At 47.0% G+C, this 72,089-nt stretch overlaps 1 protein-coding gene and 1 pseudogene across 1 annotated transcript; both read left to right on the top strand.

Moving 5' to 3' along the window:
* The first annotated feature begins 15,689 nt into the window (after window positions 1–15,689).
* Window positions 15,690–16,808, top strand: LOC125518623 (annotated as a pseudogene).
* A 27,414-nt stretch (window positions 16,809–44,222) lies between these two features.
* LOC125523808 lies at window positions 44,223–45,634 on the top strand. Its single transcript, XM_048688879.1, has one exon. It carries the CDS (start codon window positions 44,368–44,370, stop codon window positions 45,484–45,486), a length of 1,119 nt encoding a protein of 372 aa, XP_048544836.1. The 5' UTR covers window positions 44,223–44,367; the 3' UTR covers window positions 45,487–45,634.
* The last annotated feature ends 26,455 nt before the right edge of the window (window positions 45,635–72,089 follow it).

The following is a 72,089-nucleotide window of genomic DNA, read 5'->3' as shown; positions in this document are numbered from 1 at the left end:
GCTCCGCCCCTGGCACCCGCTCCATCCACTCAGCGCAACACTACATGTATGGAGCCTATTAGCGAGGAGGAAGTCGAGTCTCCAGCCTCGCTACGCCTCACCCTCGGCAGGGCAAAGGAGGTCGTCAACATCTCCGCCTGAGTACGCTTAGCCGCCATGCATGTACTGCTTTGTATGATATGCTTATATGTACATAGGTTGTGAGAAGTAGCCTGTTTGCGCATCATGTAGGATCTGGAGAAGTGCACTAGCCTAAATAACATGTCAGGATTATGTACGCATATCCTGAGTGACGTATTGTATAATTACCGCCCGCGTGTAAGATATGTAATGAGCAGTCCTTCTCCGTGCGCAAATCGATTTGTTTTTCTTGAGTAAGCTTGGTTATTTAATTTTTATTTGCCAGCCTTATGCATTTATGAAATCGTCTTTGCAACTCTTTTCGCTTTTCTTATGGATTTTACAAAATATATCCCCAGAGTGAAAAATGTCTCGTCCTTGGACTCGCTCCATGCCAACTCCACCAGAAGAAAATTATGATACACAACCAAGCAACGAGTTCACTCAGGGACAGTCAAGCCAACAGGGCAGTGGATCGGCACTTTCACAAATGTGCCGCCTTTATGAGCAGAGTCAGCAACAACATCGGGAAATGATGAACCAAGTCATCAACATGGGAAATCACCATGGACAGTATCAGCAGCATTCCAAGTTATCTGAGGTACAGAAGACACGCCCCAAACATTTTCTCATACTGACAAACCTCTTGAGGCCGAGGATTGGCTTCGAGATATGGAGAGAAAATTGATTATTGCAAAATGTTCAGATCTTGAGAAAGTACTATATGCTCCGCACTATCTCACAGGAGCAGCTGCATCATGGTGGGAGAATTTTCTGCACATGCACCCCAACGAAAATGATATAACCTGGGATGATTTCAAGGAAGGTTTCCGCGGTGCACACATTCCCAAGAGTATTATGAAAATCAAGAAGAGAGAATTTGATGACCTCAACAAAGGAACATGACAGTGTCAGAATACAACGGTCAATTTACTCTATTGTCCCGCTACACCAATGAAGAACGTATGACTGAAAGCAAGAAGATGGAGAAATTCCTTGACGGTCTGGCACCCGCGCTTAAATGCCAACTGGTCATTCACACTTTCCCAGATTTTAAGACGCTAGTGGACAAAGCTATTACTCTGGAAAATGAGAGACGTAGCTTGGAGGATTTACGTAAGCGAAAAAGAGACCAGACTACTCTTGCACGCAACCACCGAAGCAGGACAGATTTTCAGAAAGGTGGGACACACAAACCTACGACAAACACCTCTCGCCCAATCAAGAATTTCCATGCAAGGGACAAAGAGTTCACATATCGCCCAGGCGTTACTTGCTACGCTTGTGGAGAAGAAGGGCACTACGCCAAACAGTGCCCCAAGCCAAGGAACTCGACCCCGAAGCCAAACAATGGTGGAAATAATCCAGCGCCCAAGCGCAACAATTTCAACCCCAACAACAACCACAGGAAGGGTCATCTAAACCACGTAACCAAAGAGGAAGCACAAAACGATCCGGATATCGTACTCGGTACGTTTCCTGTCAACACAATACCTGCAACGGTTTTGTTTGATTCTGGAGCTTCTCACTCATTCATTTCGAAAAGTTTTGCTTTGCAAAATAATTTTTCGATGTTTCCCTTGGAAAAATCCATGATCATCAAGTCCCCTGGGATTCAGCAAGTTACTCAGAGTTACTGTCAGAATGTGGTTATTGAGTTCGAAGGATTGAAATTTTACGCCAATCTTATTGTGTTGGAAAATAAAGGACTGGATGTCATCCTAGGGATGGACTGGTTAACCACCAACAAAGGTTTTATTGACTGTTTCAACCGGACTGTAATTCTCACGCACCACCACGGGAAGACAATAAAAGTATCAGCCAAGGAAAGAAAAATACACCGGCAGCCAAGATTGAATAAGGTGGACGTTTCTGAGTTAAGCAAGGTTCCAGTGGTATGTGAATTTCCAGATGTATTTCCCGAAGAACTACCAGGCATGCCACCGGACCGAGAAATAGAATTCAGCATTGAGCTAGCACCAGGAACCAACCCCATATACAAGAAACCATACAGAATGGCACCATCCGAATTGATTGAATTGAAGAAACAAATAAAGGAATTACTGGAGAAGGGATACATTCGAGCCAGCTCCTCACCTTGGGGATCACCAATTTTATTTGCCAAAAAGAAAGATGGAACACTGAGATTGTGCATAGACTACCGAGCACTTAACATGGTCACAATCAAGAACAAATACCCGATGCCACGAATAAATGATTTATTTGATCAGCTCGCTCAGGCCAAGGTATTCTCAAAGATTGACTTAAGGTCAAGATATCATCAATTAAAAGTACGAACAGAAGATATCCCCAAAACAGCCTTCACCTCCAGATATGGACTATATGAGTTCACAGTTATGCCTTTTGGGCTAACTAATGCCCCTGCATATTTTGTTCACCTCATGAACAAAGTATTTATGAAGTATATGGACAAGTTCGTTGTGGTATTCATCGACGATATTCTAGTATACTCCAAGACACCAGAAGAGCACGCGGAACATCTCAGGATTGTGTTAGGAGAACTCAGGAAACATCAATTGTATGCCAAGTTCAGCAAGTGCGAATTTTGGCTAAGGCAAGTAGGCTTTCTAGGCCACGTGCTGACCCAAGACGGTATTGCAGTGGACCCGGAGAAAGTCAGGGCCATACTTGACTGGAAGGCACCAGCCAGCGTAACGGACGTACGAAGTTTCTTGGGAATGGCAGGATATTACCGCAGATTTATTGAAGGATTCTCCACCCTAGCCAAGCCAATGACGCAGTTACTCAAGAAAGACAAGAAATTTGAATGGACAGAAGCCTGCGAAAAAAGTTTCCAGGAGTTAAAACGGAAATTAACTACAGCACCGGTATTAATTGTACCCGACATACACAAGAATTTTGAAGTGTATTGTGACGCGTCCAGAAAGGGTCTCGGATGCGTGTTGATGCAAGAAGGCAAGGTTGTCGCATACGCTTCACGACAACTCCGCAAGCATGAGGAAAATTATCCCACTCATGACTTAGAAATGGCAGCAGTTATTCATGCACTTAAGGAATGGAGGCATTTCTTACTTGGGAATCGATGTGAAATATACACGGACCATAAAAGTCTCAAATATATTTTCACACAGCCAGAACTAAACTTACGGCAACGACGCTGGTTGGAATTGGTAAAGGATTATGATGTTGGTATCCACTATCATCCAGGAAAAGCAAATGTAGTGGCCGATGCTCTTAGTCGGAACCCCAGCTCTGACGAAAATAGTCTGCAAAGCTTAAGGCCTGAATTCCAACAAGAATTTGCCAAACTCAACTTGTCAATGATCACGGAAGGCACCATATCAAACTTGGAAATAAAGCCCGACCTTGTGGAGAGAATTAAAGAAGCTCAGCCCAGCCACCCCGGTATTGAAGGAATTAAAAGAAAGGTGAGTATGGGCAAGGCCTCGGAGTTCATCATAGGCGATGATGGAATATTACGGTACGAAGACAGACTCTGTGTGCCAAACATAGAAGACCTCAAACAGCAAATCCTAGCTGAAGCACACACCACTCCATATTCAATCCACCCTGGAGGAACCAAAATGTATAAGGACATTCAGGAAAGATTTTGGTGGCACGGTATGAAGAGGGACATAGCCACATTCGTTGCATGTTGCGATTCTTGTCAACGCATGAAAGCTGAACATCAGAGACCAGCCGGACTACTGCAACCAAACAAAATACCTGAGTGGAAATGGGATGAAATAGGGATGGATTTTATTGTCGGACTACCTCGGTCACGACACGGGAATAATGCCATATGGGTCATCACCGATAGATTAACCAAGGTGGCACATTTTATTCTAGTGAAGGCAACCTACAACACTCAGAAGCTTGCCAGGATTTATCTCTCCCGTATAGTTTGTCTACATGGAGTCCCGAAGACTATAATATCCGACCGAGGCACTCAATTTGTCTCGAAATTCTGGGATCATTTACAACAGGCTCTAGGAACTCAATTGGCCTTCAGTACAGCCTACCATCCCCAGACTGATGGACAGACTGAATGCGTAAACCAAATTTTAGAAGACATGCTGAGAGCATGTGTCCTCACCTATGGAACCAGTTGGGAGGAAAGTCTGCCATATGCCGAGTTCGCATATAACAACAGCTACCAGGCCAGCCTGCGAATGGCACCTTTTGAAGCCCTATACGGACGGAGGTGTCGTACCCCGCTAAATTGGTCAGAGACCGGAGACAGCCGTATCTTCGGCCCAGACATGCTCAAAGAAGCCGAGGAAAAAGTCAAGCTAATTAGGGACCGACTCAAGACCGCTCAAAGCCGACAGAAGAGTTATTACGATCAGAAACATCGTGGGGTCAATTTTGAACCCGGTGAATTTGTGTACCTACGAGTATCACCTATGAGGGGACTGCAACGGTTTAAGATTAAAGGGAAGCTAGCACCAAGATTCATTGGACCATTCTGCATAGTGGCACGAAGAGGCACTGTAGCCTACCAGCTAGACTTACCCAAAGACTTGTCCGACATTCACGACGTATTCCACGTCTCTCAATTGAGGAAGTGCGTAAGCAAACCAGAGAAGCAAGTATCCCATGAGAACATTGACGTGCAACCAGACCTCACTTATCGGGAACGCCCAGTAAAAATATTAGAGGAGTCTGAAAGGAGAACCCGACAGAAGACCATCAAATTTTTCAGAGTTCAGTGGAGCAATCACACCGAAAGTGAAGCAACTTGGGAAAGGGAGGATTTTCTTCGGACAGAGCATCCACACTTATTTAAGGATCAGCTGAAATCTCGGGGACGAGATTTTTCCTAAGGGGGTAGGTGCTGTGACACTCCCAAAAATTTTAATTGGTTTTCATCAAAAACTTTGTTGAATTCTTTTTGAGGGCATTTAAAAATTTCTTTTCCAGAAATCCTTCATCTTAAAAACTTCCTTTTCTTTGGCAAGGATTTTATTTTTCTTCAAAACTATGGTGTTTGATCTTTTGAAATTTCTTCTCTGTTGGTTTCCCCTCAAATTATTTTGGGAGTTTTAATCTTTTTCTTTTAAAAAGAAACTCTATGAAAATTTGGGATTTTCATATCTTGTTAACCACCCATGACTTGGTATTTTTGCCCATGTGATAAAACCCCTCCAAAACCTCCCCTCCTCCTTGAAATCAACCTAAGATCTCTGTCCCAACTCATCCAAGCAAGTTTTGAATTTTATTCTAATTATTTTTCCCCTCAAATCATTTCTAAAAATTATTTGGAGCCTGAGTGATTTTCAAAGCAAGTACCCTATTGCATTTGAGTTTTGACCTAAAACCAACTCTCCTGGATAGTTCTTTGAACCCAGAACCATCTTGATCCACTCCTCCCCTTTTCAAAATTTTCAAAATTCAATCTCTGCAAGTTTGGACCAGATTTGCCAAATTTGGTGAAATTCATATCTACACTTCTCCAAAAATTCCACCAAAATTCAGGCAGCCTACTTCAGCAATGAGTAGCCACTCCACCAAAAATCAGCTCAAGGAAAAATCCCCAGAGGCCAAAAACATTCTGTCGAACACCTGAGCTGCACTGTTCCTTTGCAAATTCAGTAAATTCAGATTTCAGTGTTGTTTTTCGTCCGTCAGCTTCACTCACGCGTCGACAGTGCACTTGGCGCATTGCGCGCGGCCTCTTCTCCCTGGCCAGCACCCCCGCACGCGCGCTTGGCGTCTTCCCGGCGTCGGTGGCGCCCCTGGCCGCCCGCGCCGGCGTGTCTTGCGGCGGCCGAAACCCCGTTACAGCCGACAGGGGACAAGAACGGCGGCTCAACGCCGTTCCGCGCCGCCCATCGCCCCTCTGCTCTCCGCGTGGCCTCATGCGTGCCAGCGCACGCCCGTGGCACCGCCACCGTGGCCGGCAAGCACGGGACGCGCTCCCTGCCGCCGACGGGCCCACGCCGCCCCGTTCTGTCGAACTCACCCCCAAAGCACCAAACTCCAGCTCGATTAGCACCAAAACGGAACCGTGGACCTCCACGATGACGCACAACGTCCTAATTACCCCGACCAAGCCCTGCGCCGCCGTAATCGTCACCGGAGACCCCCGTTCACGGCCACCGCCTCGGACCGCCTATATAAAGGGCTCCCGAGCTCACCCTCGTGCACGCATCATCACCACACCTCACTAAGGCTCTGCCAAGCCACCCGGAGGACCTCGAGGAGGTCTCCTCCCCCAACTCCGGCCGCCCCGATCCGCCTCGGCCTCCACCACGATTCGCTCCGGTGAGGCCGTCTCCGGCGCCCTAACCCCGTCAGTTACTCCCTCTAGCTACCAGGAGCCTAACCCCCTCCTCAATTTGATCACTGCAGCTCTCTCCGACGAGCCCCTCGATCACCCGAGCCGCCGTCCGCCGGAGCAAGGCTCGCCGCCGACGCGGTACTCGCCGGCGACCACCACCACCACCAACCGACGCGGAAGGGTGCACTGAACACGGAGGTACCCTCCGATCCCCCTGCCTCACCGTGGATCGCCGCCGGCGACCACCGCGGCTCTCGGACGCCGACGAGCTTCGTCCCTCCCATTTGAAAGTTTAAACCTGACGAGTGGGACCCCACCGTCAGCCTCTCTGCCCTCTCTATTGAATCGTTTTCTGGAAGCGCCTTCGGGCAAAATGCGCTTTCCCCTCTGGGCTGGCGTATTCAATACTGGAACGTTTTCTGTTTTTATGAGCTAGCCCCTGGGAACTTTCTGTTTCATTACAGATGAGTCCCTGGACAAAAACCTTTATAACTTTTAAACAGAATAATATTTTTGATTGATTCTTTTTCTGTCCTCTTCAGATTTTTGTCTAGTTTTTTATCATATTTATTTGAAAATTTTTTGGAATACTTTCTGTGCACCTCACGGTATTCACGATAGCGCGTATATTTTCTTTATACCATAGATACCGAAGGAGGTGACGGGACCGCAAACTTCACCGAGCTAGGCTCCGACTACTCCGAACCAGGCAAGCATGTTTGAACTTTTGATATGATGAGTGTCTTGGCATGTTTTGCATTTTAGTTAGTCTCATGGCATGTTGAAGAGCATACCGATGAAGTTATTTCCATGCATTGATGAGGTAAGTGAGTTCGATGATCCATACGTGGATGGATGTGAGTATGAATGGCCATGTGTTGGCATGAGGATGGGTAAGATGGCAGTGTTGTAGCATGCCAGTCTTATGCCAGGCCATATGACTACAGTATCAAACCGTATCAGTCCGGTTCCTCCCATTTCCTTCCCTGTACTACCACATGTTTTCCGCAAGGAATATGGCTTAGTAAGTTGCAAACCGCTTTTCTGGTACACACCAAAAGGAGAGGCCGGGATGATGGTTCCATGGCCCTGGATTAAAGCCAGTCATCCGGTCAGGGGGCATGGGTGTTTCCGGTTGGGACCGAGAGGGGGGCACCCCTTAGAGCGCGCGTATATAAATTTGATCCCATGCTATTCGAGATTGTGATCTCCCCGTCTCAAAAGTTTTTCTTGGACGATGGCTAGGGTGATTCCTAGCATCGAGAGGTAGGATGGGTGTGTACTGGTTAGCTGTGTTTCTTCCGAAATACCGTAAACGGAACTAGTCCTTCGTGACTACGGAAATCCGTTGGCTGTGGGAAATTTTTGTACAAACTCTGCAGAGTCATATATTTCCTTGAATCATCTATTCTATGTCCAAGTTCAGTACCATCTTATCCTGACAAGTGCCAGTTTTGATGACAGAGACTCCGGTGAATCGTATGAGTGCTAATTCCGGTTAAAAGATATTTCCTGTGGATGGACTAACCCGTTTATTTTCATGAATTGAATGATGATTATGAGTATTATTTACTTGTGAATAAAAGCCCTTTCTGTGATGTCGCTCAGACGTCCGACTGTGGCATTTCTTTTAAAGCCCTTTCTGTGATGTCGCTCAGACGTCCGACTGTGGCATTTCTTTTAAAGCCCTTTCTGTGATGTCGCTCAGACGTCCGACTGTGGCATTTCTTTTAAAGCCCTTTCTGTGATGTCGCTCAGACGTCCGACTGTGGCATTTCTTTTAAAGCCCTTTCTGTGATGTCGCTCAGACGTCCGACTGTGGCATTTCTTTTAAAGCCCTTTCTGTGATGTCGCTCAGACGTCCGACTGTGGCATCATTTTCTTATTAAAGCCCTTTATGTGATGTCGCTCAGACGTCCGACTGTGGCATTTCTTTTAAAGCCCTTTATGTGGTGTCGCTAGACGCCCGACTGTGGCATCATTTTCTATATTTATTTGTCACCTTCTAGGCGTCGCTTCAGACACCCGATCGGTTTTTCATTTATGTTTTGTTGGGATTTCAGGCGGACTACCGCCGTTTCCCTTTTCTTACTTCGTTATGCTAATTTTTGAATGTACATTTGAATTAATCGTGACGCATTCATGCATGCATTTGTTATATCTTACGTCCGAACTGTCTTGCGAGTACTTTCAAAGTACTCACTGGCTTGTTGATTTGGCCAGATGCTGACGAAGGCGATCTCATGGATGAAGAGTTCGATAGCGAGTCCGACGCCTAGAGGAATCCCAGTCAGTCTCGTGCGACCCTGGATTTGGTCACTATATTATATCCGCTTCCGCTACCAAATAAATTCATCGAGCCTCACCTCGACGCTCGATGAGATGCCAGTTTTAGAGTCATGTATCTCACTCCCCGCTGTGTTTTTCCACCACCACCCTATCCTCGAGTCAGTAGTATGCCTCCACACCACTGTGTCATGTCCGCCATTATGTATAATTATTGGCGTGCTTGTAATAATTTGGTTGAGCTGCCGTAGCTCGACCCTGTAATATATTTTATGCTACTGGCTTATTGTATCAAGAATTTGTCTACCGGTAAGGAGAAATTTTCTCATACTGGACTCAAAAGATTGGTTTCTCAATAAAATATTTTTATTGGAAAACCGGTCGTGACACTATGGCTAATGCTTTAGCAATAAAGTAAAGTAATTACATGACGTTTATGTTGACACGCAGGTCATAAATAAATAAAGACAACTCTTATGGCTCCTGCCGGTTGTCATACTCATCGACATGCAAGTCGTGATTCCTATTACAACATGATCAATCTCATACATCACATATATCATTCATCACATCCTTTTGGCCATATCACATCACAAGGCATATGGTGCAAAAACAAGTTAGACGTCCTCTAATTGTTGTTGCAAGTTTTTACGTGGCTGCTATAGGTTTCTAGCAAGAATGTTTCTTACCTACGCGAAAACCACAACGTGATATGCCAATTTCTATTTACCCTTCATAAGGACCCTTTTCATCGAATCCGATCCGACTAAAGTGGGAGAGACAGACACCCGCTAGCCACCTTATGCAACTAGTGCATGTCAGTCAGTGGAACCAGTCTCACGTAAGAGTACGTGTAAGGTCGGTCCGGGCCGCTTCATCCCACGATGCCGCCGAATCAAGATAAGACTAGTAACGGCAAGTGAATTGAAAAAATCGACGCCCACAACAACTTGTGTTCTACTCGTGCATAGAAACTACGCATAGACCTAGCTCATGATGCCATTGTTGGGGATCGTAGCAGAAATTTAAAATTTTCTACGCATCACCAAGATCAATCTATGGAGTAATCTAGCAACTAGGGGAAGGAGAGTGCATCTACATACCCTTTTAGATCGCTAAGCGGAAGCGTTCAAGTGAACAGGGTTGATGGAGTCGTACTCGTCGTGATCCAAATCACCGATGATCCTAGTGCCGAACGGACGGCACCTCCGCGTTCAACACACGTACAGCCCGGTGACGTCTCCTATGCCTTGATCCAGCAAGGGGAGAAGGAGAGGTTGGGTAAAACTCCATCCAGCAGCAGCACGACGGCATGGTGGTGGTGGAGGAGCGCGGGACTCCAGCAGGGCTTCGCCAAGCACTACGAGAGACGAGGAGGGAGAGGGGTAGGGCTGCGCCAACAGGGGAGGAACTTCATGTGTTGGGCTGCCCCTTTGCCTCCACTATATATAGGGGGAGAGGGAGGGCTGCGCCCCCACCTAGGGTTTCCTCCCTAGTGGTGGCGGCAGCCCTAGATCCCATCTAGGGTGGCGGCCACAAGGGGGAGAGGGGGAGGCGCACCTGAGGTGGGCCTTAGGGCCCATCTGCCCTAGGGTTTGCCCCCTTCCCCTCTTGGAGGCGCCTTGGGCCTTGGTGGGAGGCGCCCCAGCCCACATAGGGGCTGGTCCCTTCCCACTATTGGCCCATGTAGGCCTCCGGGGCTGGTGGCCCCACCTGGTGGACCCCCCTTTGCCTCCACTATATATAGGGGGAGAGGGAGGGCTGCGCCCCCACCTAGGGTTTCCTCCCTAGTGGTGGCGGCAGCCCTAGATCCCATCTAGGGTGGCGGCCACAAGGGGGAGAGGGGGAGGCGCACCTGAGGTGGGCCTTAGGGCCCATCTGCCCTAGGGTTTGCCCCCTTCCCCTCTTGGAGGCGCCTTGGGCCTTGGTGGGAGGCGCCCCAGCCCACATAGGGGCTGGTCCCTTCCCACTATTGGCCCATGTAGGCCTCCGGGGCTGGTGGCCCCACCTGGTGGACCCCCGGACCCCTCCGGTGGTCCCGGTACACTACCGATGATGTCCGGAACACTTCCGGTGGCCAAAACCATACTTCCTATATATTAATCTTTACCTTCGGACCATTCCGGAACTCCTCGTGACGTCCGGGATCTCATCCGGGACTCCGAACAACATTTGGTAACCGCGTACATACTTTCCCTATAGCCCTAGCGTCATCGAACCTTAAGTGTGTAGACCCTACGGGTTCGGGAACCATGCAGACATGACCGAGACACCTCTCCGGCCAATAACCAACAGCGGGATCTGGATACCCATGTTGGCTCCCACATGTTCCACGATGATCTCATCGGATGAACCACGATGTCGAGGATTCAATCAATCCCGTATTCAATTCCCTTTGTCTAGCGGTACGATACTTGCCCGAGATTCGATCGTCGGTATCCCGATACCTTGTTCAATCTCGTTACCGGCAAGTCTCTTTACTCGTTCCGTAACACATCATCCCGTGATCAACTCCTTGATCACATTGTGCACATTTTGATGATGTCCTACCGAGTGGGCCCAGAGATACCTCTCCGTTTACATGGAGTGACAAATCCCAGTCTCGATTCGTGCCAACCCAATAGACACTTTTGGAGATACCTGTAGTGAAACTTTATAGCCACCCAGTTACGTTGTGACGTTTGGCACACCCAAAGCACTCCTACGGTATCCGGGAGTTGCACAATCTCATGGTCTAAGGAAATGATACTTGACATTAGAAAAGCTTTAGCAAACGAACTACATGATCTTGTGCTAGGCTTAGGATTGGGTCTTGTCCATCACATCATTCTCCTAATGATGTGATCCCGTTATCAACGACACCCAATGTCCATGGTCAGGAAACTGTAACCATCTATTGATCAACGAGCTAGTCAACTAGAGGCTTACTAGGGACATGGTGTTGTCTATGTATCCACACATGTATCTAAGTTTCCTATCAATACAATTCTAGCATGGATAATAAACGATTATCATGAACAATGAAATATAATAATAATAACTAATTTATTATTGCCTCTAGGGCATATTTCCAACACTTCGGTCCATGCTGCTTCAACGCAAAGAAGCGCCTCCAAAGATAAATTGAGGGCTTGACCCCCGGGTACCCCTCGCAGAGGGTAACGAAGCCGGAGAGCTGCAGAATGGCGCCCGCGCCAAGATGATGGGGCTGGAGCCCGAAGAACTCCGGGAAGTTGCGGAAGAAGCTGCTCGCGGGAAGGCCAAACCCGTGCTTGAAGTGCGGGTAGAACACCACGCGCTCCCTCCCCTCCGGTCGCGGCTCCCGCTCGCCCCTCGGCAGGCATGCTGCGATCTCTGTCTCCCCCGGCAAGCGCCTGGTGGAGCGGAGGTACGTGATGTCCTCTTCGGTGATGGCCGAGCCCATGCATGAGCCTGAAGGAAGCACCTTCCGCGCCATCGGCAAGACGAAGCAGGACAAGAGACAAGAAGAGTGGTGACGAAGCTTTGCTCGAAGCGGCGGGCATCGCAGCGCGCGGCGGCCGCAAGGAGCAGAGAGAGAATGAAGAGGCAGGGGAGCGCAAGCGAGAATGATTTTCGCCGCTCCCCTCCCCCTGATTTATAAGCCACGATTCAAAATGTGGGGAAGTGGGATTGTTTGCGCTCGCCCCTCCCACTTCCCCGCAATAAGTGCGCACGTACGCACGCAATAACTGCCTCGAGAATGGCAACCGACTTGCGGACACCACAATAAATCCACGCGCGTGGGCTGAGGGCACGCGGCGGCGGGCCCCAGCGCGTCGCTCTGTCCTGTCGCTTGTGTGGCCTGTCAGGCCCCTCCGGCTTCCAGGCGCCACGTGGCGCCCGCGTGAAGCCCAAAAGATTGCCTCAAGATTCGACGGGCTCTTCGGTTTCCCGCCCCAGCGAGGATGCCGCGATTTGGCTTCCGGAAGCCGGCACACAGTGGGTGTTGCCGGACCCGACGGTCACAAAATTCGCCTCCTCAGGGGGGGGACTGCAAAGGCCCTCCCACCCGAAGACGGCGGACCTTCACAGCTTCGGGGACTACTGTCGGGGGGATGAACCCCAGGCAGGCAACGGAACCCGGATCCTTTTCAAAACAACGGGGCCAGCAACGCCCCTCAAGCCGGCTCGCGCTTGGCCGGGTTGCTCCACCCGGCCAAGCCCCTCGACATGGCCGAACTCCTCGACCCGACCCCAACAGCTGGCACAAGACGGCCGAACCAGGCACGCCAAGACTTCTCCAACAATCCAGCTCCCCCTTTGGCGTGTTCCTCAACCCGGCCGCGGGTCAGCTCCCGTCCCATCCCGGCTGTACGATGGGACGAGTCTTCATTCAAGGATGAACAAGGCAACAGTGCCCCCCATGCCTCTAGTCAGCCGGGGCGTGTCAACAGTGCACCACCTACCCGCTGACCAGGGCTGGCGTGGCTACAGTACACCCGTCGTCACTACTGAAGTCAGCAAGCGGCGACCTGACGGAGCGCCACTGTAGCAGACTCAACCCGGCCACTCCCTGACGATCGACAAGATGGCAAACAGTGCCCCTAGGCCTGTGGGGCCCGTGCCCGGAGAACCCGGCGAGCCCTGACACCCGACAGGTCCCAGCACCGGCTTCTCGGACGATGACAACCCGGCCCCACGACCTTGTAATATTACCATTGTGCCCCTGGGGGGTTGCCCTATAAAAAACCCCTAGAGCCCGCATGCATACGGGCACGACGAGAACGAGAGCAAGCATCAGATCCACCATACTAGCCACACCTCAGGAGAGGGAACAGCCTAAGCCTTGGCTTGCCTTCCCTCTCTTCTCCCATACAGCTATAGGAGCAACTCTGTACTGTTACGTATAAAGCACACTTGGCAGGACTAGGGGTGTTATCTTTCCGGAGAGCCCTGAACCTGGGTATGTCTTGCGTCCTACGCTCGTTCATGCCGACCTCGCCTCTAGAGCCCACCAGTGCCCTCGAGCCTCCTCCTCTCTTTAGTCATCCCTTGGCATCTGACGTGCGCCCATCACGACAACCCTTGTGGTGGCCTCGAGACACTTCTCCGGTATCTTTTCATTCCAGTATTTTTTATATTTTCCAAAAATAATCTCCGTAAATTTTCAGGCCAATTGGACTCCGTTTGATATTCCTTTTCTGCGAAATTCGGAAAAAACAGAAACTGGCAGTGGGCTCTAGGTTAATAGGTTAGACCCAAAAATCATATAAAATAGCATATAAATGCATATAAAACATCCAAGATATATAATATAGTAGCATGGAACAATCAAAAATTATAAATACGTTGGAGACGTATCACCCGACGTGCATACGGCGGGTTGGGTGCACGTATTCGTACATACACGGCGGGCGTATCACCGCGGACGGACGTGCGGCGTCTTTTATAAACTAGATGATACCCAACACAGTGTTCTGGGGTATTTTGCAATATATTTCAATGTGATTCGTTGTATGAAACATAAATATTTGAAATAATATAAAAAGCTATAACTTATTATTATATTTGATCACTATATAGTTGTAATATTTTTTTATTATATTTGTATAATGAAATTAAAATTCTCATGTATGTTTGCATGCTGAGATGGCTCTTTGTTTCATGCATATCATGTTGAAGTGGCATGCTTGCATGTTGAGAGAGGTATGGTAGTGAGGGTATGCCTTTTCTCATGCATGAATGTGATGATGTGGCATGCTTGCATGTTGAGAGCAATAGTTAGTGGGGGCTAACTATTTAGATAGTTAGTGGGCCTGTGCTCAGAAGTGGATTTGCACCTGGTAAAAAGAAATCAAAACAAATACTAAAAAAATCAAGAACTTTCATTTTTATTTTGTGGTAGATAATTTGATGCATGAGGTTCGCTCTAACTTTTAGATCATTTGAACATCTGAGCAGCTCTTAGGAAAAAAAGACAAATTGGGTTAGAACACTGCATGAACAGTAAACATTTTTATAGACCCCAAATTTTTCCTTTTTGCCGAGAGCTTCTCAGATGTCCAAATGATTTGAAAATTGAAGCAAACCTCATGCATCAAATTATCTACCACACAAAAAAAATGGAATTTTTTGAATTTGTTTTGATTTTTTCGTCAGGGCGGGTGCAGCCGAGCCTGAGCTCAGAAGTGGATTACCGGTTAGGAGTGTGGCGTTTCGGTGCCCACACTCATTTGCACCCGGTCAGAAAAAAATAAAAATAAATACTAGAAATTTAAAAAAAATTCAGAAAAAATTGTGTGGTAAATAATTTGATGCGTGAGATTCGCTCTAATTTTTAGATCATTTGGACATCTGAGCGGCTCTCGGCAAAAAAAAGACAAATCAGATCAGAACAGTGTGTGAACAGTAAACATTTTTACATATCTCAAATTTGTCTTTTTGCCGAGAGTTTCTTAGATGTTCAAATGATTTGAAATTGGAGCGAACCTCATGCATCAAATTATCTACCACACACAAAAAAATGGAATTTTTGAATTTATCTATTATTTGTTTTGATTTTTTTTTCGTCAAGGAGGATGCAGCTAAGCCTGGGCTCAGAAGTGGAATAAATTAGTGGGGGCTAATTATTTAGATATAGAAGATAAGACCATCATGTCATTCTTTATGAAGGGATAAGGGATAATTTCAGCCGTTGAAGCACAAGTGTAGTAGTCTCATGTCTTACTTAGATCATGGAATGGGAAAGCTGGGGTTTTGATAGTGTACCCCGGTGAATGATTATCATAGATCGGATTGACGCAAATTTTCAGAAAATGAAAGCAAACGGGAACGCCAAGTTTCAGATAACTGCCGGGAAACTGAACTGGGAACATAGTCGGATTCAGAAAAAGGGAAATCTGACGCGTCCTCCATCGCGTAGCGCAGCGTCTTTAAATATCAGCACACAACTCCTTCGCGTCCCACAACACCTTCCGACCTCGCCCAAATCCCAGTCGCCCGCCCTTTCCTAGCCAGCGTAGAACCCTAGCAGCAGATAGGGCTGCCGCCCGCCGGGATGGAGGGGCTCGACGTCGACGACGTCTTTCACCACTACCGGCTGAGCCCCACGGAAGTGGAGGTCGTCACCTACTACCTGCCACGCCTCCTCTCCGGCGAGACGCTGCACGGCGTCGACAAGCTCATCCACCGCGTCAACATCTCCGGCTGCGAGCCCAAGGATTTGGCCGCCTGATACGCGCCCGTGCCGCAGGCCATCAGCAGCGGCGACCGGTTCTTTTTCACCACGTGCAAGAGCAAGAACGGGAGCAAGCTCCAGAGCGTGCGCGGCGCCGGCGGCGGCACATGGACCATCCAGAAGACCAAAGAGATTTGCCACGCGGGAGTCAAGGTCGGCGAGGTCAAGAACCTGTCCTTCAAGAAGAAGGGCAAGTCCACCGGCTGGGTCATGGAGGAGTACCGGTGCCTGCTGCCGGAGGCCACCGTCAGCGACGGGGTGAAGGTCTTCTGCAAGATGCACTTGGCTCAGCATGCCCCTGACGCGGCCCGACAGGAATCGGAGGCGTACAAGCTTCAACAACCGCAACCGGAGGCCGTGACCCAGAGGACGCACGCGCAGAAGAGGCCAGCGACCGCTGCCGCCGCCGAGCCTCATCCGGCGCGCCCTCACAAGAGGATGCGCGGTGCCGTCCCGGTCCCGGCACCTGCCACATCGTCGTTCACCGCTGCAGCACCGGTTTTCTTGCCGGATGAATCCGTACCTGAAGCTGACAACGACATGGCCCGGTTCTGTTGCACAATCGATGAGCTTCTCGGGTCACAAGCGGAGGAAAATCTCCCGGTCGGAGCTACTAACAGCATCGAACAGAATTTCTACTTGGAACCAGAGGGGCTTTTCGCTGATGCTGCAGAAGAAATCGTCCCGCTCGAAGCTGACAAGCTGGAGTTCCTTAGGACCTTCCTCGATGAAGAAGCAGAAGAGTCGACGAACGACAAGTCATCCATTGCCCAAGACGTGGGGACTTACAAGCCGCCGCCGCCGATCATCTTCCATGATCCATTTGAAGCAGCGTGGAAGGCCGAAGAGGCGCTGGAGAAGGAGAAGAGGTGCAATGCCGCGGCCAATCTTCACGCTGGAGGGCACAGCAACTTCTTCTCGCCTGCAAGTGTCTACTAAGTTTTTTTATTTTTTTTTAGAACGGAGATGCACGATGCGTCCGGCTTTAAATTAATAAAGCCCACCACAGGCAGCATCCAACAGGAAAAAAAAACAGAAAGTTCAACAGAAATTAAAAGGGATCGAAGCCCATAGTACGGAACATGCAACCGGCCTCAGCCTGATAGAAAAGATAGCAACTAAAGGAACGAGGTAGCCAATCCAAAAAGCGCCACGAGCGGGGATTAGTGTCGGGCTTCAATCTGAATCATGCGAATCCGCTCCATGGCCTCCATCATCCGGTCTGCATCACGCCGTTTCCCCAACGGTGTCCATGTCCGAAGAAACAAGTGGCATTTGAAAATAATATCAGCAGGGTGAGCAGGGACCTTGTATTTGATAGTCATCTTATTACGGGTGGTCCACAGTGACCAGCATAGCGCCCCTACGCATCGCCACAGCACGCGCCCGAAGCTACCTCTATGAGCGAGAAGTATCCCACGTAGGTCCGAAGCCGTTTGGGGATTCCAGTTTTGCGCAAAAGCCTCACGGACGGCACTCCAAGCAAACCGTGCTAGGTGACATTGAAAGAAGATGTGGTTCGCATCTTTGTGCGCTCCACATAGCGCACAAGACCCATCCGAAGGGCCGTGTCTAATGGCAATGTTGTTAGACGAAGGTAGGCGGTCACGGAATAATTGCCAAAGAAACACTTTGATCTTTAGAGGAATAGACGCTTTCCATAGCCCCCTAGCTATGTCAAGGGTCGGTCCCTCAGTCAGCTTGTTGTAAAGCGATTGGACCGTGAACTTGCCGGATCTTGAGAGGGACCGGGAGACCGTGTCAGCCTCAGGGCAGAGAGAGACACCCTGCAAGGCAGTTAGGAGCCCATCCCAAATTCACCGTTCATGGGCGAGGAGTGGTCTTTTGAAAGCTATGGCAGGAGGGTTAGTTCTAAGCGCGTCGGCCACCAGGATTTCAACATCCGTAGCTAGTTGGTAGATGTCAAAGTGGCTTCGCCATAAAGGTTCCGCCCCAAGCCAATGGTCGAGCCAGAATCTCGTGGAGTTCCCATTCTTAACGCAGAACTTGGCCCCAAGCGTGAAGGCCGGCTTAACCGCCCGAATCCCATTCCAGAAAGGCGATCCCTTCGCCTTGGAGATGAGAAAGTTCCCATCGGGGAAGTATTTGGCTCGAAGAATATCAGCCCAAAGCCCTTGTTCGTTCTGGGAGAGTTTCCATATCCACTTGACAAGGAGAGCTACATTCATGAGTATGGAGTTGAGGATCCCAAGGCCACCGAATTTCTTGGGGCGGCAAAGCGCCGCCCACTTGATCAGGTGGTATTTCTTTTTTGTTCCAGTCCCTTCCCAAAAGAACTTATATCTAGGGGTGTCAAGCTTGGCGTGAACTCCATCAGCCAGCAGGAACATGCCCATGGTAAACAAGGGCAGGGAGGACAGACTAGAGTTCGTCAGGATCAGCCTAGCCGCGGACGAAAGGAATCTGCCGCGCCAGGGGCTGACCCGGTTCGCCACCTTGCCGTATAGTGGTTCCCATTCGAGAGTCGAAATGTGTTTGTCCGAAATGGGAAGGCCTAGGTACTTAATTGGGAAACTCCCTAGTTTGCAGTTAAGTAGGTTAGCAATGCGGGAGGCGCTGGGATTGTCCATGCCAATGGCCATCACCTCACTCTTCAGAAAATTAATCTTCAAGTCGGAGATGATCTCGAAAGCGAGGAGGATGAGCTTAATCGAGGCTATGCTATGATCATCAGGCTCGAAGAGCAGCAGAGTGTCGTCCGCATATTGTAAGTGGGTGATCCCTCCAGGGCAAAGGTGAGGCTCCACACCTCGAATATGGCCTGCGTTCTTGGCCTTGTTCACCATGGCCGAGAGAGCATCAGCAACAAAGTTGAAAATCAATGGCGAGGAGGGATCTCCTTGTCCGAGACCTCGTTTGTTGCGGAAGAAGTTCCCCACTTCTCCGTTGATTGCAATCACAGTCTGTCCCCCCGAGACAAGTTGCATAATGCGATGAATGAAACCCGACTCAAATCCCTTCCGATTCAGCACCTCGCGAATGAACTCCCAGTTCACTCGGTCGTAGGCTTTCTCGAAATCGAGCTTGAAGAGCATGGCCGGCTGACGCGTGCGCTTAAGCTCCAGAACGATCTCTTGCAAAACTACCGGACCTTCTAGGATGTTACGGCCTTTGAGGAAACCCGACTGGCTATGGTCGATCACACGTTGTGCAACCGGGGCAAGTCTCGTAGTGTAAGCTTTGGAGCATAATTTGAAAGGCACATTAATAAGGGTGATGGGGCGGTATTGCTTGATCGAGTCCGCCCCCTTGACTTTAGGGATGAGGCTAATGACACCGAAGTTGAGGCGCGATATGTCTACTGTGCCTAGCGCAAACCCATTGATAATATCATAGAAAATGTCCTTGAGCGCCGGCCAAAACCGCCGGAAGAAAGACACCGGCCAGCCATCCGGCCCTGGCGCGGTATCGGTCTTCATCGAGCCAAGCGCCTCATCGATCTCCCCCGTGGAGAAGGATAGGGCCAGGCCATCGTTCTCGGCTTGCGACACACGAGATTCTTCCCCCCAGAAGTCTGCACGGAGACGCAGGGGCTTTTCTTCCGCTGTTCCCAACAGGTTAAGGAAGAAGTCGTAGATGTGCCGCGAGATTTCGGCTTGACTGACTAGTAGCCCCTGGTCCGATTGCAATCTCAGAATCGAACATTTCCTCTTGCGGCCGTTGGCGAAGGCATGGAAATAGCCCGTGTTAGCATCCCCCTTGGTAATCCACTTGACGCCACCCCTCCGGCGCCAATATTCCTCCTCTTCCCTGAGGATGGCAAGCACTTGGTTTTCAAGGGCGTAACGGTTAGCCCACTCTGCTTCCGAGAAGGAACGAGAGTCGGCCTGGGCGTCAAGTGCCTTGATTTCCTCGATAAGAGCTTCCCTAGCTCGTTTAGCGTCACTACCATGCTTTGCCCCCCACCCTCGGAGGAAACCACGCAGGGTCCCGGCCGCATTCACCCAAATGTCCGGGGGACCTCTGGAGCGCCCAGCCGCAGCCCTAGCTTGTTCCCAACATGCAAGGAGCATAGGAATGAACCCCTCTACCTCGAACCACCCTGTTTCGAAGTAGAAGCGTGGACTATGCTTGATCCTATCCTCCCCAGAGGCCAGGATCAATGGGACATGATCAGAACCAATGCGTGTTTCAGCAACCAGTGTGCACATGGGAAAAAGCATCTCCCAATCAGATGTAATGAAAACACGGTCCAGGACGCTCCGAACCGGGTTGAGTTGTTTGTTAGTCCACGTGTATCTAGCCCCTGTCCTAGCAATTTCCCGAAGAGCGCAAGCCGCAATGGCATTGTTAAAAAGGGAAACCCTAGGCCAGTCAATGTTGCGGTTATTTTTGTCCGCGTCCGATCGGATAAGGTTAAAATCGCCCCCAAGGACAATGGGGATGTTAGCGGCTTGCTTGGCCCCGACCAAGACTTGGATTTCACCTAGGAAATCGGCTGCGCGAGAGTGATCGGCCGGCCCGTAAACACAAACGATCGCCCAGGAAGCGAGAGAGACTCTATGTTTAATGGTGACTGAAATGAAGAACGCACCCACATCCCAGGTTACAACATCACATATGTCAGAATTACAACCCAGAAGAAGACCGCCTGAATGGCCAGCGGAAGGGACCCAGCCCCACACGAAGCGGTGGAGAGGATCATAGGCCGCAAGATCGCGATACGTAAAATCCGCTTTGATCGTTTCTTGAAGAGCCACAACGTCAATCCTCTCGCGCGCGATATACTCCCTAAGTTGCGTGCGACGACCCGAGTGCCCGCAACCTCTAATATTCCAAAAGAAGTAGCGCATCAGATGATACGGTTGCGTAGGTGTCGTGGTTTTGTCACGGCAGATGTCCTAGAGAAAGGACTTAGTCGTGGAGCCATCGTGATGGGTTAGCTTGAAGGGGTTAAAGCGGACACAAGGACACAAGAGAGTTTATACTAGTTCGGCCCCTTCGATGAAGGTAAAAGCCTACGTCTAGTTGTTATGGAATTGATGGGGTTTTCGATGACTAGGGAGCAAACAAGCTTCGCCTATGTCTCGAGTTGTTGTCTGTTGTCCTTGAACCGCCGCCGGGTCGTCCCCTTATATACACGGGTGACTCCCGTTGGCTTACGGAGTCCCAATACCGGCTCATAGATGTGTCCGGTTTGGTCTCTACTTATTCCTAACTTACAATATAGGTTAACTACTAACGCCGGTTTACGGCTACAGGCCTTGAACCGACCATGGGCCTTGAGCCCTCCTCTGTCTTCTTGGGCTTTAACATACTTAACTACTGACGAAGTTAACCCGGCCCAGATAGGCCGGTTTACGCCCAGTAGTAATATCCCCAACATTAGGCCCCAGATTGATTTGAACGGGTTCATGTCAATCCTTTAATAAAAGCTTCACCTTCAACATCTTCTTATAAATTGGTAAACCGCCATGATGTCATCTTCTCTAATTGCTGTAAGCCGGAGTGACGTCACCTGTCATAACGAAGCTATCCATTATGTTTCTTTGTTTAATAGATCGGCGGAAATCGAGGCGACAGCTCCGTTTTGTGGCCCCTTGATTGTCGCGCCTGACTCATGTTCTTTCGCCTTATAAATAGAACCGAAGGGTCATTTCTTTTCTCCTTCCGTGCCTTCTTCGTCTTCCTCGCGTCGCCAGCCTCGGAGCTCCGCCGCCGCCGTCGACCTCTGCCTCATCCTTGGCCGCTGCATCAACCTGAGCACACCAGAACACCACGGCAACCTTCCGCATCTTCCTCAGCTCCGGTAAATCTTCTATCCTTTCCCCCGCAGATCTGGCCTAGGGTTTCGTAGTTCTTTAGTGTTCATCGTCTACCTCTTGCTCATACGATAGATCTTTGGATGAATCCGCAAGTCTTTACTCTGTGCAATGATAGTTGTTTGACCTTCGCCTTCACTTATGCATCTCAAACCATAGATCTATATGAACGTTTTGCTCATTGGTTCGGTACTGCTCCTTTGAACCTCTAAGTATTTATCTTTTTTCTGAACTTGTTTCAGATCCAATGCTGTAAAGAAATCTTGTGAAACCTGTTTCTGCGTACCTGTCCATCCGCAATCTCAGCTTTTTAATGCTTAGATCAGGCGGTTTAACCTTATAGAAATTTTTCCAAACCGGTATATGCCATTAGTCCCCTTGTTGAACCGCCAAATGTTGGTTGCTTCATGAAACTCCGGTTCAGATAGTTCTGTCTCCGGTTTACCAGTGCATATACCAACGTACCTTGATCAAATGCATTTTTAAACCGGGATCTTCTACCTTGTAGATTCCATCATGGCCAAGCAAGTATATGAGTGCAATTGGGTTCCTTCTTGCGTCACAGAGGATCAACTGGACGATTTAGTCCTGATTGGCGCTTTAGGCAGCAAAGATACCATCCATTGGAGGGCTCCTGGCAAAGAATGCCCTCCCACACCTCGAGAAGGAGAGGTTGTTGTTTTCCTAGATCACTTAGCCCGGGGCTTTAAACCGCCCGGTTCTAAATTTTACCGGGATGTCTTAGCCGATTTCCAACTCCATCCGCAAGACACTGGCCCCAACTCTGTTATAAATATGTGTCACTTCCAAGTGCTCTGTGAGGTGTTCTTTCAAGAGGAGCCCACAGTGGAATTGTTCAAAGACCTTTTCCATCTAAACCGCCGTACCGAGTTTACTGATGGCTCTAATACGGAGTTGGGTGGCGTGGCGATTCAGAAAAGGAAAGAGGTCACATACCCTCACGCCAAGCTGCACAGTCACCCCAAGGAGTGGAATCAGACATGGTTCTACTGCAAAGACACCTCCCCTGCTGGTGTGAATCCCTTGCCTGGCTTTCGTCCGGAGCGGCTCAGCAATACACACCCTTTTCCTCAGAGATTGACTGCCCAGGAGAGAAGCAAATATGCTCCCCAACTGTCAAAGCTCAGAGCCTTTATGGCCAACGGTTTAACAGGGGTTGATCTCGCTCGCTGTTGGATATCATGGAGCATACTGCCCCTTAGTCGGCGCTCCGGTTTGATGTGCGAGTATACTGACAGTGTGGATGACCCACTGCAACATTCAAAAATCCAGCTCTCCGATGAAGAAATCACAGAGGCTGTGAATAAGATGCTCAATGAACCGGAACACGTCTGCGCTAGAACCGGCCTGCTTCCCTTCTGCGCCACCAACAAACCGCCAGCTGTAAGACTTTAATTTTTCTCTTTGCTGAATCTGTTATTGATATGTCTGGTCATTGTTTAATATCAGTGTATGCGTAATCAGGGCAATGATCCGTTTTGGAGCAAAAAACTGTCGCAGGAGAAACCAGAAAAAATAGACAAACCGAAAAGAGCAACTCGGCAAAAGACTAAAGCTATGAAGAAGACTGCCCACAGGAAAAGAACCACTGCATCTTCTAATCCGGCCCCTGATGATGATGTGGATAATCCGGACTTTGAGGTAGAGCTTGACTCACTTGGTTTATTTTTCATGCGTCTTATTGATGATGATATTTGTCAGGATGATGCCGAAGCCAGCCACGTGGATGTTGCAGAGGTAACTATTCTCTCTTCCGATTCAGAAACTTTGCCTTCACAAAAAATCCGCCAGGCAAACCAGAAAGTTAAATTTTCTCATCCTCTTGCTTATTTGGATCCTAAATTTCTTATGAAGACCCAACAACACGAAGCTCGTCGCACAACCCGGCACAGCGGCCAGGTAGTTACCTCCGCCGGTTTACCGAATAGTCCGGTTCGGAAACGCCATTCAGAGGTCTCTAATTTGCTTGTCAGTGCTTGTCCTAAAGCGGGCTGCTTTCGTCAACCTCTTAATCCGTCTGACTCCGATTACCAGGATACTTCCCACTCCTCTTCTGGCGAGTCATCGGCTACTCAGCTCCCACCGCTTAAAACGGTGCTTGGGTAAGCTATACTTCCTGTGATGTTTCAGTACATCGCCTTAGAACATATGTTGTATTTGATTTTATTATTCTTCTCAGGGCCAAACCTAGGCCAAGCAAGAAGGCCCGTCTGGACAAAGCGGCCGAAGAAGATGTCGTTCTTGAAGCAGGCAAGACACCCAATGTTGAAGCGGCTATTCCTGAGGATATTCCCAACGATCCACCGCGGCAGGATGATGATCCTATTGCTGAAGAGAGACCTACTGATACCTCAGGTCCTGTCAATCAGCCCACAGGTTCCATCCGGATTGAAAGCTCCACCGGTCCAGCAAAACCTACTGACAAGCCAATAGCTCCAGTGCAACCCGGCGGTACCAAGGATGATGAGGTTGTCATTACTGGCACTGGCCATACTGAGCCAAGCAATCATGTCGCTTTATCCAAACATTCTGCCAAGGAGGAAGTTGCTGCCTTTGGCAAAGGCAAGTGGAACACTGATCTGACGACTTACGCTGCTCTGAACGCCCAAGATATCCATTCCGGCTATTTGAACCGGCTGTATACCAGTCGCGACTATGAAGCCGGTCTGGTTAATATGATGAAAGATAAATATGAGGTAACTTCCATATGCTCCTTCCTACTTGTATGCTTCCATTCTTGCTGACTCTCCTAGCCCCCAAGGGCCGGTTTGCAATATTCTTTCAAACCGGGACTTTATAAATCTTGATGCTTTGAAATTCGCTGATGTAGCCCCCAAGGGCCGGTTCAACTTAGCATAGTTAAACCGGTACTTTAAGTAATTGAAACTGCCGCATCAGAATATATATGAGCAAATAGCCATTATCCCCCAAGTGCCAAGTTGAATACTTGTATTGATCTTGGGACTTTGTAAACAATTGAAAGATGAAGATCGAATATGCATTAGCCCCCAAGTGCTAAGTGCATAAATTGTTATGTGGTTGGTACTTGAATCCTTATATCGATTTGTTGAAGCATATATCTGTATGCATGCAGGCGGAGCTGAAGACGGAAAAAAACCAAGTCACCGATCTCCAAGAAAACCTGAAAACCCAACAGGCTGAAACCTCCAAAGCAAAAGAGGAATTGTCCAGCGCTTTAAGCGCCATGGAACAACTTAAGGAGAACTTCAAAAAGAAATGGGCGGATTGGGCCACTAAAAAGTCCGCTTTGATCAAACGAGCAGAGGATGCCGAGGCTGCACTAAAACCAGTGGTGGATGAACTGACCAGTATAAAGCGACACGTGCATGCCATGACCACTGCTATCTTTGGTAAGCCAGCTTGCCTTCTGAATTGGCTCTGCCTTCTTACAGAGCCGCCGGTTTATTAACCCTTTATGGTATTTCAGGGACACGCATTGGTCACTTGGGGTCAGATGTGCGGAAGAAATTGAAAGCCGCCTATACATTGGTTGAACAATTGTATACTGGTGCCCAGCGGATCATCTGTACCGCATCTCATAACAAACCGGCGCCCACTTTGATTCAAGATACGTTGATGAAACTGTCAGTGCTTCCTTCCCGGGTTGAAGAGCTGAAGAAATCTGCTACTCGAACCGGTGCAATCAATGCCTTAATCCGGGAAAAAGCCTGGGTGCCGGATTTTGATCCTATTGAGGCGGTTCAGGGCTATCCCAGCTTGAAGGAAGACGGGTCAGAATTTGGTGAAGCGGATCTGCGAGCAATAAACCGGGAGGTACGTCCGCTAGCTTGTTAGTTGGCTGAAGAAGCAGACTTGTCTCATTATCAAGCGCAATATGACAGTCAGAACAAGCGAATAGCTGCACCTATCCATGAATCAGAAAATCTGATCCCTCCAATCCGTAAGCATACTTACACTCCCGATATTGACCCATCATTGCTGATCCATGATGAAGCTGTTTTTCAAGCATTAATGGGAATCGACTGGACAACTGTGGATTTCCAGCCACTGAGTAGAGAAACGGAGCCTGAAGCGGCGCAGGATGACCCACAACCATCAGGCCAGGCTGGTGACCAAGTTTGAACCGGAAGTCGGTTTTAAAACTACCTCTCCTTTGTGAAAAACAATTATATTATTATGGGCACCATGTTGCCTTGTAATAGGCTAGCTGATACCTTTGATGTTGATATGCCTTCATGCATAATTTGTTCTTCCTGTGCTAATGAACTTTCCAAAACACCTTCTGCCATCATTGAGTGTGAAGTTGGCTTGGCCAATCTTGAAGCGGAGTTTTGCAAACCCACACTGTTGGAGGAGATAACAGCTCATGTATATATATGACGTTGGTTTACCATGTAAACCGTGCCAGGTTATAATAAACACTGTGCTACTCCATAAGAGGATGTTAACAACAAGGATCAAACCGGGCAAATTGTCTCCGGATTGACGTGAACTGTGTTCCATCAATTGATTGGTTAAAAAACTTTGTCGGTTTAAAAAACGCAATAAAAAGCAAAAAAAAACCCTTCAAAGAAAAGTGCGAAGCAAAAGCAATGACAAAACCATTTGCCAAAAAAGGTTTATTTAAGCTGATCAAATGGCGTTACCATGGCCAAACACGACCAAGCTCCCGTTAGGTGTAACTATGGTTCTAGTCAGCCAGGTCCCCAAATGAAACCGTGGCATTTATGCGGACCAAATGGCATGGTCATGGTTCGGGTTCGACCAAGCCCCCAAGTGATTCTGTGGCCTTAGGCCGATCAAGAGGCATGACTGGTTCAGACATGACCAAGTCCCCAAGTGATCTGGTGGCTCTCGCCTATCAAGAGGCATGGTATTGGTTCGGACACGACCAATCCTCCAAATGATATAATACGATGCTTTTAGCAAAGCGAACTCAAGGGGTAAACCGGAAGCCGCTTTAGAACAACTCTGTGTAACCACACATGATGCAAAAGAACAGATACCCCGCTTTAGCTGAGGTTCCGGTTTATTATAGTTAATATTTAAATCGTTGTAATATGTACATAAGTAGAACCAATGGCTCAGGTATAATAAGGCCGAAGATGAGCTATGTTCCACGGTCTGTTGGTCTCCTCCTTTGATGTACGTGAGTCCTTATGTTCTCGAATATCGATCAGATAGTATGACCCGTTGTGCAGATTCTTGCTGACCACGAAAGGCCCCTCCCAAGGTGGGGATAACTTATGCATATCAGTCTGATCTTGGATGAGCCGAAGCACCAAATCTCCCTCCTAAAAAGTTCTAGTTTTGACCTGGCGACTGTGATAACGACGAAGATCCTGCTGGTAAATCGCCGATCGGGCGGCTACGATGTCCCGCTCTTCATCCAACCGGTCCAAAGCATCTTGCCGTGCTGTCTCGTTGTCCGCTTCAACATAAGCCGCTACACGAGGTTAATCATGACGGATATCACTGGGGAGAACCGCCTCCGCTCCATAAACCATGAAGAATGGCGTGTATCCTGTTGATCTGTTGGGTGTTGTATTGATGCTCCATAACACATATGGTAATTCTTCTACCCAACAACCCGGCGTTCTCTGCAAAGCAACCATGAGCCGGGGCTTGATGCCTCTCAAGATCTCTTGATTAGCTCTTTCTGCTTGATCATTGGACTGTGGATGTGCCACTAATGAAACGTCAAGCCGGATGTGCTCCCGTTCGCAGAACTCCTTCATAGCACCTTTGGACAAATTGGTACCATTATCTGTGATAATACTGTGCGGAAAACCAAACCGGAAAATCACCTTTTTGATGAACTGAACCGCCGTGGCCGCATCACACTTGCTAACAGGTTCTGTCTCCACCCACTTTGTAAACTTATCAACCGCCACCAGGAGGTGGGTCCTCTTATCTTTGAACCTTTTGAAAGGCCCAACCATATCTAGCCCCCAAGTCGCAAACGGCCAAGTAATTGGAATCATTCTCAATTCTTGAGCCGGTACATGAGCACGTCTTGAAAACCTTTGGCAACCATCACATCATCTGACCAGATCCTCCGCATCAGCATGAGTAGTCAACCAATAGAAGCCATGGCGAAACGCTTTAGCCACCAGAGACTTTGAACCGGCGTGGTGACCACAATCTCCTTCGTGGATCTCACACAAAATTTCACGGCCTTCTTCAGGAGACACGCAGCGTTGAAAAGCTCCTAATACACTGCAATGATGCAACTCGCCGTTGATGACAGCCATGGACTTGGATCGCCGGATTATCTGTTGGGCCAGAATCTCATCCTCTGGCAACTCGCCCCGGTTCTTGTACGCCAGGTAAGGAAGCGTCCAATCCGGAATAACATGAAGAGCTGCCACCAACTGAGCCTCCGGATCAGGAATAGCCAAATCCTCTTCACCAGGGATCTTGACCGATGGGTTGTGCAGCACATCCAGAAAAACATTGGGCGGGACCGGTTTGCGCTGAGAGCCCAGCCGGCTTAAAGCGTCCGCCGCTTCATTTTTCCGCCGGTCCACGTGGTCCACCTGATAGCCTCTGAAATAACCTGCAACAATATCCACCTCACGACGATATGCTGCCATGAGTGGGTCCTTGGAGTCCCAAGTGCCAGACACCTGCTGAGCCACAAGATCTGAGTCACCGAAGCACTTAACTCGACTTAGATTCATCTCCTTAGCCATCCGGAGACCATGGAGCAAGGCTTCATACTCAGCTGCATTGTTAGTACAAGGGAACATTAAGCGGAGAACATAACAAAACTTATCACCTCATGGGGAAGTTAATACGACTCCAGCCCCCGAGCCTTCCAATTGCCTGGATCCGTCAAAATGGATGGTCCAATACGTATGATCCGGCCTTTCTTCAGGTGCTTGCATTTCTGTCCAATCATTGATGAAATCAACAAGTGCTTGAGACTTAACCGCTGTCCGAGGCACATACTTCAAACCATACGACCCCAGCTCTATGGCCCATTTTGCAATCCGGCCAGTTGCTTCCCGGTTCTGGATGATATCTCCCAAAGGAGCAGAACTGACCACTGTAATTGGATGCCCTTGGAAGTATTGTTTAAGCTTCCGACTTGCCATAAAAACTCCATACACCAGCTTCTACCAATGCGGATACCTTTGCTTGGACTCAATGAGCACCTCGCTGATATAATAGACCGGACGTTGAACTGGATGCTCCTTACCTGCCTCCTTTCGCTCTACCACAATAGCCACGCTGACCGCCCGAGCATTAGCAGCAACATATAGCAGCAACGGCTCCTTGTCAATGGGAGCGGCGAGCACAGGCGGATTGGCCAATTGTCGTTTTAAGTCCTCAAGTGCTTCATCAGCAGCAGAACTCCAGACAAACTGATCCGTCTTCTTCAACATCTGATACAAAGGGATTGCCTTCTCACCGAGGCGACTGATAAACCGGCTTAACGCAGCAATCCGGCCTGCCATGCGCTGCACATCATTGATACACTTCGGTTTAGCGAGGGAGGTGATGGCTGTGATCTTCTCTGGATTAGCCTCAGTTCCCCTATTGGACACCAAGAAGCCTAATAACTTGCCCGCCGGTACACCAAAGACACACTTGTCCGGATTAAGCATCATCTTGTATGTTCTCAGGTTATCAAAGGTTTCCTTCAAATCATCAATCAGAGTCTCATTCTCCCTGGACTTAACCACGATATCATCCACGTAAGCATGTACATTACGGCCAATCTGCTTGTGAAGACAATTTTGTACACACCGTTGGTAAGTTGCTTGAGCACTCTTGAGCCCGAAGGGCATAGACACATAGCAGAAGGCTCCAAAGGGAGTTATAAATGTCATCTTCTCCTGGTCCTTAACTGCCATTTTGATCTGATGATAGCCAGAATACGCATCCAAAAAACTTAAACGCTCACAACCCGCCATAGCATCAATAATTTGATCAATACGGGGGAGGGCAAAAGGATCTGCTGGACAAGCCTTATTAAGATTTGTGTAATCCACACACATGCGCCAGGTGCCGTTTTTTCTTGAGGACCAGCACCGGATTGGCAAGCCACTCAGGGTGAAAAACTTCAACAATAAAGCCAGCTGCTAAGAGCCTGGCTACCTCTTCTCCAATTGCCTTGCGTCTTTCTTTGTTAAACCGACGGAGGAACTGTTTCACCGGTTTATATTTAGGATCCACATTAAGTGTGTGCTCAGCGAGTTGCCTCGGTACACCTGGCATGTCAGAGGGCTTCCATGCAAAAATGTCCCGATTCTCACGGATGAACTCGATGAGCGCGCTTTCCTATTTCGGATCCAAGTTGGCACTGATGCTGAACTGCTTGGACGAATCACCAGGTACGAAGTCAACAAGCTTAGTTTCTGCTGCCGATTTGAATTTCAGGGCCGGATCATGCTCCGTAGTTGGCTTCTTCAACGGAGTCATGTCCGCCGGATCAACATTGTCTTTATAGTACTTCAACTCCTCGGTGGTACAAACCGACTCTGCATAAGCCGCATCTCCTTCCTCGCATTCCAAAGCGATTTTGCGGCTTCCGTGAACCGTTATTGTCCCCTTGTGACCCGACATCTTGAGCTGCAAATACACATAACAGGGCCGAGCCATAAACTTGGCGTAGGCCGGTCGCCCAAACAGGGCATGATATGGACTTTGGATTTTCACCACTTCAAATGTCAATGTCTCCGACCTGGAATCATGATCATCCCCAAAGTCCACTTCCAGAGCTATCTTACCAACGGGATATGCTGATCTTCCAGGCACTACACCGTGGAATACTGTATTAGATGGTTTGAGATTCTTATCTGCTAGTCCCATACGATGGAAGGTCTCATAGTACAGGATGTTAATGCTGCTCCCTCCATCCATGAGCACCTTGGTGAACTTGTAACCTCCCACCTGAGGCGCCACCACCAGAGCCAACTGACCCGGATTATCGACCTGGGGAGGGTGATCTTCTCTGCTCCATATGATTGGTTGTTCAGACCAACGTAGATAACGGGGTATGGCCGGTTCAACAGAGTTGACCGCCCGCCTCTGAACTTTCCGGTCTCGCTTGTCCAAGCTAGTGGTGAAGACATGGTACTGCCCATTACTCAACTGCTTTGGGTTGCTCTGGTAACCTGACTATTGCTGCCGTTGGTTGTAACCACCCTGGTTGTTCTGACTATTTTGACCATTATGTCTGCCCGGATTACCATTGAATCCTGAACCGGAACTTCCTCCACCGTAACCCGGCCCGGATCCCGAGCCACCGCCAGATTCGTGATCATACCGGAAATTATTAGAATTTTTGAACTCCTGCATAATAAAGCAATCTTTCCAAAGGTGGTTTACCGGCGCCTCCTTCGTCCCATGTCTTGGACAGGGCTGGCTTAGCAGGTAGTTTAGGCGGTTTGGGTTAGGGTTGGGTGCTCCATTACGATTTTTCGGCCTACCCTTGCGTCGCTGGCCATTGTCCTGTGCGTTGGTATTAGCCACAAAGTCCATGTTATCATCCGCTTTACGCTTGCCTCCTCCACCATTGCCTGCCCAGTGATGCTGCTGACCTTTGGAACTGCTGTTCTTCTTCCCTTTCCCTGTCTTGTCATCATCAGATTCGGGATCCTTGGTACTATCAGAATCAGCATATTTCACCAAAGCGGCCATGAGGGTCCCCATGTCGGTGCAATGACGCTTCATCTGTCCCAACTTCAGCTTCAGGGGTCCAAACCGGCAGTTGCCTTCTAGGGTTAACACTGCGGTGTCAACGTTGATGCGGTCTGAGGAGTGCAACACTTGTGAAATCCGGCGCACCCAATGAGTCGTTGATTCTCCTTCCTCCTGGACGCATGCAGCTAAGTCCACTATCGACATAGGCTGTTTACAGGTGTCTTTGAAATTGCTGATAAACCGGGCTCGTAATTGGGCCCATGAGCTGATAGAATTAGCCAGCGAACTTTTTAACCAAGCACGGGCCGTTCCTTCGAGCATCATGGTGAAGTATTTTGCACACGCTGCGTCATCCACATCAAGCATCTCCATGGCCATCTCATAGCACTCCACCCATGTCTCTGGAGGTTGATCCGCCGTGTAATTTGGTACCTTGCGTGGGCCTTTGAAATCCTTGGGCAAACGCACGTTGCGTAAAGCGGGGATAAGGCAAGGCACCCCCAAAGAACTAGAAGTAACACCAGGTTCAGTCAGGGTGGTTGGACGAATCGGCGTGAGCTGCCGAGCCTAATGCTGTGCGGCTAACTCGACCTCCCTGCGCGTGCGGGCCCGGTCCACCACTCCCTGAGCGTCATCAGCACCACCCGCCGGATTGTTGCCACGGGGTGCCCCACGTCGTTCATTACTCGACACTGCCGGTTCATCCATATGTCTGCTATAGCTCCGGCTTGGACGAGGGGTCGAGTGGATCCGGTTGCGGCTGTACGAGTACGCTTCCTGTTGGGCCAAAGCTGTCCTCAGAAGTTCCTTGACCCGTCGCGTCTCTATTGCCTGCGGCGAGTCACCCTCAATTGGAATGGCCTCCAGCCGTGCAGCAGAGGCAACAAGATTGTCCATTGGGTTGGAGTAGTGACCCGGGGGTGTTAAAGCAGCCTGAGGTACCATGGTGTTTTGACGAGGCGGGTCCATCTGACGAGGCTGAACCGGTGCACCAGTCCCAGGGGCGTCTGCCCGATTTCCCTCCAGCGGATTGCTGGCTCTTGGTCCTGGAGTGTTGAAAAGGTCTTTGGCCTCGAAAACCGGAGGTAAGCGGGATCGGTGCTTCCTCCTCATGACTTCATGCGACGCGCTCTAGTCCAACATAAGCTTGTAGGCATGGGCGTCTAAAGCGGCCCGCTCTGCGGCCATCCTGGTGTCCTCAGCCGCCAGAACCGCCTTGGCATGGGTGATCTGTTCCTTTACCTTTGCAATCTCCGCGTTGTGAACGTCCTAATCCGGCGGATTAACTTTCGCCATAAGCACAACCAACACATCAAATAGTTCTGATAGAATCTGAGCCGGCGGGTGCACAGGGCCTCCTGCCCCGGCAGCCATCGCCGCTACTGAACCGGAGATCGTTGCCGCAGCTGTCGAAGAATGAAGCGCTGCTTGCGTTCCGGCCATGAATATTCCAACCCGGTTGGGCAGATTAGAGGGGTCCGGAATACTATCGCCATCGGAAAAACTCCCAATACGACCATCTTGTAGCTGATAAAGAGATTCGGTTTCTCCGGTCGAAGATTCGTCACCAGAACAAACGACGGTCGTGCCGCAAAATTCCGATCCGTCCTCATAACTTCCTCCATGGATGACTCCCATGAAGGCACGCTTCATAGCCTGTTTAACCCGGGCGGATCGTGCACGCCAAGCCGTCTCGACGAGGTCGGTGCAGATGTCCGGCTCAGGGCCCGGTTCACCGATCTTGCCAATGAAAACGTGAATGCTACCAAAGGGGACCCGGTACCCGTACTCAATTGAGCCGGCCTCGGGGCCCCAGCCTGCGTCGTCGATGTAGAGCTTGCCGCGACGACTCTTAGTCATCCGGCCTATAGCGTAGCCCTCGAGTCCTTCAAAGCGGCCCTCCAAGAACTGGAAACCATCGTGCGATAGCCCCACGGTGGGCGCCAACTATCGTGGTTTTGTCATGGCAGATGTCCTAGAGAAAGGACTTAGTCGTGGAGCCATCGCGACGGGTTAGCTTGAAGGGGTTAAAGCGGACACAAGGACGCAAGAGAGTTTATACTAGTTCGGCCCCTTCGATGAAGGTAAAAGCCTACGTCTAGTTGTTATGGAATTGATGGGGTTCGATGACTAGGGAGCAAACAAGCTTCGCCTATGTCTCGAGTTGTTGTCTGTTGTCCTTGAACCACCGCCGGGTCGTCCCCTTATATACACGGGTGACTCCCGCCGGCTTACGGAGTCCCAATACCGGCTCATATAAGTGTCCGGTTTGGTCTCTACTTATTCCTAACTTACAATATAGGTTAACTACTAACGCCGGTTTACGGCTACAGGCCTTGAACCGACCATGGGCCTTGAGCCCTCCTCTGTCTTCTTGGGCTTTAACATACTTAACTACTGACGAAGTTAACCCGGCCCAGATAGGCCGGTTTACGCCCAGAATATCCCCAACAGTAGGCGAACCCCTCTGGAGGTCACCGGTTTTGCCACTCGCTTCTTAGCCTGGGCGCGGCTTGTTGTCGGCGCTGTGGCAACCTCCCTGGTTGCGGCAGCCCCCTCGGACAGGACAAGCATGGCGGGGTTACCCGAAGCCTCTGGGTTAGCAAAGACCGCCAACGCCGTGGAATCGGCCTCCCTGGCCTTGGCCGCAGCAGCGGCCTCTGCCAAAGCCGTTTGGGCCTCCTCGCGAGCACGAATAAGGGACACAAGCTCACCACGTTCCGTTCCTAAATCGAAACCGCTGTCGTCTAGGATAGAAACTAGTTGCGGATTAGTAAACGCGTTCAGAATCTTAAAGGAGGGGGGAGGGTTACCTGAAATCTCCAAGTTCTTGTCCGCCAGGCGAAGCTGAGCACTCTCCAAGGAAGACAATTCGCCCAACGCCGCCTTGGCCCGGGCACTGGGAGCCCGCTGGGGGCCCGGAGATGCCCGAGAGCGCCGAGCCTTGGTTGCCGTGCCCGCGAAGCCCAACGCAGCCTGAAGGTCCACGCACGCCGGCGCCACCGGCGAAGGAAGCGCCAAGGCGGCTTGCTTGAGAGGAGGCTTCCGACCAGCCGTCTTCTTGGGGGCACGCCCAGAGCCCCCCGAACTGCGGCGGCTCGACACCGGGGTGCGGATGGAATGTTCATTGCGCACCACGCCCGAGTCCGAGCCGAGCAGACTGGGGGAGGCTGGGGCGACAGCCACGGGAGGCGCCGTCGATCCCACCATATTGAAAGCCCCCACCAGAGCGCGGGACGGGGGCGGACTGCTCCCAGCTGTGTCCGAGATCGCCAGCGCCCCAGGCTCCGCGTTCTCCTTCCCCTCATCGAGCGCGCGTTCTTTGATACCCAATTGGTTCCAGGTCTCCTTGTCAATTGACGTGTCGGGCATGCTATCCTCAGGTTCATCCTCGCGACCATCCATGTCCACATCCATAGCGCGGTCCCCGTTCCCAGTGTTGTGCCCGCCCTGGGTCCCTGGATCTTTCTGCTGCTGCCCAGCTGACCCTCCGGTCCCCGGACCAGACGGTCCAGCACTCTTGTCGCCCGGGTGAGAGGGAGGAATGATAGGGCCAGGCGCCGCCGGCCCGTCTCCAGGGCGCTTTGGGAGTCGCTCCACCTCGACCCGTATGTCGTAGCCCTCTTGATTAAACCAGACTTGCACAAAACCATTCATCTTGTCAGGGGCTCTGCATCCAAATTTCATCCTCACCGGTCCCACCCGGATGAGGGACAGCTCGTCCACCACGATAGGTCTGCCCAGCATCTTGAGCCCCTCCATCAGGCGATCGACCCGACGATGTTTCTTGGGGATGCCATGAAGGCGAAGCCACACCTCTGGCATGGAGAGGGGCACAATCGTCTCATGGATCGAGTCACGAACCAGCACCGTAATGTCATTGATGGAGAGGAAAAGCTTGCCACTTGTCTTGGCCATATTCAGAAGATCTGCAGAGGGGAAGCTCACCGCAAAGTCGTTGTCGCCAACCTGCGCAATCTGCCAGTCCCAGTCTCCAGCCACCATGTGCTTCAGCTCCTACGTGAGCGTATGCAGCGAAAGCCTCCCCGGCTCTGCTGACAGTATGGCACCATTGGCAGCTTTAAGGTCATCGCCCTCCGCCATCTCCTCTTCTTCGAACTCCATGCAGAAGAAACCTTCGCCCGGAATGGTGCTGCCCATGATCTGGAGGTGCGGCTGCTTGCCCCGTGAAGGGCAGTACGCCGAGGCATGACCCTCCTGTTTGCAGATCACACAAAGGGGGGGAAAGGTGCATTTGGCCTGAAAGTGACCGGTCCGTCCGCATTTGAAGCACTCCCCACCCTCCTCTTCAACTGGAATGGGAGCGTCCGCCGAGCCCCGCGGCGCATCGGGCGCGACCACCGCAAGCGGTGTAGGCGAAGCCCGGGGCTTTTTTGCCAGCGGGTCCCCATGACCTCCGCCGCACAGGGGGTGCTCTGGTTTGCGCTCCAGCTCACGGCGTCGCCCGCCATGCTTGTGCTTCTGCTTCTTCTCTTGCTGGCCCCACCAGGGGGGGAGGACCCCAATCCCCCTCGCGCCCGTGGAAACCAGATCCTGTGTCATGGCCCTGGTAGCCACCGTAGCCCCGACCAGCACCGCCGTCTTGACCATGCTCAGATCCACCGCCACCGTCCGCTCGCCCTGCCGCCTTGGCCCACTGGCCACGCTTCGCCTGCGCCCGTAGGGCTTTCTCGCGCCGCCATTCCTCCTCAGAGAGCGGGGGCTCCATCGGGGGCTTGTCCGCGCGCCGGTCGCCCATGGCCGTCACCTCGGCAAAGGACAGGGAGAGAGGTGGAGGAGGGGGAAGGGGAACGAGAGATCTAATGGGAAGACGATGGCGCCGCACCTCACTGGAACGAGCCGGAAACCCTAGCGAGGGGTCGCGGAGGCCCCTGCGCAGCCATATAAAACGCTGGCAGGCGGGCCACCGGGCCCCTCCCGGGGCAGGCCGACCGCGTGGGCTGACGGGGCCAGGTCCATCACCAGGGGCCGAAAGCTCCCCCGCAGACGACAGGGGCCCCCCACCAGAAGGCCCGACGGCCATAGGACATGGCTGGGCCGACCCAGGCCCAGAGGCCCCCAGCAGGCCCAAGGGCAGGGCGGGCGGCCCAACCCTAGCGCATCAGCCACCTCCACCACCCGCTCCGCTAAGTCCGATGTTGGAATTGCTTTCAAAGTGTATACGAGGATACTCACTGGCTGATGTATTAGTTCGTCCATGTACGATCGCCACGGATGTACCTCTGAGCAATTTGCTCCACTTGTTCATGCAAGCTGTACTAAAACTGTTGTTGTTCTTCTTGCTCCTGTGATGGATTTTCTGAACCTTGCACTCGCTCCTGCACCAGTACTTCTTCTGCTCTGTTTCCTGTGATGGACCATGTTAAAACTGCTCTTATCTTTTTGTTTTATTAGGCTCAGATAAGCAGTTATGATCTGGGCAACCGTAGGTAAGTAGTAGGAGTAACTACGTTTGTAAATCAAAACTGTTTCACTGATCTTGATAATCTGCAGAACAACTTCAAGCTCCTAAGTTGCAGAGCAAATTCAAGTTGTGGCAACAACAAAAAAATGTTCTGTCTATTTTGCGTCGCTGAATTCATGTCTTTTATCATCAACTAAAGCCTGATCCTTCTGGGAGATGCCAAAGTATTTAAAAATTTCAATGAGTCATCGAAATGTTTGGGGTCAGACAATCATCATTTTGTAACTTGCCAGTTGAAACATATACAGACCTCCAATGCAACGACTGGCGCATGTCCATGTCTGAACCATGACTGCTTTTAGGAATGCAGCAGTGAATGGAGTTTGAGTTTAAGCTCTTCGTCCCATTAGTCTAGAGCTCTAGGCCTATTAGCTTATTTAGACTCCTCAAATGCAGAATTTAGGTCAGGTAAGCGCACATAATTGCTACTCCCTCCGTCCCAAAACATAAGATCATTTTTGACAGTATCATAGTGTAAAAAATGATCTTACATTTTGGGATGGAGGGAGTACAAGTTTAGACCATCTTGTGTACCGCCAGTTCCATTGTGGTCAGTTGTGGCTGTTGTCTGGTTCGGTTTGGTTTTGGCTTGGTGTATCCTTGTTCTTAGTTCGACTATTGGAATTATCTCTAGCATGCATCTTGTTATTTGAATGTTGCATATTGATGGTACACTGTAATTATGCATTTAGAAACTAGAAATACTTGTTATCTGAATTATTATTATTTCGCATTACAACATTGCAACATGTGGATTAACCTTTTTGTAGTGACTAGTTAATTGCCCATGTGTTGCAATGGGGGTATAAATATTTAAATGGCTCAACACCGAACACGACAAACATATATCCTTAGGATTCTCTTGCGCCTTGCTAACAAAAGATCCTTCAAGCAACATTGTCATTTTTTACTGATAAATGGAACTCCTTAATCGTCCTCCACCTACTATTTCTGTCCACACTTCAAATTTTGAGGGATTCTTTGCCATTTTTCCTCTCCTCTAAGAATCGTCGAACAATAAGGAATTAGTGTATCCACCAAAGTCCTTTATGTGCCTCTACATGTTGTGTTCTCTCACTGTTCCCCTTTAACGCTTCTTACCATTTACTCTTCTGTGAAAACATTTCTTACAGTGTCAATGTTCATGATTTACAGTGTGAAGTAGTCATATTTTTCATTGAAATCTAAGTGCAATCTGTCAGTCTTGTTGCTAACTGAATTTACAGTATCTAAGTGGTCTCCAAATTCTGCAGCATTTATGTTCATGACTTACTGAACTATGTTATCTTTCTTAACAGTGCCTTGATCTAAATAGTTGTATTTTAGCTCCATAGTTATGTGTAATTTGTGCCTTGATTTTCCGTCATCTCTGAACGTTGCCGTTCCTGTGCTTGCTACTCCTTAATTCACACATGCACAGGAGGTACAAGAGGTTATACTGAACCTAACCCTCCAATATTATATGTTTTGATCTCCTTTCTGAATTCCCTTTTGTTATTTTTAACTCAAACAAGTACCCAGATTTATAAAGATCTAGTGAGCATTGCCAATGTTGGGGAGGGAGTGATCTGAATTGGTTTATGTGACTCATCCTCATTAACTTTTCTCTCCAACCTTTTTCACAGTACAAATGATAATAGTTTACAGATTGTAGTAGCTGTCTTTCTAGTGCAAACTCTGATTTTGTTGATAATTTAAGTCTGAACTTTTCTGATAGTTTCAGACTTCCTTTTGTAGTTTCATTGACTATGCATGAATCCCATCATTTAGTTGTATTTTTTACTGGTATACACGAGGGCGATACGAAATGCTTGTCTTTGATCCAAAAGCTATACAAGAAGATCTTCAATAACCGCAATGGCAATGTCGATTTATAACCTGAAAGGCCTACTGAAGTGGCAAGTGGAGCAAGTTTTTCATGCAGGGATTCAGAAGTTAACTTAGGACTACTCCGGTGACAGCAGATCGATCGATGGTGTCTCGTCTCGTGCTGACCGCTGAGTCTTAACCCGCACTTCCAGATCGATTGTCCTGCCTCGTATTGGCGACTGTGACAAGCAGATCCATGGTGGCCTGCCGGGCGGACGGTGCAAGTGGTGGTACGGGCTATGGACTGGGCGGGCCATGGCTCATGGGTCAATTGCTCTCTGTCCCAGACTGTGTTTGCTATGGGCTGGGCGGGGCCATGGCCCATTTTCCTAACACATAGCTCCGCCAGTCCATGTCTGAAGTCTGAACCCCCTAAAAAAAAGTCTGAGGTCTGAACCGTGACTGCTTTCACGAAAGCTACACTGAATGGAATTTGAGATTCAGCTTCGTATATCCCAATAGTCTAGAGCTCTAGTCCCACTAGCTTACTTAGACTCCACAAATGCAGAATTCAGGTCAGGTAAGCGGACATGATTGCTAAAAGTTTAGACCATCATGTGTACAGTCAGTTCCATTGTGGTCAGTTGTTTGGTTTTGGCGTGGTTCCTTGTTCTTAGTTCGATTATTGGAAATATCTTTAGCATGCATCTTGTTATATTTGAATGTTGTATATAGATGGTACTATGTGCTTATGCATTTAGAAACTAGAAGTATTTGCTACCTGAATTGTTATATTATTTTGCATTACTTTTTTCTCAAATACGTGAAAGCTTGTGTGTCATTGCATTGATAGAAGGAGTTGAAACTTGAAAGGGGTAAAGGGTAGCCACGGATGTACCTCTGAGAAATTTGCTCCACCTCCACTTGTTCATGCAAGCTAAAACTGTTGCTCTACTTCTTGCTCTGTGAGTCTGGAATGGTACTTCTGTTCTGCTTTGAGATATATACTACTCGTGTGAGTATAATCTTGTTTTTTTGTGTATTGGGCTGGAATATGCTTCGAGATATATACTACTCCTGCAGTTCTGATCCCATGGAGAATTTATAAGCTATGCGTCAGTGGTACAATCTAGTTTTATGGACATATATCTAGTTGACAATAAACAATAACGTACTAAAACAAAGGTTGATGCAGAATCAGCATGAAGTAATCTATTACATACTACATCATGTAGATGGATTTACATTGAGAGAAAAGGGGATTAGAATGTTATTGATACGAAATCAGGCTACCCTAGGCGTTTAGTCAAGTGATACACATCACCATTTTCTGTAGCTGTGTTCTCCACGCCATAACGCACCACAGTTTGTTTTCATCAGTTGCTCAAGCCACCAGTGAGCCGCCCCTATTTTTGTCAGCCTAGTGAGTTTTCCATTCCTTGTGCAACTGGCAGTAGCAACTGGCAGTAATTGTAGTTATATCTTGTTGCAGTGTCATACTAGTTATTTGGCATATTACGTCGCAGTAGTGATCATATGAAAAATTGCTTTGTCGGCGCCGACAAGACTGTTGAGCTATTTAATCGTATTTTTACGATTTATGTATCAGCTGCTCAACTGGTAACTGTCCTCTGATACATCAATATCAAGAAATGATCCCAGTATCTGAACCAACAAGCTACCGACTGAAAAGAAAAACAAGAGTCAATATTCTCGCTGTGGGAACTACTCCCTCCTGTAGGAAATCTATAAGGTGTTAATTTATTATCCAAGTTTGAAGTACAGTATTACAAATCACAATCACAAGAAAGTACTTCTGGAAAAACATAACCTTATTGTGCCTCAACATAATCCACATATTCTCAGATTAGTTGTTGGTCAAAATTAAACTTGGATGGCCAAACTACGGCCTACATTTCCAAACAGTGAAGGACAGTGATGGTTTATACTGCAACTAGTCATTAACTTTCATCGTTGCAAATTTGTAATGCGGAATGTATCTGAGAATGTGGTGGCTGGTGAATAAGTGCCTATGATGAAGATAGCTCCAATAAGTCAAGTAATGCCCCATCTGTCGTCTTGGAAGGGTCGTCCGGGTGCACTTGGTTTTCTTTGTGCCGGTCGTCAACTGCAAGGCTGACTATGAAGCCGGTTTCTTTGCCAAAGGCATCTCAGTCTGAACAACAACGACTTTATATGCAGCGAAATCCATCTCCGCAATGCTTGCATCTGCCATGCTGGCATTTAGATTCGCAATTTCTTATGCGCGTTTCGGGATCGTAATCACACCCTTGGGGCTTGGCACTTTAAGCTTCAAGTACATGTAGCATGGACGGGCCATGAACTTCGCGTAGGCCGGCCGACCAAAGATGGCGTGATACTCACTCTTGAAGTCGACGACCATGAAGGACAAGGACTCTTTGCGGTAGTTCTTCTCGTCGCCGAATGCGACTGGCAAGGAAATTTGAACGGGTGGTTTGGCACGCATGCCAGGGACCACCCCATGGAAGGTCATCCCAGTCGGATTAAGCTTCGACAGGAGAATTCCTATTTTGTCCATTATACTTGTGTACAAAATGTTCAGTCCAACTCCTCTGTCCATCAGCATGTTTCGCAGTCGGACCCCATTGACGAGTGGGTCCACCACGAGAGCCTGGCGTCCGGGATAAGGTATATCTGCTGGGTGATCCGGCCGGTCAAAGGTGATGGGTGTCTCTGACCAGTTCGATAATTGGGGACCGGCCCGGCCCGGCCATCGGGCCTACTAAATCAGGCCCGAGCCCGGCCCGAACCTAGAAAAGCCCGACATGGCCTGTTTGGCCCGGCCCGACCACGGCTAAAAATCCATTTTTCACAGGTCCGAGCCCGACCTGATCAACCCATCGGGCTTGATTTTCAGGCCCGAGCCCGGCCCGATGGCATGTTCGGGCTCAGCTCGGCCCGAGATTTTTGGGCCGGGTCGGGTCGGGCCGTTCGGGCCGGGCTGCCCATGGCCAGGTCTAATAGGACGGCCTTCTCACCGGGGTATCCATCCGAGTTGCAGTCCTCTGGCCAGCCGTGTGACGAGGATGTGACGAAGCCACTGTGGGAACTCGGCTCTTAGTCCCTCCTAGGATCCGACTGCGTGAAGCCAGCCGGTCACGAGACAGTGAGATGAGCTCATTCTGTGACGACCCCGTTAGCAGGTTGCTGGATAGCATCAGCCAGCTTGGTCGCCGCCCGGACATTGTTAGTCGGGGTGCCAAGGATTTGGATATCATCGGGGCCTCCGAGTACAAAATTGTTGTGTAAGTCCCGCCCTCGTGGGATTACCGAAGGGTTGGGGTGCCGCGGCCGACTGCTGTCCAGCAGATCATGCTCCCGAACAATCAGGTTGTTCTCAGTCTGAGCCAGCCGGGCACGCTCCGCCAGAATCTCCTGGCGTGGGCCTCAAGGGCCTTGTCAGCCGGCGAATCACCCGGAATGGGGGTGTGAAGGACCCGCTCGGGCGCCTCACGATGTTCTCTGGTGGCCGGGTCCTCATCAGTTGCGCTTCCACCGATTGTTGTAGTTGGGTTGGCAGTAGCCTTCCCGTGACTCGGTTCGGGTGGTGACGTGACAACCATGAAGGCTTCTTCCACAGATGTCTATGATCCGCAGATCTCTTCTCCTGAGAGACGGACTCCAAGAGAGGATAAATAGACTCAGAGTCCATCATCCCCACGAGCCGAATTGCGGGATGACCGAACTAAGGACGAGGTTTGCCGAATTGCTTCCAGCGACGCCAGCTGCCGACCGGTATGACGATGGGAGATGTAAGCCCGACACCCCCGAGTCATTGGCTCGGTAGTGGGTGCTCCCCCGAGCCGACATGTCAGCGCTATTCAACCGGGCATCAGGATGCCATGCCGACACGTCGATGGGGAACTCGAGAACTCTGAAGCGGATGCTGCCAGCGGGAACCGATAATGAAGCCAAACGCAACATATCATCGTTAGAAGCTTGCCCCACGGTGGGAGCCAACTGTCATGGATATAATCCTAACAATACTAGAAGGGTTATGAATGTAGAGGCAATTGTATCTAGTGAACAGTGCAGTTGGGAGTATGCTCAAGGAATTATACAGGTTCGGGCCCTCTACGATGGAGGTAATACCCTACTCCTGTGGTCTCTTAGCTCTTGGCATAAGGTATAAAGTGTGGATGTTCAACCATCAGCCTGTGGCTTCTCTCCTAGCTTATATAGAGTGCACCAAGTAGGGGGTACATAATGAGTTGGTATTAATGCTATTCATGGCCTCGGGTGTGGCTGACTGTTTCATGGCATTTACTATTGGTAACTTCTGTATTTAGTTAGATTATACCACCATTAGGTAACTGCCATCATTAAGGCGTCGTGGCCGAGAGGAATCTAGGGAGCCGTCGTCTGATGGCCTAGCCGACTGCTCCCTTTGTCTCCGGCCGAGTGCTAGTATTCGACAGTCGGGCGGCCTGGCATCTGACTGTTGGAACTTAGTGTGGTCTCATGCCACCCTCCTTGTCTTTGGTGGGATAACTGTGGAGCCCCCTGGCCCATTGCTTTCTGGGTCATACTTTATATATATGAGTCATGTGCCATTCGTATACTTGGGCCTACCCCGTATTTGCAACCCCGACATTTACATGGCCATCTTCTTCCCCAAATCACCCGCACAAGGAGCCGCGACCGCTTCCTCCGCTTGATGGCCGTCGGGCCCCGGCGGCAACCTCGAGCTCACATCCATGGCAGAGCTACCGCGGCCACCCGAGAGCTTGAGGGGCGCGATGGCCATCCGGCGTCAATAGCGACTTCGAGTCCGCATCCATGGCAGCTACCGCGGCCACCCGAGAGCTCAGGGGCGCGATGGCCGTCGGGCCCCAGTGGCGACCTCGAGCCCGCATCCATGGCCGAGCTACCGCGGCCACCCGAGAACTTGAGGGGCGCGATGGTCGTCGGGCCTTGGTGGTGACCTCGAGCCCACATCCATAGCAGAGCTGCTGCGGTCACTCGAGAGCTCGAGGGGAGCGATGGCCGTCAGGAATGAGCCACGAGGAAGAGACGGCCGAAATCAGGAGCTGGCGGCAGGGGCGGTGGCGGTTGACATGAAACTTCCCTCCCATCAACGGTTTTCTGGTATAGATGGAGCTGAAAATTTTGCCTACAAAACTCCATATCTTGGGAACAAGATTTTTCTTAGGGGGAGCTATATAAATTTTTACAGGACCGACCGTTTTTGTGGGATCTGAAATGGACATTTTTTCACTCAAAACTGCCATAAAACGGTGGTTATTTTACAATTTCGGGACCTTTCTATGGAATTTGTTAGAGATGCTCTTCGCGGACATGTCTTGCTTAGATTGTGCATTGTAAAAGTTAGGGGTTTGGTAGTGTTTGGTAGTGTACCCTGATGAGTGACGATTATAGATTTCTGGCCTTATTTCTGGCCTCGACTGCTTTGGTGAGTACATGTTGCCATGGATGAAAGGTCCGAGAGTATGGTTCAAAGAAATGAAGCCAAAAAAAGAAATAGGAGTTCTATTACTCAAAAAAGAATCAAGAAAGCAAACGGGAGCGGCAAACTGAACTGGGGACATTTTCGGATTCAGATAAGGAAATCGGAACACAGCACCTTCGCGTCCCACAACACCTTCCCGGTCCCGCAGACAAACCTCTCCCAAATCCCAGTCGCCCGCCCGCCCTCGATCGACAGCACCCTTTCCTAGCTGCAGTAGAACCCTAGCAGCAGATCGGGCATCCGCCGGCCGGGATGGAGGGGCTCGACGTCGACGACGTCTTCCACCACTACCGGCTGAGCCCCACGGAAGTGGACGCCGTCACCTACTACCTACCACGCCTCCTCTCCGGCGAGACTCTGCACGGCGTCGACAAGCTCATCCACCGCGCCAACATCTCCGGCTGCGAGCCCAAGGATCTGACCGCCCGGTACGCGCCCGTGCCGCAGGCCGTGAGCAGCCGCGACCGGTTCTTCTTCACCACGTGCAAGAGCAAGAACGGGAGCAAGCACCGGAGCGTGCGCGGCGCCGGCACCGGCACCTGGACCATCCAGAAGACCACGGAGATTTGCCACGCGGGAGTCAAGGTCGGCGAGGTCAAGAACCTGTCCTTCAAGAAGAAGGGCAAGTCCACCAGCTGGGTCATGGAGGAGTACCGGTGCCTGCTGCCGGGGGCCACCGTCAGCGACGGGGTGAAGGTCTTCTGCAAGATGCACTTGGCTCAGCATGCCCCTGACGCGGCCCGACAGGAATCGGAGGCGTACAAGCTTCAACAACCGCAACCGGAGGCCGTGACCCAGAGCACGCACGCGCAGAAGAGGCCAGCAACCGCTGCCGCCGCCGAGCCTCATCCGGCGCGCCCTCAGAAGAGGATGCGCGGTGCCGTCCCGGTCCCGGCACCTGCCACATCGTCGTTCACCGCTGCAGCACCGGTTTTCTTGCCGGATGAATCCGTACCTGAAGCTGACGACGACATGGCCCGGTTCTGTTGCACAATCGATGAGCTTCTCGGGTCACAAGCGGAGGAAAATCTCCCGGTCGGAGCTACTAACAGCATCGAACAGAATTTCTACTTGGAACCAGAGGGGCTTTTCGCTGATGCTGCAGAAGAAATCGTCCCGCTCGAAGCTGACGAGCTGGAGTTCCTTAGGACCTTCCTCGATGAAGAAGCAGAAGAGTCGACGAACGACAAGTCATCCATTGCCCAAGACGTGGGGACTTACAAGCCGCCGCCGCCGATCATCTTCCATGATCCATTTGAAGCAGCGTGGAAGGCCGAAGAGGCGCTGGAGAAGGAGAAGAGGTGCAATGCCGCGGCCAATCTTCACGCTGGAGGGCACAGCAACTTCTTCTCGCCTGCAAGTGTCTACTAAGTCCGATGTTGAAATTGCTTTCAAAGTGTATACGAGGATACTCACTGGCTGATGTATTAGTTCGTCCATGTACGATCGCCACGGATGTACCTCTGAGCAATTTGCTCCACTTGTTCATGCAAGCTAGTAAAACTGTTGTTGTTCTTCTTGCTCCTGTGATGGATTTCTGAACCTTGCACTCGCTCCTGCACCAGTACTTCTTCTGCTCTGTTTCCTGTGATGGACCATGTTAAAACTGCTCTTATCTTTTTGTATTAGGCTCAGATAAGCAAGCATGATGCACTTATGATCTGGCCAACCACAGATAAGTAGTAGGAGTAACTATGTTTGTAAATCAAAACTGTTTCACCACTCTTGATAATCTGCAGAACACCTACAAGTTCATAAGTTGCAGAGCAGATTCAAGTTGTGGCAAAAAAGAAAATTTGTTCTGTCTATTTACAGTGTGGAGTAAACAGTTATTACAGTGTCAATGTTCATGATTTACAGTGTGGTGTAGTCATATTTTTCCTTGAAATCTAAGTGCAATCTGTCTGTCTTGTTGCTAACTGAATTTACAGTATCTAAGTGATCTCCAAATTCTGCAGTATTTATGTTCATGACTTACTGAACTATGTTGTCTTTTTGAACAATGCCTTGATCTAGCTAGTTGTACTTTAGCTCCATAGTTCTGTGTAATTTGTGCCTTAATTTTGTTGTTCCTGTGCTTTTTACTCCTTAATTCACACATGTACAGGAAGAACAAGAGGTTAAATTGAACCTAACCCTCCAATGTTATATGTTTGGAACTCCTTTCTGAAATCCCTTTTGTTATTTTTATCTCAAACAAGTACCCAGGTTTATAAAGATGTAGTGAGCATTGCCAATGCTGTAGAGGGAGTGATCTGACTAGGTTTTATGTGACTCATCTTTATTAACTTTTCTCTCTAACCTTTTTTACAGTACAAATGATAATAGTTTACATTGCCAATGTAGTAGTTGTATTTTTAGTGCAAACTCTGCACTTGTCGATCATTCAAGTCTGAACTTTTCTGACAGTTCCGGACTTTCTTTTGTAGTTTCATTGACTATGCATGAATCCCATGATTTAGTTGTATTTTTTACTGGTATACGTGAAGGCGATACGAAATGCTCGACTTTGGTACAAAAGCTATACGCGAAGATCTTCAATAACTACAATGGCAATGCCGACTTATAATCTGAAAGGCCTACGTGAGGTGTGTTACGCCTACTGAAGCAGTGTAGCTTTCTTCAGCTAACTGTTGAAGATTCAGACAAAACGCGCGGGTCGTCCGATCCCTACTGTAACGTTACCGCGTAGTAATTGTTCCCTTTCACTCCGTTGCCGGGGACAGCACACCTACGTACTTAACAGCCGGGTTGTGGCTGGCTAGTCATTCATGCTTATTCTCCAAGTTTGCCTATCTGGCTATGAATACATACACTATATACACTATAGTTTCTCTTTTATAGTAATACATCCAGATTCAGGCCTGATTTCCTCATTTGATCTCTTGATTTGATCGATTGCTAGCGTCTCAACCCATTCGGGCCTGACAAAGTAGCAAGTGGAGCAAGGTTTTCATACAGGGATTCAGAAGTACAATCATAAAAAAGTATGTTTGGACACAAACAAAACCTTATTGTGTTTTATCATAACCCACATATTCAAATTTGAACTTGGATGGGCAAATTACGCCCTGCAGTTCAAAAGAGTGAAGGAACGTTGATATTTTGCACCATAATTAGTCATTAATTTTCATCATTGAAATACCCGCAAAAAAAACTTTCATCATTAACCTAGTGAAGGGACTGTTTTGTGGATTTAAACAAACTGCCTGCAGTACATAAAAGTTATATCAGCTTACATACAAAAAAGGTTAAATCTCTATTTCATGAATAAATTATTTTTTCCTCAAGCAAAAACCTAAATAACCAGTTATAAGTTTAGCTGAAACTTTAATTGAGTTACTGACTCGCCTGTTATTCTGTTCATAGCTTTTAAACTGCTTAACCTATTTCAGCAAATAAACACTTCTCAGATATCTATAGAGAATTCCATACAAATTTATTTAAGGTGACTGGGACTAAAACTGTCTCTAACTTGGTTGAGCGCAGGTAAATAACCTTCAATCATGTTTACTTAATAGGGCCTCATACATGTAAGTTGGTGCTTGTGCAGTCTGCTAATTTTTTGTCCCATTGTCAAATACTAAGTACTACTAGAAGAACGCCCGTGCGTTGCAACGGGGCCACATTAACTTTAAGAGTTCAATATTAATCATGTTAATAATACATTTAATATTCTCATACATATCAAGTGACACCGGCGACCTTTTTTGTCAATTTAGCAACGGGCTCAGTTGCAGCGGGCTCTTTATACATATCAGACAACTCGCTACTACTTAAACTACAACTATGGCTACCAATATTTTTTTGTCAATTTAGCTCAGCAATAGTGCCTGGCTTAATAGACTGCTTTGCATTCACCCCTCAGAAGACAGAGAGAACCAACTCAACATGTCAGAAGATTAACAGAAATTTCATTTGTATGGCATGAACATATAGCAGGAGCATCAACACATAGATCAGCAGAGAGCAGAGCACAGCATGCACACACTCGGGCCATCTATATCATACACACACAGCAACACACACACGCATCACGCTGGCATACACATACAGAAAAGCAGGCACACACGCATCATGCGCATTGGCCGGTGCGACGCACGCAGAGCAAGTACGTACGCACGGAGAGCAAGCTAGCAAGCACGCACGCGTCCAACCCCCCCGCTGCATGCGCTGGCAGAAGGTGAGGCAGCAAGGGAGACTGCACATTGAAGCTGTCCATGCAAGGCTGGAGGTGCTGGGCCGGCGACGGCGGTGTCGGGACGGCGCTTGATTCGTTCCCGGTGGCGTGGAGCTTGGGGCGGCAACGCGGCGATAGCTAGTGCTCGGGGATGGGGGTTTGTGGCGGGGGCAGTCGACCCGATGGCTGGCGAAGTTAACGGGCTCGGGCGGCTGGAAATTCGGCGGGTGGCGGCGGCACAGCGCGAGGATGGGACAGGCGGAAAACCTAGCGGGCGTTCAACTACCAATACCCACGCCTTTTTTAAGGGAATTGCTTGTGAAAATAACGTGCGACGACGACTTAGCGAGCGGATCCCCTTAAAAAAGACATAGCGAGAAGATTCCCTTAAAACTGGTAGGAATGGATACGATTGATGACGTTGATAAATAGTGGTGAATGTTGGCCTAATTTACTATCATCATGCATGGAAACGAATCATCAAGAAAAAGAATACTTCCTATTACTACACTCATAGGAAGCTTCCTAATCTCTGCTACCAAACAATTTCTTCCCAAACAAGGAAGGAAAGTTATGGACGTGATTCGGAAGGAAACAAACGTTATGAAGATTAATTAATTTAGATTTGATCTTTAGAGATTGATTGTGATTGATTCTTTTACATAAAGACATTACTAAATAATTTGCGTCAGTATGGAAAGTTCTCATCCGTTCAGTTTTTTTCGTTGTGTGAGAGGGTGAAGTGAAAATAAACCGATGAAGTGGGGGAGGCGATGAAAAAAATCTACGACGGTTAAACTACGAAAAAAACCGGACGAAAGTGGTGGGACGAAAAAAACCTGGAAGCGAGACTACCAACTGCTCCACTAGAAGTAGAGACTCCCTCCGTTCCCAAATATAAGTCTTTCTAGTGGTTTCAACAAGTGACTATATACGGAGCAAAATGAGTGAATCTACACTCTAAAATATGTCTATACATCCGTATGTTGTAGTCTATTTGAGATGTCTAAAAAGACTTATATTTAGTAACGGAGGGAGTAGATGGGAACTTTAATAGCTGGGACTTTGCAATGTTTACTCCCGGAAAATGGAATGTGCAAGCTTCTTTCTTGATTAGTTACTTTCTTTGTCTTAAAGATAGTCCCCATCTATGTCCCATGTTTTCTTTTTGTATGAATTTCATATTCCCTATAATGTGAGAATACACCGTGGACCAACACATTACCATGGGATTTTAGAAAAAGTATATGTGAATTTGCATACGTTTTCTAAATTTCTGTCTTTTCTTATCCATGCTCCTCCGTAGATAAATAGCAGGCTCAACAGAAATGAACGTTCACTCTTATCTTTCTACAATATGTGTCAAAGTATATGATATGATTTTCCTACTTTCCCAGTTATAGTACTGTGTACTTCATTCTTAGCTTGGCTTTTAAAAACAATATACGAGCTTTAATTACCATAACAGTCTAGAAATGCTAACTTGAAACTGAACAAGCAACAATCCAGTTACAACGCTTTCTTTCCCTCATAAACTTGGTAACGACATGGGTGAAGACCCATTACAGATTTCTCATGGAATGAAAAGCTAAATATAATGGTTCGAAAATTGTCGGTCAAGAGGCATGAATAGGAGAAAGGCATCACACTCGAGTTCGGAGAAGAAAAAGGATATGTAGATAAAGATAGATCAGTATTCTGCAGACGAATGGCCGGCTGGTTCACGCCTGGGATGGCCAGCTGACAAATAAAACCCGCTCCATGGTGCTCATGGCCATTCTATTGAACATCTGGAAATGACGCAATACAATGGTATTTCGAGCCGAGCACCAAGGCCTTCACTCCATCACCGGGGCGGCTGCAGACGACCTCCACCTTTGGCCGCATCACTGCAAAATTATTCCAAAACGAACTCTGCTCAATGCTTGGTCCTCTATGTTGACCCACCTTGCTGAGAGATTATAGTTTCTGTACCTTAACTTATAATCTTCCCCTTCATCCCTCCACTCCCCTTATGTAATTCTGAACTCTTGTAATGGCTTCTTCACTTGGTAATAAAGTTCAGGCAAGCGTGAGCCCGCCGTTGACGTGTCAAAAAGAAAGGATCATGCTCTGAAGCTAAAACTTTTTATGGATCCATTTTACTTGATTTTGTATTATGAAAGTATGACTTGGTCACCCAGGGTGCAGAATAGGTTATTCTTCACCCGAGGTAATTTTACGATCATTTCATAATTAAATTACGTTTCGAATTCAAATAGTTACATTCTTATTGATTCACTACGTAAAATTTGACATAAGAAAAATAAAAATATAGGTCATAAGACAAGAAAATTTGCAGTTTATGTGTATTTTAGACTATGTTTTTACGTTTGTAATTTTACATAATATAAAATATTTTTTACGTCGATTATATATTTTCTTACGATCCCTTTTTGCGTCGGAAATAAGACAAAACTTATGAAACGTAAAATTACGGTGCATTGATGGTAAAATAAAGGTGGGTGAAGAATAACTATTCCTCACCCAGGATGACGAATAGCGCGACCCTATATATATATTTACATTAATGTTGTCAAGTTGTGGTTTAGCAATAGGCATAATTTCCTATCAAGTTACTTGATTTTGTTTTATGAAAATATGACTTGGTCATATGTGTTTACATTAATGTTGTCAAGTCGTGGTTTAGCAATAGGCATAATTTCCTATATATCAAGTTATTTCTTTTGAATATATCGTTGTTTTTAAGCTTGAAAATTTCTATGTGTAGTGAAATTGTATCTAACACTTATATCTAAAGGATAAATGTAAAATATGTTAGATAACTCTTGGTCTAAATTGGGACTTTGCATCATTTGGCATCTAAGGGGGTTTTAAAGGGTTTGAATTGGTACTTCAGTGGTTCATAAAACCAAATTTTGTTGACAAAGACAAACATTTTCAAACACTTCAGGTTTGAAATATGACTTGTGGCATTTGGCATCCTAAGTGGTTGCTAAAACCTAATTTTATCAGCACAAACAAATATTTTCAAAGCACTCGTGCTTTTAAATAGGACTATGTGCCATTTGGTGCAACGGGCGTTAAATTTGTTATCATATGTGCTTGCCCACAACTAAACCAATTAAACCATGGATTTTCTTTCCAATGTGCACATGAATTCAACAATCTCTGTGTCATTTGACATAACGGCTCCATTAGTTAAGCACAAAATTGGGCGTGCATCCTCGCTTGTGCGAGCGGGGTTTCAAACCCACACCGATGCAATGTATATGACTCGCTTGGACCAGCTCAGCTAAGACGATGTGTTCGACATGGGTGCGGTGTGTCGCGTTAAGTGTTGTACCGACACTAGGGCGGCCCAAAGCCAGCGCCTAACGCGCTTAACGGGCCAGCCCAGCGCCCGTCGTCCACGTCTCCTATCCCCCAACCCCACACGAAACGCCCAGTACTTTAGTACCACCTCGCAGCGCGAGGGGTCCGTCGACCGACTTAAATAGTCAGGCGAGCCCCGAAACGTCGAGCTCCTCTAAAAAAACGTGATGTCCTACAAACGTCCCCTGTGGACATGTCTCTGCGTTGCCCAGTTAGAAAGGTCATCCCTTGTCGCCTGTTTAGGCATGATACCGAACGGGACTAGTAGGGCCCGACAGCTCGGGTGGGCTGTTTTTACACAAATTATAACTTTCTGCTAGCTTGGCGGGCATTTTTTTTTCATATAGAGATTTCAAATGAGAATTGGACGGTACCTGCGGCCATTTTCTATTTTTTTCCAAAAAAAGTCAAATGGACAAATTTGAACATAATTCATGTTTTAGGATTTTCTACAAAGATTGGAATGAAATTTGAACTAAAACTTGTTTAAAACAACCAATCTACTCGTCGTCACTTGCATCGTCCAGCATGACGAAGTCGAGCTTGCAGCCATCATCGTCGCCCGGGCAATTGCTGATACGTCTCCGTCGTATCTATATTTTTTGATTGTTCCATGCCAGTATTATACAACTTTTATATACTTTTGGCAATTTTTCATACTATTTTTAGGACTAACATATTGACCCAGTTCCCAGTGTCGGTTCCTATTTGTTGCATGTTTTTTGTTTCGCAAAAAATCCATATCAAACGGAGTCCAAACGGGATAAAAACTGACGGAGATTTTTTTGGAATATATGTGATTTTTGGGAAGAAGAATCAACGCAAGACGATGCCCGAGGGGGCCACGAGGCAGGGGTCGCCCTGGGCCCTCGTGCCCACCCCATAAGGCGGTTGGTGCCCTTCTTTGGCCGCAAGAAAGCTAATATCCGGATAAAAATCATGTCCAAAATTCATCCGAATCGGAGTTACGGATCTCCGGAAATTTAAGAAATGGTGAAGAGACAGAATATGAAATGAAGAAACAGAGAGAGACAGAGAGACAGATCCAATCTCGGAGGGGCTCTCGCCCCTCCCATGCCATGGAGGCCATGGACCAGAGGGGAAACCCTTCTCCCATCTAGGAGGAAGGTCAAGGAAGTGAAGGAAATATGCCCTAGAGGCAATAATAAAGTTATTATTTATTTCCTTATTTCATGATAAATGTTTATTATTCATGCTAGAATTGTATTAACCGGAAACATAATACATGTGTGAATACATAGACAAACATAGTGTCACTAGTATGCCTCTACTTGACTAGCTCGTAATCAAATATGGTTAAGTTTCCTAACCATAGACATGAGTTGTCATTTGATTAACGGGATCACATCATTAGGAGAATAATGTGATTGACTTGACCCATTCCGTTAGCTTAGCACTTGATCGTTTAGTTTGTTGCTATTGCTTTCTTCATGACTTATACATGTTCCTGTGACTATGAGATTATGCAACTCCTGTTTACCGGAGCAACACTTTGTGTGCTACCAAACGTCACAACGTAACTGGGTGATTATAAAGGTGCTCTACAGGTGTCTCCAAAGGTACTTGTTGGGTTGGCGTATTTCAAGATTAGGATTTCTCACTCCGATTGCCGGAGAGGTATCTCTGGGCCCACTCGATAATACACATCACTCAAGCCTTGCAAGCATTGTAAATAATGAGTTAGTTGCGGGATGATGTATTACGGAACGAGTAAAGAGACCCGCCGGTAACGAGATTGAACTAGGTATTGAGATACCGACGATCGAATCTCGGGCAAGTAACATACCGATGACAAAGTGAACAACGTATGTTGTTATGCGGTTTGACCGATAAAGATCTTCATAGAATATGTAGGATCCAATATGAGCATCCAGGTTCCGCTATTGGTTATTGACCGGAGACGTGTCTCGGTCATGTCTACATAGTTCTCGAACCCGTATGGTCCGCATGCTTAAAGTTCGATGATGGTTATATTATGAGTTTATGTGTTTTGATGTACCTAAGGTAGTTCGGAGTCCTAGATGTGATCACGTACATGATGAGGAGTCTCGGAATGGTCGAGACATGAAGATTGATATATTGGACGACTATATTCAGACATCGGAATGGTTCCGGGGGTTATCGGGTATATACCGGAGTACCGGGGGGTTACCGGAACCCCCCCCCCCCGGCCTCATGGGCCCAAGTGGTGGAAGAGGAGAGGCGGCAGGAGGTGGGGCGCGGCCCCCCTTGCCCCAATCTGAATTGGAAAAGGGAAGGGGGCGGCGGCCCCCCTTCTCCTTCCTTCTCTCCACCTCCTCCTTCCCCCTTCTCCTAGTTGGAGTAGGAAAGGGGGGCAAAACCTACTTGGAGTAGGATTTCCCCCCCTTGGGCGCGCCTCCTCCCCTTGGTCGGCCCCCTCCTCCTCCCCCCTTTATATACGGTGGAGGGGGCACCCCATAGACACAATAAGTTGATCATCGATCCCTTAGCCGTGTGCGGTGCCCCCCTCCACCATAATCCACCCTGATCATATCGTAGCGGTGCTTAGGAGAAGCCCTGCGTCGGTAGCAACATCATCACCGTTATCACGCCGTCATGCTAACGGAACTCTCCCGCGAAGCTCTGCTGGATCGGAGTTCGCGGGACGTCATCGAGCTGAACGTGTGCTGAACTCGGAGGTACTGTACGTTCGGTACCTGGATTGGTCGGATCGTGAAGATGTATGACAACATCAACCGCGTTGTGCTAACGCTTTCGCTTTCGGTCTACGAGGGTACGTGGACACACTCTCCCCTCTCGTTGCTATGCGTCACCATGATCCTGTGTGTGCGTAGGAAAATTTTGAAATTACTACGTTCCCCAACAGTGGCATCCGAGCCAGGTTTTATACGTAGATATTATATGCATGAGTAGAACACAAGTGAGTTGTGGGCGATACAAGTCATACTGCTTACCAGCATGTCATACTTTGGTTCGGCGGTATTGTTGGATGAAGCGGCCCGGACCGACATTACGCGTACACTTACGCAAGACTGGTTCTACCGACTTGCTTTGCACACAGGTGGCTGGCGGGTGTCAGTTTCTCCAACTTTAGTTGAACCGAGTGTGGCTACGCCCGGTCCTTGAGAAGGTTAAAACAACACTAACTTGATGAACTATCGTTGTGGTTTTGATGCGTAGGTAAGAACGGTTCTTGCTCAGCCCGTTGCAACCACGTAAAACTTGCAACAACAAAGTAGAGGACGTCTAACTTGTTTTTGCAGGGCATGTTGCGATGTGATATGGTCAAGACATGATGCTATATTTTATTGTATGAGATGATCATGTTTTGTAACTGAGTTATCGGCAACTGGCAGGAGCCATATGATTGTCGCTTTATTGTACGCAATGCAATCGCCCTGTAATTGCTTTACTTTATCACTAAGCGGTAGCGATAGTCGTAGAAGCAATAGTTGGCGAGACGACAACGATGCTACGATGGAGATCAAGGTGTCGCGCCGGTGACGATGGTGATCATGACGGTGCTTCGGAGATGGAGATCACAAGCACAAGATGATGATGGCCATATCATATCACTTATATTGATTGCATGTGATGTTTATCTTTTATGCATCTTATTTTTCTTTGATTGACGGTAGCATTATAAGATGATCTCTCACTAAATTTCAAGATATAAGTGTTCTCCCTGAGTATGCACCGTTACAAAAGTTCTTCGTGCTGAGACACCACGTGATGATCGGGTGTGATAGACTCTACGTTCAAATACAAGGGGTACAAAACAGTTGCACACGCGGAATACTCAGGTTAAACTTGACGAGCCTAGCATATGCAGATATGACCTCGGAACACTGAGACCGAAAGGTCGAGCGTGAATCATATAGTAGATATGATCAACATAGTAATGTTCACCATTGAAACTACTCCATCTCACGTGATTATCGGACATGGTTTAGTTGATATGGATCACGTGATCACTTAGATGATTAGAGGGATGTCTATCTAAGTGGGAGTTCTTAAGTAATATGATTAATTGAACTTTAATTTATCATGGAATTAGTCCTGGTAGTATTAGCATATCTATGTTGTAGATCAATAGCTCGCATTTAGCTCCTCTGTTTTATTTTTGAAATGTTCCTAGAGAAAACTAAGTTGAAAGATGTTAGTAGCAATGATGCGGATTGGATCCGTGATCTGAGGATTATCCTCATTGCTGCACAGAAGAATTATGTCCTTGATGCACCGCTAGGTGACAGACCTATTACAGGAGCAGATGCAGACGTTATGAATGTTTGGCTAGCTCAATATGATGACTACATGATAGTTTAGTGCAGCATGCTTAACAACTTAGAATCGGGATGTCAAAGATGTTTTGAACGTCATGGATCATATGAGATGTTCCAGGAGTTGAAGTTAATATTTCGAGCAAATACCCGAGTTGAGAGATATGAAGTCTCCAACAAGTTCTATAGCTAAAAGATGGAGGAGAATAGCTCAAGCAGTGAGCATGTGCTCAGATTGTCTGGGTACTACAATTGCTTGAATCAAGTGGGAGTTAATCTTCCAGATAAAATAGTGATTGACAGAATTCTCTAGTCACCATCACCAAGTTAGTAGAACTTCGTGATGAACTATAGTATGCAAGGGATGACGAAAACGATTCCTGAGCTTTTCATGATGATGAAATCGATGAAGGTAGAAATCAAGAAAGAGCATTAAGTGTTGATGATTAACAAGACCACTAGTTTCAAGAAAAGGGCAAAGGGAAAGAAAGGAAACTTCAAGAAGAATGGCAAGCAAGTTGCCGCTCAAGTGAAGAAGCCCAAGTCTAGACCTAAGCCCGAGACTAAGTGCTTCTATTGCAAAGGGACTGGTCACTGGAAGTGGAACTGCCCCAAGTATTTGGCGGATAAGAAGGATGGCAAAGTGAACAATGCTATATTTGATATACATGTTATTGATGTGTACTTTACTAGTGTTTATAGCAACCCCTCGGTATTTTATACTAGTTTAGTTGCTAAGAGTAGTAACTCGAAACGGGAGTTGCAGAATGAACAGAGACTAGTTAAGGGTGAAGTGACGATGTGTGTTGGAAGTGGTTCCAAGATTGATATGATCATCATCGCACACTTCCTATACTTTCGGGATTAGTCTTAAACCTAAATAAATGTTATTTGGTGTTTGCGTTGAGCATAAATATGATTTGATCATGTTTATTGCAATACGGTTATTCATTTAAGATAGAGAATAATTGTTGTTCTGTTTACATGAATAAAACCTTCTATGGTCATACACCCAATGAAAATGGTTCATTGGATCTCAATCGTAGTGATACACATATTCATAATATTGAAGCCAAAAGATGCAAACTTAATAATGATAGTGCAACTTATTTGTGGCACTGACGTTTAGGTCATATTGGTGTAAAGATCATGAAGAAACTCCATGCTGATGGGCTTTTGGAATCACTTGATTGTGAATCATTTTGATGCTTGCGAACCATGCCTCATGGGTAAGATGACTAAGACTCCGTTCTCCGGAACAATGGGGCGAGCAACAGACTTGTTGGAAATAATACATACTGATGTATGTAGTCCGATGAGTGTTGAGGCTCGCGGCGGGTATCGTTATTTTCTGACCTTCACAGATGATTTGAGCAGATATGGGTATATCTACTTGAAGAAACATAAGTCTGAGACATTTGAAAAGTTCAAAGAATTTCAGAGTGAAGTGGAAAATCATCATAACAAGAAAATAAAGTTTCTACGATCTGATCGCAGAGGCAAATATTTGAGTTACGAGTTTGGCCTTCAATTAAAACAATGTGGAATAGTTTCACAAACTCATGCCACCTGGAACACCACAGCGTAATGGTGTGTCCGAACGTCATAACCGTACTTTATTTTGATATAGTGCAATCTATGATGTCTCTTACCGATTTACCACTATCGTTTTGGGGTTATGCATTAGAGACAGCTGCATTCACATTAAAAAGGGCACCATCTAAATCCGTTGAGACGACACTGTATGAACTGTGGTTTAGCAAGAAACCTAAGCTGTCGTTTCTGAAAGTTTTGGGTTGCGATGCTTACGTGAAAAAAAGTTTCATCTTGATAAGCTCAAAACCAAGTCGGAGAAGTGCGTCTTCATAGGATACCCAAAAGTAATTGTTGGGTACACCTTCTATCATAGATCCGAAGGCAAGATATTTGTTGCTGAGAATGGATCCTTTCTAGAGAAGGAGTTTCTATCGAAAGAAGTGAGTGGGAGGAAAGTAGAACTTGTTGAGGTAACTATACCTGCTCCCTTATTGGAAAGTAGTTCATCACAGAAATCTGTTTCTGTGACTCCCACACCAATTAGTGAGGAAGCTAATGATGATGATCATGTAACTTCAGATCAAGTTACTACCGAACCTCGTAGGTCAACCAAAGTGAGATCCGCACCAAAGTGGTACGGTAATCCTGTTCTGGAGGTTCTGTTAATTGACCATGATGAACCTACGAACTATGAGGAAGCGATGATGAGCCCAGATTCCATGAAATGGCTTGAGGCCATGAAATATGAGATGGGATCCATGTATGAGAACAAAGTGTGGACTTTGGTTGACTTGCCCAATGATTGGCAAGCCATAGAAAATAAATGGATCTTCAAGAGGAAGACGGACGCTGATAGTAGTGTTACTATCTACAAAGCTAGACTTGTCGAAAAAGGTCTTGACAAAGTTCAAGGTGTTGACTACGATGAGATATTCTCACTCGTAGCGATGCTTAAGTCTGTCCAAATCATGTTAGCAAATTGCCACATTTTATGAAATCTGGCAAGTGGATGTCAAAACTACATTCCTTAATGGATTTCTTAAAGAAGAGTTGTATATGATGCAACCAGAAGGTTTTTTCGATCTTAAAGGTGCTAACAAAATGTGCAAGCCCAGCGATCTATCTATGGACTGGTGCAAGCATCTCAGAGTTGGAATATATGCTTTGATGAGTTGATCAAAGCATATAGTTTTATACAGACTTGTGCTGGAGCCTGTATTTACAAGAAAGTGAGTGGGAGCACTACAACATTTCTGATAAATATATGTGAATGACATATTGTTGATCAGAAATAATGTAGAATTTTCTGGAAAGCATAAAGGAGTATTTGAAAGGAGTTTTTTCAAATAAAGACCTCGGTGAAGCTACTTACATATTGAGCATCAAGATCTATAGAGATAGATCAAGACGCTTGATAAGTTTTTTCAATGAGTACATACCTTGACAAGATTTTGAAGTAGTTCAAAATGGAACAGTCAAAGAAAGAGTTCTTACCTGTGTTACAAGGTGTGAAATTGAGTAAGACTCAAAGCCCGACCACGGCAAAAGATAGAAAGAGAATGAAAATCATTCCCTATGCCTCAGCCATAGTTTCTATAAAGTATGCCATGTTGTGTACCAGATCTATTGTATGCCCTACACTGTGTTTAGCAAGGGAGTAAAATAGTGATCTAGGAGTAGATCACTGGACAATGGTCAAAATTATCCTTAGTGGAATAAGGATATGTTTCTCGATTATGGAGGTGACAAAAGGTTTGTCGTAAAGGGTTACGTCGATGCAAATTTTGACACTGATCCAGATGACTCTAACTCTCAATTTGGATACATTTTGAAAGTGGGATCAATTAGCTATAGTAGCTCCGTGCAGAGCATTGTTGACATAGAAATTTGCAAAATGCATACGGATCTGAATGTGGCAGACCCGTAGACTAAACTTCTCTCACAAGCAAAACATGATCACACCTTAGTACTCTTTGGGTGTTAATCACATAGAGATGTGAACTAGATTATTGACTCTAGTAAACCCTTTGGGTGTTGGTCACATGACGATGTGAACTATGGGTGTTAATCACATGGTGATGTGAACTAGATTATTGACTCTAGTGCAAGTGGGAGTCTGAAGGAAATATGCCCTAGAGGCAATAATAAAGTTATTATTTATTTCCTTATTTCATGATAAATGTTTATTATTCATGCTAGAATTGTATTAACCGGAAACATAATACATGTGTGAATACATAGACAAACATAGTGTCACTAGTATGCCTCTACTTGACTAGCTCGTTAATCAAAGATGGTTAAGTTTCCTAACCATAGATATGAGTTGTCATTTGATTAACGGGATCACATCATTAGGAGAATGATGTGATTGACTTGATCCATTCCTTTAGCTTAGCACTTGATCGTTTAGTTTGTTGCTATTGCTTTCTTCATGACTTATACATGTTCCTGTGACTATGAGATTATGCAACTCCCGTTTACCGGAGGAACACTTTGTGTGCTACCAAACGTCACAATGTAACTGGGTGATTATAAAGGTGCTCTACAGGTGTCTCCAAAGGTACTTGTTGGGTTGGCGTATTTCAAGATTAGGATTTGTCACTCCGATTGTCGGAGAGGTATCTCTGGGCCCACTTGGTAATACACATCACTCAAGCCTTGCAAGCATTGTAACTAATGAGTTAGTTGCGGGATGATGTATTACAGAACGATTAAAGAGACCTGCCGGTAATGAGATTGAACTAGGTATTGAGATACCGACGATCGAATCTCGGGCAAGTATCATACCGATGACAAAGGGAACAACGTATGTTGTTATGCGGTTTGACCGATAAAGATCTTCGTAGAATATGTAAGAGCCAATATGAGCATCCAGGTTCCGCTATTGGTTCTTGACCGGAGACGTGTCTCGGTCATGTCTACATAGTTCTCGAACCCGTAGGGTCCGCACACTTAAAGTTCGATGACGGTTATATTATGAGTTTATGTCTTTTGATGTACCGAAGGTAGTTCGGAGTCCCGGATGTGATCACGGACATGACGAGGAGTCTCGAAATGGCCGAGACAAGAAGATTGATATATTGGATGACTATATTCGGACACCGGAATGTTTCCGGGGGTTATCGAATATATACCGGAGTACCGGGGGGTTACCGGAACCCCCCCGGGGGTTATTGGGCCTCATGGGCCCAAGTGGTGGAAGAGGAGAGGCGGCAGGAGGTGGCGCGCGGCCCCCTTGCCCCAATCCGAATTGCGAAAGGGAAGGGGGCGGCGGCGCCCCTTCTCCTTCCTTCTCTCCACCTCCTCCTTTCCCCTTCTCCTAGTTGGAATAGGAAAGGGGGGCAAAACCTACTTGGAGTAGGATTGCCCCCCCTTGGGCGCGCCTCCTCCCCTTGGTCGGCCCCCTCCTCCTCCCCCCTTTATATACGGAGGGGGGCACCCCATAGACACAACAAGTTGATCATTGATCCCTTAGCCGTGTGCAGTGCACCCCTCCACCATAATCCACCTCGATCATATCGTAGCGGTGCTTAGGAGAAGCCCTGCGTCGGTAGCAACATCATCACTGTCATCACGCCGTCGTGCTGACAGAACTTTCCCGCGAAGCTCTGCTGGATCGGAGTTTGCGGGACATCATCAAGCTAAACGTGTGCTGAACTCGAAGGTACCGTATGTTCTATACTTGGATTGGTCGGATCGTGAAGACGTACGACTACATCAACCGCGTTGTGCTAACGCTTCTGCTTTCGGTCTATGAGGGTACATGGACACATTCTCCCCTCTCGTTGCTATGCGTCACCATGATCCTGTGTGTGCGTAGGAAATTTTTTAAATTACTACATTCCCCAATAGGAAGAAGAAGAAGAAGGGGGGCTCTCTTCCCCTCTCTTCCGGTGGCGCTGGAACGTCGTCGGGGCCATCATCATCACCGCAATCTACACCAACAACTTCACCCCCATCATCACCAACTCTTCCCCCCTCTATGCAGTGGTGTAACCCCTCTTTTACCCATTGTAATATCTACTTAAACATGATGCTCAACGCTATATATTATTTCCGAATGATGTATGGCTATCCTATGATGTTTGATTAGATCCGTTTTGTCCTATGGGTTAATTGATGATCGTGATTGGTTTGAGTTGCATTTTTTATTGTTGGTGTTGTCCTATGTTGCTCTCCGTGTCGCGCAAGCGTGAGGGATCCCCGCTGTAGGGTTTGCAATATGTTCATGATTTGCTTATGGTGGGTGGCGTGAGTGATAGAAACACATACCCGAGTAAGTAGGTTGTTTGCGTATGGGAATAAAGAGGACTTGATGCCTTATAATGCTATGGTTGGGTTTTACCTTAATGATCTTTAGTGGTTGGGGATGCTTGCTAGAGTTCCAATCATAAGTGCATATGATCCAAGAAGAGAAAGTATGTTAGCTTACGCCTCTCCCTCAAATAAAATTGCAGTAGTGATTACCGATCTAGTTATCGATTGCCTAGGGACAAATAACTTTCTCGTGACAAAAAGCTCTCCACTAAAACTAATTTAGTTGTTTCTTTATCTAAACAGCCTTACTTTTTATTTACGCGCTCTTTATTATCTTGCAAACCTATCCAACAACACCTACAAAGTACTTCTAGTTTCATACTTGTTCTAGGTAAAGTGAACGTTAAGCGTGGGTAGAGTTGTATCGGTGGTCAATAGAACTTGAGGGAATATTTGTTCTACCTTTAGCTCCTCATTGGGTTCGACACTATTACTTATCGAAAGAGGCCACAATTGATCCCCTATGCTTGTGGGTTATCAAGACCTTTTTCTGGCGCCGTTGCCGGGGAGTTATAGCGTGGGGTGAATATTCTCGTGTGTGCTTGTTTGCTTTATCACTAAGTAATTTTTATTTGCTGTTATAAGTTGTTCTCTATCTTTAGTTATGGATATGGAACACGAAATACCCAAAAAAATAGGTTTACTTGCTACTCATGGAGATGGGGAACCTCCTAAAACCCTCGATGCTCATTATGTGAAAGATATTATGTACTACTTTGATAATCCTAAGAAAACCCCATTCAACTTTATAATGGGAGTAACGTTGGATCAACATGAATACTTTACTGATTATCGCTTGACTCAAAAAGGGAAACTATTATGGGATCAAATTTATATGTTACATTGGTATGCTCGACAACTATGCTTGAGATATGATTATACTTGTTGCTCTAGGATGAAGGCTCCACACCTTCCCTTTTTATGTGAATTTAATGATGATAAAACCTTGGCTCCTTACGCTAATGGTATATATGATTATTATGATGTGGAACAAATAGAAGAATTCGTTGCTTTTATGGGTGCTTATGAAATTGAATCTTTGTTTAAAGAGTTTGAAGATTTTGATGATTCAGTTTATAGACCTGAAAATTTAGCTATCCTTAAATATTGCTATGAGAATTATAAATACAATTATGATATTGATGAATTTATTAAGAAATTCTCCGCTGTCCGAGAAGAGACTAATATTTTGCAGGAGTCTATGGAAGAAGAAATTGATGAAACTGTGAGCTCATTGGATGAAAAAGATGATGAGGAGAGCGAAGAACAAAAGGAGGAACAACGGATTAGCTACCCGTTCCCACCTTCTAATGAGAGTAACTCTTCAACTCATACATTGTTTAATTTCCCTTCATGCTTACCGAAGGATGATTGCTATGATGATTGTTATGATCCCATTGATTCTTTTGAAATATCCCTTTTTGATGATGCTTGCTATGCTTGTGGCCAAGATGCCAATATAAATTGTTCTTATGGAGATGAACTTGCTATAGTTCCTTATGTTAAACATTAAATTGTTGCTATTGCACCCACGCATGATAGTCCTATTATCTATTTGAATTCTCCCGACTACACTATATCGGAGAAGTTTGCCCTTATTAAGGATTATATTGATGGGTTGCGTTTTACTACTACACATGATGATTTTGATAGATATAATATGCATGTGCTTGCTGCTCCTACTTTCAATCATTATGAGAGAGGAACTACTTCTCCGCCTCTCCATGTTTCCAATATGATAAAATTGCAAGAAACTGTTTATACTATGCATTGGCCTTTATTATGTGTGCATGAATTATTCTTTTATGACATACCGATGCATAGGAAGAGAGTCAGACTTCGTAATTACATGATATATGTTGCTTTGTGCTCACTACTAAATCACAAATCATTGTTAATTAAAATTGGCTTTGATATACCTTGGGATCTGGGTGGATTCATTACTTGAGCACTATATGCCTAGCTTAATGGCTTCAAAGATAGCGCTCCAGGGAGACAACTCGGAAGTTTTAGAGAGTCATTTATTTCTGTTGAGTGCTTTTATATAGTTTTAAAACAAAAAAATAAAGAGGGGAACCCAAAACTTTCCAAAAAGGAAAGTGAAAGTAAGAGAGACAAGCATTGTTGAAGTGGGGGGGGGCTCCTTGAACTTTGTTCATGCTCACAGAAACTTTGTGAATCTTGATTATAGAAACTTTTCAACAAAAATAAGTATCCCCTTGTAAAATTCCATTGTATTATAAAAATAATGTGCCAAGATTTTCTTTTAGGATGTTTACATTGCTTGTTGGTTTGTGCGATGCAGAACAGAAACTTTGCCTATAGTGCACGATTTTACATTTTTTTATTGGAATGTCAAACGGTTCTGAAACTTTTTGCTCTGTCTTTCTATACAAATTTTTTATTTTTCCTAAATTTTTCAGAATTTTTGGAGTACCAGAAGTATGGTGAATGTTCAGATTACTACAGACTGTCCTGTTTAAGACAGATTCTGTTTTTGATGCATAGTTTGCTTGTTTTGATGAAACTGTCGATTTCTATCAGTGGATTAAACCATGGAAAAGTTATATTACAGTAGCTACAATGCAAAAAGAAAATATGAATTGGTTTTCAATAGTACTTAGAGTAGTGATTTGCTTTATTATACTAACGGATCTTACCGAACTTTCTGTTAAGTTTTGTGTGATTGAAGTTTCAAGTTTTGGGAGATATCACGATGGATGAAGGAATAAGGAGTGGCAAGAGCCTAAGCTTGGGGATGCCCGAGGCACCCCGAGGAAATATTCAAGGACTCCCAATAAACCAAGCTTGGGGATGCCCCGGAAGGCATCCCCTCTTTCTTCTAACGATCATCGGTAATTTCACTTGGAGCTATATTTTTATTCATCACATGATATGCGTAAATCTTGGAGTGTTTTTTGCATTTAGTTTTCACTTTTCTTTGATGCACCATGCTGGCATGAGATAGTACTTGTTCGATTTATAGAATTCTCATTGCACTTCACTTATATCTTTTGAGTATGGCTTTATAGAATGCTTCATGTGCTTCACTTATATCTTTTGAGGTTTGGATTGCCTGTTTCTCTTCACATAGAAAACCGCCATTTGTAGAATGCTCTTTTGCTTCACTTATATTTGTTAGAGCGTGGGCATATCTTTTTTAGAAAGGATTAAACTCTCTTGCTTCACTTATATCTATTTAGAGAGTTGACAGGAATTGGTCATTCACATGGTTAGTCATAAAATCCTACATAAAAACTTGCAGATCACTGAATATGATATGTTTGATTCCTTGCAATAGTTTTGCAATATAAAGATGATGATATTAGAGTCATGCTAGTGGGTAGTTGTGGATTGTAGAAATACTTGTGTTGAAGTTTGTGATTCTCATAGCATGCACGTATGGTGAACCGTTATGTAATGAAGTTGGAGCATGAGGTATTTATTGATTGTATTCCTTATGAGTGGCGGTCGGGGACGAGCGATGGTCTTTTCCTACCAATCTATCCCCCTAGGAGCATGTGTGCAGTACTTTGTTTTAATAACTAATAGATTTTTGCAATAAGTATGTGAGTTCTTTATGACTAATGCTGAGTCCATGGATTATACACACTCTCACCCTTCCATCATTGCTAGCCTCTTCGGTACCGTGCATTGCCCTTTCTCACCTCGAGAGTTGGTGCAAACTTCGCCGGCACATCCAAACCCCGTGATATGATACGCTCTATCACACATAAGCCTCCTTATATCTTCCTCAAAACAGCCACCATACCTACATATCATGGCATTTCCATAGCCATTCCGAGATGTCTTGCCATGCAACTTCCATCATCATCATATACATGACTTGAGCATTCATTGTCATATTGCTTTGCATGATCATAAGATAGCTAGCATGATGTTTTCATGGCTTGTCCATTTTTTGATTTCATTGCTACGCTAGATCATCGCACATCCCGGTACACCGCCGGAGGCATTCATATAGAGTCATATCTTTGTTCTAGTATCGAGTTGTAATATTGAGTTGTAAGTAAATAAAAGTGTGATGATCATAATTATTAAAACATTGTCCCATGATCAAAATAAAAGTGGCCAAAGAAGCCCCCCCAAAAGATAAAGGCCAAAGAAGCCTACAAAAAAAGAGAAGGGACAATGTTACTATCCTTTTGCCACACTTGTGCTTCAGAGTAGCACCATGTTCTTCATATAGAGAGTCTCTTGAGTTATCACTTTCATATACTAGTGGGAATTTTCATTATAGAACTTGTCTTGTATATTCCAACGATGGGCTTCCTCAAATGCTCTAGGTCTTCATGAGCAAGCAAGTTGGATGCACACCCACTTAGTTTTCAGTTTGAGATTTCATACACTTATTACTCTTAGTGCATCCGTTGCATGATAATCCCTACTCCTCCCATTGACATCAATTGATGGGCATCTCCATAGCCCATTGATTAGCCGCATCGATGTGAGACTTTCTCCCTTTTTTGTCTTCTCCACACAACCTCCACAATCATATTCTATTCCACCTATAGTGCTATATCCATGGCTCATGCTGATGTATCGCGTGAAAGTTGAAAAGGTTTGAGAACATCGAAAGTATGAAACAATTGCTTGGCTTGTCATCGTGGTTGTGCATGATTCAAATGCTTTGTGTGGTGAAGATGAAGCATAGCCAGACCATATGATTTTGTAGGGGTAACTTTCTTTGGCCATGTTATTTTGAAAAGACATGATTGCTTTATTAGTATGCTTGAAGTATTATTGTCTTAATGTCAAATGATAGACTATTGCTTTGAACCAATCATGTCTTAATATTCATGCCATGATTAGATTACATGATCAAGATTATGTTAGGTAGCATTCCACATAAAAAATTATCTTTTTTATCATTTACCTACTCGAGGACGAGCATGAATTAAGCTTGGGGATGCTGATACGTCTCCGTCGTATCTATAATTTTTGATTGTTCCATGCCAATATTATACAACTTTCATATACTTTTGGCAACTTTTTATACTATTTTTGGGACTACCATATTGATCCAGTGCCCAGTGCCAGTTCCTGTTTGTTGCATGTTTTTGGTTTCGCATAAAATCCATATCAAACGGAGTCCAAGCGGGATAAAACCTGACGGAGATTTTTTTGGAATATATGTGATTTTTGGGAAGAAGAATCAATGCGAGACGATGCCTGAGGGGGCCACGAGGCAGGGGGCGCGCCCCAGCGGGTCAGGCGTGCCCTGGGCCCTTGTGGCCACCCCGCAAGGCGGTTGGTGCCCTTCTTTCGGCACAATAAAGCTAATATCTGGATAAAAATCGTGTCCAAAATTCAGCCCAATCAGAGTTACGGATCTCCGGGAATTTAAAAATGGTGAAAGGGTAGAATCTAGAACGAAGAAACAGAGAGAGCCATACAGACAGATCCAATCTCGGAGGGGCTCTCGCCCCTCCCATGCCATGGAGGCCATGGACCAGAGGGGAAAACCTTCTCCCATCTAGTGGGAAGGTCAAGGAAGAAGAAGAAGAAGAAGAAGAAGAAGAAGAAGGGGCTATCTCCCCCTCTCTTCCGGTTGCGCTGGAACGCCGTCGGGGCCATCATCATCACCGCAATCTACACCAGCAACTTCACCGCCATCATCACCAACTCTTCCCCCCTGTATGCATCGGTATAACCCCTCTTTTTACCCATTGTAATCTCTACTTAAACATGGTTCTCAATGCTATATATTATTTCCCAATGATGTATGGCTATCCTATGATGTTTGAGTAAATCCGTTTTGTCCTATGGGTTAATTGATGATCGTGATTGGTTTGAGTTGCATGTTTTATTATTGGTGTTGTCCTATGGTGCTCTCCATGTCGCGCAAGCATGAGGGATCTGATACATCTCTGTCGTATCTACCTTTCCAAACACTTTTGCCCTTGTTTTGGACTCTAACTTGCATGATTTGAATGGAACTAACCCGGATTGACGCTGTTTTCAGCAGAATTGCCATGGTGTTTGAGGGAGTCCTGGATTAGGGGGTCTCCGGACAGCCGGACTATATCCTTTGGCCGGACTGTTGGACTATGAAGATACAAGATTGAAGACTTTGTCCCGTGTCTGGATGGGACTCTACTTGGCGTGGAAGGCAAGCTAGGCAGTACAGATATGTATATCTCCTCCTTTGTAACCGACCTTGTGTAACCCTAGCCCCCTCCGGTGTCTATATAAACCGGAGGGTTTAGTCCGTAGGACAACATACAATCATACCATAGGCTAGCTTCTAGGGTTTAGCCTCTCTGAAGTCGTGGTAGATCTACTCTTGTACTACCCATATCATCAATATTAATCAAGCAGGACGTAGGGTTTTACCTCCATCAAGAGGGCCCGAACCTGGCTAAAACATCGTGTCCCCTGCCTCCTGTTACCATCCGCCTTAGATGCACAGTTCGGGACCCCTACCCGAGATTCGCCGGTTTTGACACCGACATTGGTGCTTTCATTGAGAGTTCCTCTGTGCCGTCGCCAGAAGGAAGGATGTCTCGTCTCGTCTTTAAAGACGGTACTTCTGTCGGGGGAGCTTTGGCTGTCGGCCAAACTCTCCGGTTAGGCGGGTTCATCATGACCGCCTGTTCGGCTGCCGCACCGATGATGACTTCTTGGGTCATCGAAAACAACCTCCACGTCAAATCGGCACTCGTCGGACAGATGGATCCAATGGAGATCGCCTCCTTAAACGAGCTCTTGGATCGCATCGCCGCCTTGGGTGTCGCTATGGACTATGATCGGATTGGGCTTAAACCCGACCGAAGGGAGATTAACTCTCCACCGATCACCCATCATGTTCCAGTGGTGGAGGAACAACGCGACGACCTTTCCTCTATCTTGAGGACCAATTATGTCCGGATTCCGAGCTCTCCGAGCTGGACGCCTGTTCGCGGGAGGACAACATCCAATCCCTGAACCTTGAGTCAGGCAGCGGACCAGGATTATCGGGTAACACCCCGGAACCGGAACTTCCAAAATTGGAAACTCCTCGGCCCTTGGATCCCAGATCGGGAGTGGGTTCGGATTCAATTATTGCCAGATCCCAGATCAGGATTTATGTGCAGAAACAAAAGTTCTTAGAATGACCTGAAACTCCAGGAGATTATTTTTGGAAATAATAAAAAATACTGGCAAAGGATCAAGGCCAGGAGGCCCACACCCTAGCCACGAGGGTGGGGGTGCGCCTGCCCCCTCTGGGCGCGCCCCCTGCCTCATGGCCCCCCTGGAGCTTCACCGACCTCAACCCCAACTCCATATATTCGTGTTCGGGGAGAAAAAAATAAAGGAGATGGATTCATCACGTTTTACGATACGGAGCCGCCGCCAAGCCCTAAACTCTCTCAGGAGGGCTGATCTGGAGTCCGGTCGGGGCTCCGGAGAGGGGAATCCGTCGCCGTCGTCATCATCAAGCATCCTCCATCACCAATTTCATGATGCTCACCGCCGTGCGTGAGTAATTCCATCATAGGCTTGCTGGACGGTGATGGGTTGTATGAGATTTATCATGTAATGGAGTTAGTTTTGTTAGGGTTTGATCCCTAGTATCCACTATGTTCTGAGATTGATGTTGCTATGACTTTGCTATGCTTAATGCTTGTCACTAGGGCCCGAGTGCCATGATTTCAGATATGAACCTATTATGTGTTCATGAATATATGTGAGTTCTTGATCCTATCTTGCAAGTCTATAGTCACCTACTATGTGTTATGATCCGGCAACCCCGAAGTGACAATAATCGGGACCACTCCCGGTGATGACCATAGTTTGAGGAGTTCATGTATTCACCATGCGTTACTGCTTTGGTCTGGTACTCTATTAAAAGGAGGCCTTAATATCCCTTAATTTCCGCTAGGACCCCGCTGCCACGGGAGGGTAGGACAGAAGATGCTATGCAAGTTCTTTTCCATAAGCACGTATGACTATATTCGGAATACATGCCTACATTACATTGATGAATTGGAGCTAGTTCTGTGTCACCCTATGTTATGACTGTTACATGATGAACCACATCCGGCATAATTCTCTATCACCAATCCAATGCCTACGAGCTTTCCATATATTGTTCTTCGCTTATTTACTTTTCCGTTGCTATTGTTATCATCACTATAAAACACCAAAAATATTACTTTTGCTACCGTTACCTTTTGCTATCGTTACCACTACTATCATATTACTTTGCTACTAAACACTTGCTGCAGATATTAAGTTTCCAGGTGTGGTTGAATTGACAACTCAGTTGCTAATACTTGAGAATATTCTTTGGCTCTCCTTGTGTCGAATCAATAAATTTGGGTTGAATACTCTACCATTGAAAATTGTTGCGATCCCCTGTACTTGTGGGTTATCAAGACTATTTTCTAGCGCTGTTGCCGAGGAGCATAGCTCTATTCTTTGAGTCACTTGGGATTTATATCTGCTGGTCACTATGAAGAACTTGAAAGACGCGAATTTTTTTTTTATTCCTCAACTACGAGGGGAGGTAAGGAACTGCCATCTAGCTCTGCACTTGATTCACCTTCTGTTTTGAGTAAGCTTGCGACACCTAAACCTGCTTCTGCTATTAATTCTGATATGTTGCATATTATTGATGATGCCACTTCTGCTATGCATGATACTTATGATGAAACTACTTCTCTGCTTGATACTACTGTGCCACTTGGTGAATTTCTTGATGAACAACTTGCTAGGGCTAGAGAGAATGAAATTATTGAAACTGATAATATTGATGAAAGTGATGATGAAGGCTCTCCTAATAAATATGAATTGCCTATTGTGCCTGAGGGCTATGTTATGGATGAAGAAACTAAAAGAGACTTTCTTGCATGCAATGATAGAAGTGATCTTAAGAAATTATTAGCTAAGCTTAAACAAAAAACTTTGAATGCTAGAATGAAATATGTGTAACACCCATGATGCTGCTATATCTCCCACGTGTCGGAGCACGACTTAGAGGCATAACCGCATAGTAGGCATGTCGCAAGAGGGGTAATCTTTACACATCCCATGTACTGAATATGAAAGGGATAAAGAGTTGGCTTACAATCGCCACTTCACACAATACATAAATATAGCATTACATCATCCAGAATACAATCAATGTCCGACTACGGAACCAAATAAAGAAAGACAACCCCTAATGCTAGATCCCCGATCGCCCCGGCTGGGCTCCACTACTGATCAACTGGAAACGAAACAACACAACGAACACGATCTTCATGGAGCTCCCACTTGAGCTCAGTTGCGTCACCTGCACTGGTATCATCGGCACCTGCAAACTGGTTTTGGAAGTAATCTGTGAGTCACGGGGACTCAGCAATCTCACACCCTCGCGATCAAGACTATTTTCTCTCCAAATCGAGAGAAGAGGTGTAAAAAAGAAATGCTTTTATGGGTAGGAAAAGGTAGTGAGGTGGAGCTGCAGCAAGCACTAGCATTTATGGTGGCTAACATACGCAAATAAGAGCGAGAAGAGAAGCAAAGCACGGTCGATAAGCTATCATGATCAAGAAGTGATCCTGAAACTACTTACGTTCAAGCATAACACGAGACCGTGTTCTCTTCCCGGACTCCGCTGAAAAGAGACCATCACGGCTACACACGCGGTTGATGCCTCTTAATTAAGTTAAGTGTCAGGTTTTCTACAACCGGATATTAACAAATTCTCATCTACCCATAACCGTGGGCACGACTTTCGAAAGTTCAAAACCCTGCAAGGGTGTCCCAACTTAGCCTATCACAAGCTCTCACGGTCAACGAAGGATATTCCTTCTCCCAGGAAGACCCGATTAGACTCGGAATCCCGGTTACAAGACATCTCGACAATGGTAAAACAAGTCCGGCAAAGCCACCCGACATGCCGACAAATCCCGATAGGAGTCACACGTATCTCGTTCTCAGGGCACACCGGATGGGCAAGACGTCGGGTTGGCATAAACCCTGGTTGCCCAGGGGGCGCCGGACATCGCCCAGGTTGGACCAACGCTTAGAGAAGCACTGGCCCGGGGGTTTAAAATAAAGATGACCCTTGAGTCTGCAGAACCCAAGGGAAAAAGGCTTAGGTGGCAAATGGTAAAACCAAGGTTGGGCCTTGATGGAGGATTTTTATTCAAGTCAAACTGTCAAGGGGTTCCCATTATAACCCAACCGCGTAAGGAACGCAAAATCAAGGAACATAACACCGGTATGAAGGAAACTAGGGCTGCAAGAGTGGAACAAAACACCAGGCATAAGGCCGAGCCTTCCACCCTTTA

The sequence above is a fragment of the Triticum urartu genome, chromosome 7, assembly GCF_003073215.2.
Source record: "Triticum urartu cultivar G1812 chromosome 7, Tu2.1, whole genome shotgun sequence".
Lineage (NCBI taxonomy): Eukaryota > Viridiplantae > Streptophyta > Magnoliopsida > Poales > Poaceae > Triticum > Triticum urartu.
The sequence above is the reverse complement of the archived record's forward strand: the minus strand, read 5'-3'. Positions and strand labels throughout refer to the sequence as shown.

Excerpts from the sequence above, each read along its gene's own strand:
- LOC125523808 (XM_048688879.1), top strand. The coding sequence starts at position 44,368 with ATGGAGGGGCTCGACGTCGACGACGTCTTCCACCACTACCGGCTGAGC.